The sequence below is a fragment of the Papaver somniferum genome, chromosome 5 (assembly GCF_003573695.1).
Source record: "Papaver somniferum cultivar HN1 chromosome 5, ASM357369v1, whole genome shotgun sequence".
Lineage (NCBI taxonomy): Eukaryota > Viridiplantae > Streptophyta > Magnoliopsida > Ranunculales > Papaveraceae > Papaver > Papaver somniferum.
The window spans coordinates 19,916,153-19,988,241 of NC_039362.1; the positions used below are offsets into that span (position 1 = coordinate 19,916,153).

General features: G+C 35.3%; 4 protein-coding genes and 1 long non-coding RNA gene across 7 annotated transcripts; 3 read left to right on the forward strand and 2 right to left on the reverse strand.

Moving 5' to 3' along the window:
• The first annotated feature begins 4,157 nt into the window (after positions 1-4,157).
• On the forward strand, positions 4,158-7,377 carry LOC113281103. Its single transcript, XM_026529749.1, has 7 exons — positions 4,158-4,663; positions 5,115-5,277; positions 5,415-5,612; positions 5,691-5,936; positions 6,168-6,318; positions 6,484-6,712; positions 6,811-7,377. Exons 1-7 carry the CDS (start codon positions 4,339-4,341, stop codon positions 7,170-7,172), a joined length of 1,674 nt encoding a protein of 557 aa, XP_026385534.1. The 5' UTR covers positions 4,158-4,338; the 3' UTR covers positions 7,173-7,377.
• A 5,333-nt stretch (positions 7,378-12,710) lies between these two features.
• On the forward strand, positions 12,711-15,734 carry LOC113281104. Of its 3 annotated transcripts, XR_003325908.1 has the most exons (7): positions 12,711-12,988; positions 13,182-13,268; positions 13,742-13,895; positions 14,119-14,223; positions 14,416-14,504; positions 14,682-14,765; positions 15,205-15,734. It is a non-coding gene; the product is annotated as an uncharacterized LOC113281104 (long non-coding RNA). The 3 variants fall into 3 exon arrangements; XR_003325909.1 differs by lacking the exon at positions 13,182-13,268 and having other exon boundaries at positions 14,416-14,542; XR_003325907.1 differs by lacking the exon at positions 13,182-13,268.
• Positions 15,735-20,962: 5,228 nt separating this feature from the next.
• On the reverse strand, positions 20,963-22,015 carry LOC113278824. The gene has a single exon (XM_026527562.1). The coding sequence runs from the start codon at positions 22,013-22,015 to the stop codon at positions 20,963-20,965; it is 1,053 nt and encodes a 350-aa protein (XP_026383347.1).
• An 8,100-nt stretch (positions 22,016-30,115) lies between these two features.
• LOC113278825 (protein ALP1-like) lies at positions 30,116-30,622 on the reverse strand. Its single transcript, XM_026527563.1, has one exon. The coding sequence runs from the start codon at positions 30,620-30,622 to the stop codon at positions 30,116-30,118; it is 507 nt and encodes a 168-aa protein (XP_026383348.1).
• A 15,977-nt stretch (positions 30,623-46,599) lies between these two features.
• On the forward strand, positions 46,600-50,435 carry LOC113281105 (serine/threonine-protein kinase PBS1-like). Its single transcript, XM_026529750.1, has 5 exons — positions 46,600-47,050; positions 47,399-47,607; positions 47,806-47,995; positions 48,920-49,311; positions 49,620-50,435. Exons 1-5 carry the CDS (start codon positions 46,900-46,902, stop codon positions 50,097-50,099), a joined length of 1,422 nt encoding a protein of 473 aa, XP_026385535.1. The 5' UTR covers positions 46,600-46,899; the 3' UTR covers positions 50,100-50,435.
• The last annotated feature ends 21,654 nt before the right edge of the window (positions 50,436-72,089 follow it).

The following is a 72,089-nucleotide window of genomic DNA, read 5'->3' on the forward strand; positions in this document are numbered from 1 at the left end:
AAAATTATAGTTTTACCCATGCAAATAAATCGATTAAGAATGACAGGTGAAACTGATGTTGATTTGATAAGAAGATCTCTCGAGGAATGGAAAAGATGGAATAAAAACACTTTCACTTACCATGATCGTTTCGAAATCCTCTAGGTGTCAAACAAATTTAACCTCTTTTTATCTATGTTTGATAGTTAATTCTAGATTCGATATAATGGATACTTTGATTTCAAAACAAAGTAGTAATTAGGAGTACATTCATTCATTGATAGTAGAAAGTAAACTAGAAATATTAAAAATACATTTTACTATTGGCCATCATTCTGGTTCCATGGGAAAAGTCCCGGAATATATCCAACAACTAATAAATTTTACAAAGTAGTCATGCTCCCTCCTCCATAAGTTTTAAAAGGAGAAGAAAAATGTTGAAAAGTAGATGAGAAATGTGTAAAGTTGATTTGAAAGGATGTGGAGGCCCAGGATGATAAGACTATTTCGGGTTCGAGAGATTAAATCCTCCTCTTAATGATCTTGTCCCATGTTAAAATACACGTAGTTGTCTCTACCTCATTTTCTTGTATTTCATTTGCATTCTCGTACCATGAGTTACGTGATTTCCGGCACCGCAAGTTGCACCAACAAAAGTATCCGGAATTGATGATCTCAATACGAACATCATGATTTCTGCCCTCAATTTATTAACTTCATGTATGTGCAAAGCCGTCACTTGCTGATTTACCCACCAACGATCATTACGTTGAGCCCTCAATTCGTCTACAATAACATCTACGTTGTAATAAGGATAGGTATATTCCATAACTTGAGAAACTTAAATTGTATATCTGGAAAACTTGATGAAGACGATGAATAAGCTGCATCTGCAGGATACTTCATTGAGCATAGTTCTTCTGCAGGAGGCTTGTTAGGAATATTTGATTTATCACGACCGAGACACGCCAATGCTGACATATCACACCCTTAGATGTGCATTGTCACACCAATCATTGGCTTTCCAAATTTGTTGTACCATTCAATATACTGATTTTCAGTAATGCGTGGCATTACATTTTACTCATATCTTACCCAATCTGCAAAAATACTCTTTAACTGGTAAAAAGGTCTTTCCTAAATACGGACAACCTTTACTCGATGACTGACTGAATAAAATGACTCTAGATAGTGAATAAACAAAAATTTATTGCGCTCTAAGACTTCAAACTTTTCAAAATCTTGGTAAGGATGAAAAATAACATTCTTGGAGCTTCTTGTCATTAGTTGATACGTAATAGCAATAACGTGTATAACTCTATCGTCAAATTGCTCTTTAGCTCAATTGTCTTTGAAGTTTTGTGTATAAGTAGAACTTCTTTTTTGGTTGTTAATAAGTTTTGGTTGGAAAACTCGGAAGTAGGTTTACCATCAATGCCGGAAATAAATTCCTAAATTAAAATATTACCATGTTTTTTAAATTAAAATACTCAATTGGGACATTTTAATTTCAACATTTACCTCTATGATGCCCATAAAACATCAAAGTTTTATCTTTCCTATACTTGTTGTATCAAAGGTTAGGAAATTTTTTACTGAAACTACAGAATCGAAATCATAATATGGAGTCGCATGCAGATCATGTAATGTTTCAAGCCAACCAATCTTTGCAACACTAGTTGAGTTAGGAAAGAATAATTGACCGAATAACCATAACAAATACTTTTTCGAGTTCATCATATATTTCCACATTGGTTAAATTCATGTTGAGCTTTAAAAAAAACTTTTAGACACATGTGGATGGTGAAATTTGGATAAGGGGAAAAAGTGTCATTTCAAGACCATAGGACAAACTCAACTTTCACGGGAGAGATTAAGACATTGGCCCTCAAGGCACCCCTAGCCATGATTTATAATATACGTCCCCGCGAGACACTGCTGGTCGTGATGTCGTGATTCCTACCGCACATCCTCGCGAGATACTGCTGGTCACGTAGGTTTTGTAGAGCGTAAAACGTCCCTGGCAGACTTATGAACTAGAACAACCACAATTCCAGCATGTCTTCGCGGAAGGCAGCTGATTGTGATGCTATGATTCTTAGTATACATCCTCAACGAGATACTGCTGGTCATGTAGGCTTTGTGGATGCGTAAAAACATCCCTGGAAGACTTATGACCCAGAGCGGAGACATACATGTCTCCTGTAAGCATGACTCATCCTATTTGCGATAAAGGACTGATTCCTAGTACATCATCGTGAGATGGACTAGACATGTATACTCTAGGATCTAACTCAACTTACTGAGGTTTCTGAATAATTCTTAGGACACCCCCACGAGATACGCTGGTTATTCTGCCTCTGGGCCGTTTCGACATGTTCATAGAACATTCTTCCGAGATATACTGGTCATGTCGGCCCTATAAATATGGACACAATTGATTCCTAGCACATCTCTGCAAGATACGCAGGTCAAAGACAAGTGAGCTGAAGTCTCGCACAGACATTATTAGGCGTGCAAGCCTTTTTTTCTCTCTCAAACATGTCCCAGCTAACTTCGGAGAGATTCCATCATGTTGGCCAAGTCTCAAACATACTTCATCTCGTTGGCCAAATATCAGACAGTCTCAAACATGTTGGCTAAATATCAGACGGTCTCAAACCTGTCAGCCAAACATCAGACGGTCCCAAACCCGTCAGCCAAATATCTGACGTCCTCAAACCATTCATCCAAATCTGATGGCCTCAAACCCGTCAGCCAAATCTCTGATGGTCTCAAATATTTCGTCCAAATCTCTGAGAGCTCCAGAAACGTCAACCAAATCTCAGACAGCTCCATAATCGTCATCCAAATCTCGTATGGCCTCATTCGAGCTGAAACATCTCATCTGGAAAGTCTTATGCAAGTATAAGACTTGGGCACAAGCCTCATCTAGGCCTCAGGCCTCTTTCTCAATTAGGGTTCTGATCTGGCGGTCTACAACACATGTGAGAAACACCCGACCTATTTCTTACCGTAGAAGAGAGTAAAGGAGGTGGAATAAAGAGATAAACTCAACCTAGTTTATCTCTATCTATTCTTAAAGAGACGGGAGAAGTGCTCCACACAGAAGTAAAATGCATATCTTCACCGACCTGAGATTAGAGAGTTCAGCTATAAGTAGTCCTCTATTTCTCCAAGCTAACACATCTTTCTCATAAACTATCAGAGCAATTCTTCTTCAAACCCTAAAATTCTTTGATCTCTCTCTTCATCTGCTTCCCTCCCTAAGACCATCCCTAAGCCTCTTCCTCGTGACTGAAGCAACCTTTGAACGGCCACTGTGCGTGGTTTAGGCGAAGATTGTTCGTGTTCAACCTCCCTAACTCACTTTCAGAACCCTAGAATCCCACTTCTATCCTTTCTCAGATTTTAGGTAACTACAACGCCAAATAGTGTGATCCATTACCTTTCAACTTTTTATTGCCAGCTCGTATTGCAATTTTGACTTCTCAATCTGCGATTTGTTACCGATCTTTCTCGATGCCTTGAAACATGATGTGGGCAGATCCAAACCTGACACTAGTCTATGATTTTCAAACTTATATGAACGATCCTTTTCAACATTTTGTGTTGCATGAGCCGTGTGTAATTCTCGACCCTTTAAATTTCTTTTATTCTTTATACTTCCTCCAAGAACTCTCATAACCTTTCTGTAAACCAGGTGAACATTAAAAGTAGTGAGAAGAAAAATTTCAGAAGAAAGTGAAGATATGTAAGATGAAATGTTGAAAATGAGATGAATTTATAGAGATTAATTTTATAAGGAGTAAAAACGGAGTCGTTGTCTACAGATGTTGAGTCGGGCGACTCGATATCTACATCCGTAAAACAACGGCTGTGTTGCTGGTATTAAGCTGCACCGCACGACATTCTACTGAACAGTGGCAAACTGGATTAGACCACCCACCTGGTTGAACAAATTTGGTCATTTGAACGTTATCGTTCCCATAGGAACCATTCCAGTAATAATAATCTATCACCACATGAGGATGCCGACCTTTGGTAAAGTTCATTCGAGCTAAATTTACCACGTTGCTGGGGCAAAGCACAGGTTCCGTACTAAAGTTTTTAACTGTTTTTCCAAATAAAAACTCTGAAACTATCGTCCTCACTTTTCAGCACTTTTTCCTCTTCTGTTTTGCATCTTTCTAGCTAGGGTTAAACTCTCTTCTTCTGAATTTCTTTTTTTTTTGCAGAAATTTCCAAAAAGCTCTGAAATTTCATTTTAATAGTTCCTTGAGTGGAGGTTCCGATACTAATAATAATGATGTAAAGGTAGATCTATCCATCTCTTCAAAATCTTGATTTAGAAAAAAAATGAGGTATAACATAGGATCTAGGAGGAGAAGACTGTGTGAACATGGGTTTCTTTTAGTCTGTGGAATCATTACTGGGTTTGGATTATTGGTTTTAACTTTAAGGTCTATTGATCAACCTCCTCCTTTTTCTACTTCACTTACATTTCCTAATGAGCTTAATAGTGATGAGCAAGTGGAGCAGAATAAATATAATCAAGAATCGGATGGTGAATCGGGTAAGTGCGCGACGGTCGAAGAGATGGGAGAGAGTTTTGCTGGCGATGGACATGAAAAAGAAAGCCTTAGAGTGAGACAAATGATTCAATATCATTTTTTATTAAACGGTAAGCATTGATTAGTTTGATTTGCATTTCTTTACGATAAATTTAGCATATTGGTTTGATTTGAATCTCTTTACGCATACTGTATATCATATCTAACATTGTAGTACTTCTAGGGTAGTAATTATGATGTTGGATGCGCCTGCCTAATATCTTTACAGCAGTATTGCCAGTATTGTAGTTAGAATTATAGAGTACATTACTATGTTTGGAGCGAATCGAGACAGTGTGAAACTTGTTAGGATGAAATGTGGCTTAGTATCAAGAGTAGAAAATGTGGCAGTTAATAAATTGAAATGTCTAGTGTAGTGTGGTACCTGTAGTCTGTCATCGGGAGGCTTGAGTGATGATCATCATGTACTGGTTTATAGTGTGTATTTGTCTAGTCTGCTGGAATCCTAATGAGATAGAGGCTGCCGTCGGATTTTCACATGTTAATTTTGAATACTGTTAGGGCCTACAAGAGTACGTGAGCTTCCTCCGGAGGAATTCTGTAAGCAAGGATTTGTTCTGGGAAAAGCATCAGAAGCAGGATTTGGAAATGAAATGTACAAGATATTAACAGGGGCAGCGTTGAGTATCATGTTGAACCGGTCATTGATTATCGGGCAAACCAGGCATATTGGTTCTCTCTCAAGCCTTTCTATTTTGTGTTTTAAATGAAATTTCATACGTATGTCGTGATGAAAATTTTATTCTATATGGGGAACCCAGTTACATTGTATTGAAACTTCGTTTTACTTGCATGATTCAGGGGCAACTTTCCATTTGGAGAGCACATATCTTATTCCGACGTCTCATTTACTTTAAAAGAAGTAAAACATCTCTGGAGACAGAATAATTGCACGACTAAGCATGGAAAACTCCTCATCAGAACTGATGATTTTGAGAAACCTGCAGAAACGAATGTTCTGTGCAGCAATTGGAGGGACTGGAAGCATCCAATCATCTGGTAAGCAAGTATGTATAGAAACTTAGTTGTGATGAGGTTCAGTAATATCAATTCGGTATTGAATTTTTCCCATGACAGGTTTCAAGGTACAACTGATGCAGTGGGTGCTCAGTTTTTCTTAAAGAACATACACCCTCAGATGCGGAATGCAGCTGTTGAATTATTTGGGCAGCCGGGATATCTTCGATCCAGGCCAAATGTATTTGGAGAGTTGATGAGAGTTATCATTTCTCCTACCAAAAATGTTGAGGAAGCAGTGAACTGGGTTCTTGGTGGTGGTCCGGATCCTGATATTGTTTTGCACATGCGCATGCTTTCAAATAGGTAATAAGATTTTCAGATTTTCCTCTTTTTGAAGCAAATCCTGTACGACTAATATTGAACAGGATTTGGCGTGAATAATTAACTTACCATCCAAACAATATATTAAATAATGGATCAAAATGATAAACGTGCAAATCTGTTGTCTGTCAACTGTCAACATAGTGGTCAAACTGAAATTCCTCTAGTTCTTATTGCAATCAAGAAGACAGCTGTAATATTTCCCGATTTCAGGTCAGTGAGAGCACTTCAAGCAGCACTGAGCTGCATACAGAAAGCTGTCCGCAGTTATGAGTCCAAGGTGGGAAGACCCCGTATCGTTTTGGTTTCAGATACACCATCTCTAATTAAAGATATTACACCCATGCTTCGGGAGTTTGCAGAGGTTAGTAACCAAATAAAATAAGTCAGGCAGTTTGCATGATCATGCAGTTCCTTGTACTCAGTTTTTGGGTAAAATCTCTGCTTTTGGATCCCAGTCGACCTGTTTATCTGATGTTGTTAAGGTTTTCTTCGTTCATGTGTTCATCCCTTCTGTCGTACTCCCCAGGTTCTTCATTTTGATTATGAATCATTCAAAGGGGATATCTCTAACAAAAATGGAGGCCATCAATTAGAATTCAGAGTGAAGGATTGGGGTCCGGCACCTAGGTGGGTTGCCTTTGTGGACTTCTTTCTAGCCTCCCGTGCAAAACATGCTGTTATTTCGGGTGCCCATAGGCGGGTTGGGACCACCTATGCTCAACTAATTGCAGGGTTGGCAGCGGCACAACAGCTTGGTATATTTTCTATTTAATGATCTTTTCTGCATGTCAATTAAATTTGTAGTGTGAAAGTACAATTGATTCTGTTGTCTTCTTATCTTTTCCCCCAACAGATGAAAACTCTTCTAGCAATTCAAGCTTTTCTTTCTTAAGCAGCTTCCAAAGTAGTTTGTTGTCGGAAGGGTTGAGGAATCAGGTAGGGTGGGGACATGTCTGGAATCGATTTGCAGGTCCATTAAGTTGCCGTCATCAGCCTGGCCAGTGTGCATCTACTCCACTTTTACCCCCGGGATGGTGGGATGGGGATCTGCAATCACCGCTTTTACGAGATATCCGTAAGTTGGAATCATTTGGGGTCCAACTGACAAGTCTCGGTGAAGTTAACGAGACCCATCTTCATTCTTTCTGTAAATTGAAGAAAGATGTTCTGAAAACACTTCCAGTCTTTCGCAAATGTCAAGGCACTGGCTGTTGATTAAATTGTTTCATCCTTCTGTAGCATTTCATTTTCCTTTTATGTATTTGTTAAAGATGGACTTCAACTGTTCCCAAATGTGTGTGGGGGGAGTTGTCAAGTTTTGGCCTGTATTTTAGCCAGCCGTCAGCTTGGCGAAGTTTTGGTGTTCCAACCCATTTTCTGTGATGAAATTATTGGAAGTTTCCTTTTGGTGATTGGCTTCCATGGCCTGTAATCTGAATCAATATTCCTGTAATCCTGTTGGAAGATTGTAAAATTCCATTTTTGAATTCGCCAAATGGGTTTTACTTGGTAAAATAGAAATATAGTTTAGCCTAAACTTTGCAGCACTGGTGAACAAAAAAAGAAAAAAAAACTGATCTGGGCACTACCCCAAATTGGGTTGGGGACTTCCCGGATATTCCCATATAGGGTAGTGCATGAGGAGATAGTCTAATGCTTTTTCTTTTACCCACCAAGTTGCCTTGACTGCTTCTGCTTCTTCTGGGGTGGAATAACTGGAAGGCCATGTTCTTCCTGCTGCCAATGTTCATGCATCATATAGCCCAGGAGGCAGCGATGTTAATTTGAGCTAATTTTGGTTCGGTTGTTTCCATTTTTGGCTTTACCAATCTGTTTTCCCTTCTCACGGCCCGGACAAAGTACCTGGGAAATTGTTGCAAAAAACTCTCTCACGAGTTCCAATGAAATAGCAACTAATATGCGGTCTCTATGTGATGGTGGCTCTAGCACTGATAGGATATGCAAAAATGACAGCTAGAATATGAAAGCATTTTTGTTCCTACTTTCCTCCGGAAAATAGCTCGATTGGCAAGTGGGGGTCTACAAACAACCGATAATGTTTGTAGACCACGGTTTTGTGGGTGTGAAAAGGGAATTAGAGGAGTCTTGTCGTTGCCTTTGGCGGTGGCGGTAGTTGAAAGGTACAAGTCTACCGTATTTAGCGGGCTACTGACAAGGGCCGTACAGTACCCATAGATTTGTGGCGGCAACAATATTGACAGTTAGGATACTCAACAAAAGTAGCTATCTGGGTCCATACTAACCTCAATATATCATTTCATGTATCATGCTAATATATTAACCAGTTTTCATGCCCATTCTTATCAAGTGGTCCCTGGTCCAATATTGTTTGTCCCTTTTTTCTTATTCATTTCAACATGATTTATGTGAATCTCAATTGGCTCAGTCTTTTTTTTTTCCTACTCCATTTTCTACGACAATTGTTTGGCTCAGTCAAACTCTTTCTTTTGCCTTCGTTTCTTGCGCAAAAGAAAGATGAGTATTTTGAAAAGTGTTCGGATTTGGAAATCCGACTTGAAAACCTACCCCAGTTTTTAAACATTTTCTAAAGTATCCTTACTGGTAGTTCTTTCGTTTGCGTTAGGCAACAATAATTTATTCTTCATTTGTGTTAGTCAACACTGGTTTATGTTTCTAAAAATTGCCTTTTACATGTAGGCATGTTAACTTTCTATATCATTTTTCAGATTCGCCGAACGCGTTTAAGGATTGTTATAGTTTCCAGGTTCGTTACATATTTTCTAAAAGTGTTCATCATTTCTAACAATCAAACAATGCTATTTTTTCCAGGATTGAGTAAGACTTTTGTTAGAGGGAAAGCAATTAAGGATTCGAGGAGTGCAAAAATCGTAGTTGACTCGTTAACTAGGTCCTGGTCGATATATTTTTCTAACTCGGACCAGATTATCCCTGCTGAATACACGATCGAATAGAAGACACATCCACTACCCAAAAAAAAAAAAACAATTCCACCACCACCATTTACCCTGTTAACAATATGAATGCCGACTCCCTTAACCCCTAATGAGATCTCATGCCATCGTATAGATACTTAAAGTTTGAAACACCTGTTTGTGAACGAACATTTCATTCAAGCAAAATTCCAAGACGACCTAAATAAAAAGATTAATCTATCTTTTCTTTGTGCATATTAAAATGAAAATAATTCCTCAAAAGCAATACGCGCATATGAGATTAATGTACAAGACAGTTAAATTTTATCATAATCCCTGAATATAAGATAAACAAAACCATCCTCTTTTTCTCCACATTTAGGGACAAAATTATATAAAAGAAAAGATAAAATCTTCAGTTATATTATTATTACTCAATTAGAATCTTCATGACCAACAGAGTATATCAGTATTTAATCTCATCATAGAATTTCCAAATGAATCTGTGCATCAACATCATTACCATCAAAATTAACTTAATCTAATTAATGGCTTCCCTTTAATCCCAACTGCTCAAGTACATGAACCCATATTGATTTACGTACATATCAACAAACGTAGGACCCTATTTTCAAAAAGATTAATTCAAGGATCATATGAACTAGAATACTAATGCAGATTTAATCGATTGGTCAGAGGTGTTGCGACTTCTGTGGGATTAGTAGGACAATTTGGTTAGAATTAGAAAAATATATCGGCTAGGACCTAGCAGTAAGTACTATATAACCTCATTATTTGTACTGAAATAATAAAAGTCTCAAAAAAAAAAATTCCAATCAAGACATGGACTAGAAAGCATTGATAAGGTGCATCACATTAAAAGGCTAAACACATGAACTAGATGGCACATCAATAGAAGATAACGGAATTTTGGCTAATGCGATTTGGGTCGTTAAGGTATAACCTGGTTGAGATTTAAGTGACTCAAAACAAAGTTATAATGCAGAGCTGATGATAGAAGTCATTGATTCTCTTTGACTCAAGCTACTAAATACCAAGAACCCTTACAAACCATTGCGAGAAAGAACAACCAATTTAAAAAAATTAACTCATTGATTTTTGAAGTGCTAGATTATCAGTGTTATAGTCCTAGATTTCAATATTAGTGCATTCTGGAAATTCAAACCTCATCAAGCTAACCAATCTTAATTTTAAATGTTCGTTTAGATAAGTTTGTCCTCTTATATTCTTACCAAATTTAGTGTGTTATGAGATTCTAAACTTCACCACTAACCAATATTATTTTAACTGTTAATTTTTGATAAATTGATTTTTAAAATGCTAGATGGTAGTGTTATAGTCTCAAATTGTTGTCAAATATATAGGAACATAACCACCTTACCAAACATATTAATTATGGTCCCCGTAATTAAATAAAAAAAAAGAAAAAATATTTAATTTTATAAGAATAACCATGTTAACGAATCTTCCCTTCTTACATGATGAGTATAGATAAGAATTTCAACTTTTGAGATACTAAACAAAATTTTCATTTTTATAAAATAAGTCATGTGAAATAAAAGAATGTAGTAACCACATGCAACTTTTCCGGATAACCAAAAACTGGGTATTGTTTTTAGAGTCTAAATTACATTGGTTAAAGTAATTTAGAAGTCTTCCTTTCCTTTTGATCTACCAGGTTTTAACTTGTATAGGTTAAATTATGATCGTGTACTTAATAATTAACTCTAACCCGGCGAATAATTTGATAAATGATTAAATATTTTTAGCACTAGAATTTTGATAAGCTTTGTAGATACAACCTAACCTCGATAAACGAATATTTCATAAATGAATAACCTCGTCAAATAAATAATATTCTCCGATGTAAAAGGGCTAAATGAATAATCTCGCTTCTTGTATTAATGAATAAAAAAATTGACTTCCTACTGGCCTATGAAAACATAAATAAATAATCACTAAATTCTATACAAAAATTATACTACGTAATAGACTAAAATATTTCATGTATTCAACAATGTTCGTACAAGAAGTTATTTCTTCTCGAAAAATGCATGTAAAGTTGTTGTTTTTTTCTTCCACCTAAACCAAAATGCACCATGCCGTTAATTTTATGTAGTGCACACACATTTTCTGCAATTTTTTTGCTTTGTGTTGTAAAAAGTAAATTTTTTATGATGAGTACTGCTTAAAAGTCCTCGTTTGATATGACACATTTGATGTGACGCTACTACATAATATTTGGTTCAAGATCATTATCATATTTGTTAAAGACTCGATACTTTCTTCATAGGTAGGTGTTTCCATAACTGCATCGTTGTCGTTAGGATTCATAGTTCAAGATATGTCATATGCCTATCACATTTCTATAACATAAATTAGAGATGACATCAGGTAATAAGATGAAATGAAATTACATGAGTAAATATTTGTTTACTGATAAATAAATAAATAACCTCGTTAAACAAATGTTTTTCTAGTTCAGAGGATTTCCACTCATCCAAGTTAGGACCATATTACTTATTAAATAACCTATGTTTCGAAAATGAGTTTTTGAATCACGAGAATTCTTAAGAGTTTTCACTTTAATATTTCAAACTTGTCATTTTATTTCTCTTTATTTTTTTTACAGCTATGTAAAGGGAGATAAAAAATTTAGCATACGAAATAACTTGATCAGTTAATAACCCGAAGAGTTTGCACGAAACCTACACAACTTAGATAACAATTTGTTTTTTCAAGAAAAACTTGTTTAGAATAATTATAATGATTTTATGCAGCTGATATCGCGGACAAACGCTGAGTTTATTTTTTTCTATGTTCACATTATAAGATGAAAAAGACATGGAAAAGACAAAAAAAAAATAATTCTAGGCAAATTAGAGATGATCCTCAGAATATTCTCTTGTAAAGAATTATGCCCCGACATTTACTCGAGCATAGGATGGTAAAAAATTGAGGTGGGTCTTTTTCCTTCTACTTTTTATTTCTCTTCCCGCATTTTCTTTCAAATGAAAAACACACAGGGTGGAGCCAGCCCATTGCAAAGATGTGCAGTTGCATTCCCTGCCCAGCTGGTTCCAAAACCTATTTTAGGCCCAATAAAAAAAAATCAATATCTAAACCTATTTTTGCATCCCCTAATTTTATTTATTTTTATTTTTTTAGCAAACCATAGCAAATTTTGCACCCCATGACAAATTTTTTGGCTCCACCCCCGAAGATACATTTATCCATTAGCAGCTTCCAATGTGTAGACCGGTAGAATGCCCGTCAATGGCAAGATGGTGAAAAGAGGTACATGTAATGACACAAATATCATGTAGGCAATCTCTTATTAGGAAGCTTCCTCTTTGTTGGAATCTACAAGGAGTATGACATCATACTAAAATAGCATGTGCCTTTACTTTAGGAATTTTGTCGGCGGCACGTTGATATAGTATGACGTGGACGAATTTTAGCCGTTCGAATGCTAATTCGGTGATGTCTTGGCGGCATATTTTTCAGATTGTATTCCGTCCCCTTTTAGATGAAGGGAAAGGTTCTTTTTACCCTAAATCTTCCTGATTTATCCCTATCTTGAAATCATATACAAATACAAAGTATTGGGTAAGTCCAATTTTCCAAAATAAAATTCTTAAACAATTCATTAGATTCTAAATTTACTCTAAAATCTAGGAATTAAAAATTAAAGATTTTAATATTTTTAGAATTATTAATGAGGGCACATTTGAAAAAAAAAAATAATCTCTTTCTTTTATTTTAATATGTGTGAAAACACCTATCCCTTCATAGACGGATGGAGTATATAATTTGAGTACAATTTGCTGGTCTCTCATCCAAAGTTAGGCCAAAAACTTGAATTCTAGAGCTCCAGTCCCCTACCGATAGAAATCAAGAGTTTCCGATTTATTTGGCCATTTTTCCTGCTCATCACGGCTAAAACTTTACCAAACCCTAATTCTCTTCTCATCCCTTCCCTATCCTCTCTTGCCTCCTAATACTGAAAATTGTCGAAAACCCTACTGAAACTATCGAGAAAATGGTCAAAAAACGGCGAGATTATGTATACTCCCAGGGCATCTATTAGTCAAGGTAATCTATCAATCGAAACTTTAGTTTAATTTTGTATTTGAGAACGGTAGATTCAAATGGGTTTCTATCTTTTTTATTTTTGTTTTGGAAGTGGTAGATTCAAATGGGATTCTTATCTCACTTTACTTTGGTCTTCATATTCACTTTCGTATCTTTTTGAACGTCCCGTATGATCACGTCTTCTTTTTATCAGGTGGTTACTTGATCACGTATTGTGTTTTCTGTATGTAAAACGGAATGGCAGATTCTGAAGCATAACAAAAATAATGTATCAAAATAGGTAGTCTTTTGCTTTTATCCTAATTTTGTTTCTGTAGATTGTGTTATCAGAATCAAATTATCAGTCATAGTTAATATTGAGTCAAAGTATTATCATTTCCTGTGCGGGTTTGCTATTCGTTTATTTTTAAATTATCCCTTTCTGATCAGTGTATGATTATTAATAGACTCAATGTTATATTAGGTTCAAACAAAGGGACAAGTTTTCATGTACCAATATGTTAATTTAGATCGATTTATTGGTACCATTTTTGTAGAAACTAATGTTCATTTACAGTTGAATACAAATTCTATTGTGTTGTGGCAAGTATAACTGATTTGCAAGTTATTGCAATTCGTTTTCATGATGGATGGGATAATTTATATCCAGAAAATTCTGAATTCCATTTGGATTAATGAAATTTTCACTTTTTGTTTACTGGGATTTGTTGTATTCATCTTTTCTTAATTCTATTTTGCAACTTCTTTGTGCAGGCAAGATATCTTGCCAGTGCTGCTGCTAATGGTGGACTATAGTGGAAAACATGCCAGAAGTACAAGAATGTATTGATCCGGATTAAATGGGGTCGAATGCCCTCAATTCTCACTATGGTTACAATGAGTTACTGATTCTTGGTCCATAAATAAGGTAAGTGTCCTCTTCTATATTTTCCTGTGGTTGAATGTGAAAGATTTCTAATTTACACTACATCCTAATTTTCAATTTCTGGAAAGATAATCTTCAAACTTGATCTCATTCCAGTTTAACTTAAGTTGTTTTTTTACCATTTGCTTTATTTTTACTATATATATTTTACTTTTCGTTCTTGAATCATATGATAATTTACTGGAATTTACCCTTTTTTGTTTAGGTTGTTCTCTAATTTGTTGAATTTGTGGTCGTTGTTGCGTTTTTTTTATGTGCATAAAATGGATATCAATCTACGGTTTAGGAAGAACAGAGAGACTCACCTAAGGTAAAGTTGGATTGCATAGTATTGCATGAGGCATTTCTACATCCTTTCTCTGTTGAGTCTTGCATAAACAGATTCTTCTTGCTTTCTGACATCTTCATAGTTCATAGTACACAAATTATTAGTATGTATATGGTTTTGAGATTTTCTGAGATGATTTTAATCTTCTCATGATATTCTTTGCTGTCTTTTCAGTACTTCGCATCTACGGGAAGAAGATGTCACCAACATTAGATGAACATTGATAATTCACCTAAGGATCTGTTTTAGTAAAACTTGACGAGGTCAGACTTCTTCAAACTGTAGCCTTGAACATGAATAGGTTAGACGAATTACTCCTTTATGTGGCAAGAAGTGTTTTACTATTTTTTTGAAAAGAGACATCATGCGTGGTTAGTTTCTATGAAGTATTGAAAATACTAACTGGGGTCTAACGTTTGAGCATTGATTCCTTTTTATAGGTTCACTGGGTTTGTGTAGCATGGCGAGACAGATGCAGGAAAATATTGGGATTATCCTTTAAAAGGATTTTAGTAGAGCGTTAGGTATATTCTTTGTTGTTCCTTTGCCTTTGTCTTATGCACTTTTGAACCGCCTACATATGAGCATTTGTAAGACCAATATGAGATGGTATATGTCCTATTTTTGGTTGAGATATGAAAAATGTTGGCACTGTTGTGTTGAAAAGTGTATACCTATTTCCTCTCCCTCAGTCTATTTGCTAGGTCGAGACCTCTTATTGCATGACGGTTCCATTTTAGAAGCTTCTGCAATATCTGTTAATAATTTATAGATTTTTTGAGCTATTATCTTAATATATTACACTGATTTAAATATGGACTAATTGGGGTTCTGTACGGTGAGTTCAGCGGATAGTAAATTTAATTCCTGTTGTTTAATTATTTCAACTGTGCAAACCTAATTCATTAAATTTCTTTTGTTTATGGACTAATCGAAATCATCAATTTTTTCATGTACATGCAGTAAACTCTTGAGTTAGTAAAGTTGCAGTTTCAGAATCAACAAAATAGGTTCTTTCATCTCATATTTTATCTCAAGGTAACATGGCCAGCTGGAATCTACACATTAGAAGATGGAGTGATGAACCCTCTCTGCTTAAGGTTCCTTCTACACTAATTTATTATATTCAGCCTTAACTTCGCACAAGGGGAATCTGGAACAATAAGGTACCTAATAAGATCAGTTTCTTATTAGGTAGTGATGAAAGGCCGTTGTTGGTTCAAGTCTTGAAGATAGTGATGACGGAATGTCGCTGTTGGTTGAGGATAGTGATGAAGATGAATAAAGATCAAAAAGACATATATTGGACACCATAGCTGTGCTTCTAAACTTCCAAAAACTGATACAGGTTATTCAGAAAATCACTAACAATTGCGTCAAGCAACATATTCAGTTAAGAGGAACACAAGTTGGTATTGTAAAATAATCATATCACGTTAGTCGCAATGCCAAGCACCAAAATGTTATATCTCAGATGTTTTAGTCCTTCTCTACCAACTCCTGCACATTAGTAATTGACCCAGCTTCATTTGGTTAAGTGGACTTATACTGAAGATCGGGTACCCAATGATCCACTTTCACCGATGATCTAAGTTATCTGATACCAACTATGAACCGATCCATAAATAAATTTTATTACAAAAACATAAATATGACAACTATGAATCCATATCTTCAACTAGAGTCCTAATTGTAAACGTAACCACTACCTTGATAAATACCTAATTGCAGTCATAACATAAACCTCTCATACTGGACATATTTGGCTTAAAGATAAAAGTTATATAGTATCCTTTTCTTCTCAACTTCATTTATCGATAACAGTAACACCTAGACTTTGAAGAGCCCATTGCAAAACGCGAGTACATAAGCATAGGTGCGGGGAGTCAAGGTTTCTTTGATTATACTAAAGGATTTTTAAACAGTTTGGAGTAGGAGAATGTACTAGGACATGTTTTTAGGCAAGAAGTAGGCACGATAACTGTAGTTACTAGAAAGATAACTTTCAGTGTGCCTAACAGAATCCCACTTTTGATAAAAACATTATCTAATAAGGTAATTAAAGCTGAAATACCAAGCGGAGAAGAAGCTGGAAATAAATAAAAAAAAAGCTGGAAATGTTGCCAGGAATTTTATTCAAGATTTGCTATTATGGAATGGGTGTACTAAGCATATTCATAGAAACCGATTTCCGATAAGTCTAAAATAAAAATGTGGAGTAAACTTGCCGAAGATTATTCATCCCAAAAAATGCAGCCCGATAATTTAATACTTTGCGTTTGCTAATACTACATTTTCCCACAATATGAGGAGCCCGTCTCTACATTCTGAGCACAAATAATAATACAAAAAACTTAGCCCCGTGCAACGCACGGGCAAGACACTAGCAACTTTAATTTCTAAAATTTTGGCGGTACTGAAAATAAAAATAAGTCACAAAAATTTTAAAATTCTTTTTTGTTGTAATTAAGTTACTAATTATACTGCAAAGAGCTGATGGCTTACTAATTAACCTCAAGTAATTAATAACAGAGAGTATATGAGTATATGAGAGAGTAAGAGAGATTTCTTATAAACTTTAAGAAAATGGAATACATTTTGGTTACAACCCTCAAGTGTATTTATAGTGTTCGCAAAGGATTCATCTCATCACGCGCACTTGTTGGTGGTGTCGGGTAATTAAACATTTACTACATGCATACAGCACGCAACAAGTATACCGATAGAAATGAAAGTGAAATCATTAACACCTCATGTATAAATGACATGCAGGTTGTTTTTGGATAGTCACTTTTACTAACACCTCATGCATAAATGACATGCAGGTTGTTTAGGATAGCCACTAACTTATTTAATACTCCCCTCGGATATCTACCATTTTCTATCATTGCCTCGTTAAAATCTTGCCAGGGAAAAATCCAGTGGGAAAACATGAACGAAGGAAAAAGAGTACAATGCCAAGAAATGGTTATGAACAAATTGCCTCGTTAAAAATCTTGACAAGGAAAAATCTCAAAGGCACAAAACCATGATGAAGGAAAAGAGTACAACGTGTCTAAATCCAAGATTAACTCCTCCTGATCAAAACTGCACAGAGTTTACTGCTTATACAGATGCCGCATTACGATTCCATAGACTAGCTTCCTGAAGACTGTTGTCGGTAAAGACTTGGTGAATAAATCTGCATAGTTTTCACACGACTGTATCTTCTGGATACATATCTCTTTATTCTTGTTCTAGATAATGTGAGTAAAACATTTTTGGTGAAATATGCTTTATCCGATCACCCTTGATGTAACCTTCTTTGATCTGTGAGATACATGTTGTATTATCTTCGTACACATTCTCCGCTAGCTTCATGGAGGGCGATAATTTCGGAGTGGTTGGAGGAGGTAGCTAAAAACCTCTGCTTACACGATTTCCAAGAAATTGCAGTACCACCACTTGTAAACACATATCCAGTTTGAGAAATGGCTTTGTGAGGATCGGAAAGATAACTTGCATATGTATACCCCTTTAACTGCGAAGAATGGGATACATTATTTGAGTAAAACAATCCCATGTCTGCAGTACCCTGAAGATATCGAAAGATATGTTTTACACCGGCCCAATATCTTTTCATTGGAACAGAGCTGAATCTTGCTAACAAATTAACTGCAAAAAAAATGTGAGGTCTAGTATATTGTGCAAGATACAATAGTGCACAATTGTACTCAAATATGGTACTTCTGGACCAAGAAGAATTTTATTTTCTTCCTTCGGGCGAAAAGGGTCATTTTTAGTGTCAAGAGATCTTAATACCATGGGAGTGCTAAGCGGATAAGATTTATCCATATTGAAACGTTTTGAAAGTTTCTCAGTGTACATCTTCTGGTGAAAAAGTATGCCACTCGGATAGTGCTCGACCTGCAAGACGAGACAAAACTTTTTTTTTCCAAGATCTTGAATCTCAAATTCTCCTTTTAAGCATTCAATTTCCTTTAGGAGTTCTTCGGGAGTTCCAACTAAGTTAATATCATCAACGTATACAACTATATAACAAATCCTATTGTGGTCTTCTTTATAAAGACACATGGGAAAATAGGATCACTCACATATCCCTTAGTTATCAAATATTCACTTAGACGATTATACCACATTCTTCCACATTGCTTTAATCCATATAAATCTCTGTTAAGTTTAAGTGAATACATATGGCGTGGTTTGTTTACAGACAATGTAAATCCTTCCGGGATTTTCATATGTATATCTGTATCCAGTTTTCCATACAGATATGTTGTAACCACATCCATCAAATGCATATCAAGTCCTTCAGAGTCTGCCGTACCAATCAAGTATCGGAACGTAATAGCATCCATAACATGAGAATATGTTTCTTTGTAGTCAATCCTAGGTCTATGCAAGAAACCTTGTGCCACAAGTCTCGCTTTATAGCGAACAACTTCATTTCTCTCATTACGTTTTCTTACGAACATCCATTTGCAACCAACTGGGTTCACATTTTTAGGTGTTAGGACTGCAAATCCTAAAACATTGCGGTTAGTGAGAGAGGCTAATTCTGCTTTAATGGCGCCCTTCCATTTTGGAAAATCATGTCTTTAACGACATTCTTCTATGGATTGTGGCTCACAGTCATCTTTATCCATAGCAATCTCAGTAGCTACTGTAAACGAAAATTTATCATCGACAAGAACCTTGTTAAGATCCCACATTTCTTTCTTGCATGCAAAATTTATGGAAATTTCTTCATTTCCTGGTACCAGTTCCCTTTCAGGGGCATTTTCTTGGACTGGAGGTAGTAAGTTTGGACATGAGGATCGTTCATTTATAGTCTCCTTTTGAGCACTATCTTTTGTCGATTCTGGTTGGCTTTTCCTTTTTCTAGGAACAAAATCTTTTGAACCAATGGGGCGTCCACGATTCAGGCGTACCTTAGACGACTCATTTGCTGGAACAACCACAAATTGTCAAACTGGGACATTAGTATGTGCTAGGACATTTTTAGCGGATATGTATGATTTAGTTACTCTTTCCGTATTAACAAATGCATATAGCATTTGATCGGAAATGTTTAGAAGATGGATAATCTTTTGCACTTCAATTTCTGATTGATTTGTGCGAGGGTCAAGATGAGACAGAGTAGGTACATACCAAGAAAGCTTACTCCGTTCTTCTGGCGGCTTAAATTCCCCCCCTAATGGTGGGAAAATTGTCTTATCAAAATGACAATCAGCAAAACGGGCTGTGAATATATCACCAGTCAAAGGCACAAGATATCTAATAATAGATGGTGGGTCAAAACCAACATATATACCTTTTCTACGTTGCGGGCCAAATTTGGTGCGTTGTGGAGGTGCAACGGGCATATATACACAACAACCAAATACACGCAGATGTGAAACATATGGTTGATGGCCCAAAACAAGTTGTAAGGGAAAGTATTGATAATTTGCAGTGGGCCGAAGCCGAACTAAGGACGCGGCATGTAGAATAGCGTGCCCCCATGCAGAAACGGGCAATTTCGTTCTCATTAACATGGGTCGAGCTATTAACTGCAAATGTTTAATAAATGATTCAGCTAAACCATTTTGTGTATGAACATGAGCTACATGATGTTCAACATCAATACCAGCAGACAAGCAATATGCATCAAATGTTTGTGATGTAAATTCACCAGCTCCATCTAGCCGAATAGACTTTGTAGGAAAATCTGGGAAATGTGCACGCGACCTAATTACTTGGGCGAGAAGCTGAGCAAATGCAACATTTCTTTTGGATAAGAGACAAACATGTGACCATCTAGCAGATGCGTCAATTAAGACCATAAAATACTGAAAAGGTTCACACTGAGGGTGGATAGGTCCACATATGTCTCCATGGATCCTCTTAAGAAAAGTTGGCGATTCAAGAATTTTTTTTGTTAATGACGGTTTGAGGATCAATTTTCCCATAGACTAAGCAATACAATTTATATCCGTATTTAACATAAGCTTCTGGTTCTGCAAAGGATGTCCTTGAGAGTTTTGTACTATTCTACCCATCATGGCAGATCCTGGGTGTCCTAGTCGGTCTTGCCAAAGCTTGAATATTTTTGGATCATTAAACTTCGGGTTTATGACACTGTAAGATTCAATGGCTTTGATTGTTGTAAGATACAACCCAGAAGAGATAGCTGCAAGCTTCTCTATAACACGTTTCTGTCGTGTATCAGATAATGTGATAGATAAGTACTCAGTATTATATTCACTTATTATTTCTAAATGGTATCCATTTCGACGAATATCTTTGAAACTTAACAGATTTCTCAAAGATCTCGCGGAATACAAGGCATCACTGGTTTTTAGTTTTGTACCTCCTGGTAAGATAATATTGGCTCTTCCAGAACCATCTATTAAATTTTTTGAACCAGAGATAGTGTTTACTTTTGCCTTATATCCCTTTAAATCAGTAAAATATTTATTACTGCATAATATTTTATTAGTCGTTCCGCTATCTACCAAACATATATTTTCACCGTCAAGATTTATTTTTGATAGATTACTTTTGGAATCCATATCCTTCACAATAATTATAATACATGTAAAATAGAGAGTTAATAAAACATACGTCTTATATTAAACATGTAATTATACATACAAAAGATGGTATACAAACCAAAATACAACTTAGAGTACACACAACTATATTACAAAATACACAAGTTCACAACTAGTTTACAGAACTAGTTAAGTTCTTGATCATCTGACTTATTAAGAAAATCAGATATATCCCACTTTCCTTCTTCTGACTTTGTAAGAAAATCAAAATCTAAGTGGGGAGAACTAGTAAAAGCCTCATTAGTCTCTATAAGATTTGTCTCAATATCAACTGCGGGTCGCTTCATGTATGCTTGATATAGATTAACAAGATGCTTGGCAGTACGACAGGTACGTGACCAATAACCAGTCATACCACAATGGTAACAAACATCTTTCTTGTTCTTTATAGGCTTGTCAGACGAATCTTTTCCTTTATCTGGCTTCTGCTCTTTCTTTGAGGTGCCATCTTTCCACTCCTGGTGGTTTGGCTTGAACCGTGAATTCTTGTCTTGGTTATTTTTATTACCACGACCACGTTTCCCTTTACCCTTATTATTACCCCGTCCATTACCATTTGTAGAATTCGTTGTCGCATGTGCTTCAGGCACATAAACAGAGCCCACGGGACGAGATTCATGATTTCTTAATAATAATTCATTATTTTGTTCTGCAACAAGCAGACATGAAATCAACTCTGAGTATTTCTTAAAACGACGCTCTTGATATTGTTGCTGCAAGACAACACTCGAGGTGTGGAAAGTGGTAAAAGTTTTCTCAAGTAATTGTTCATCGGTTATATTTTCACCACAAAATTTTAGTTGTGAAGTGATTCTAAACAATGCAGAGTTATACTCGGAAACAGATTTAAAATCTTGCAAACGTAAATTCAACCAGTCATTTTTGACCTTAAGCAGAATAACCATCTTCAGGTGGTCATACCTATCTTTCAAGCAACTCCACATAACCTCAGGGTCCTTAACAGTTAGATATTCTGATATCAACCCGTCTTGGATATGATGACGAAGAAAAATTAAAGCCAATGCTCTATCCTGCTGGGATGCAGCATTTCCCGCTTTAATCGTGTGGACAAGATTCTTGGCCTGAAGATGTAACTCCGCTTCCAGAACCCATGAAATATAGTTGTTACCAGAAATATCTAAAGGTGCAAAGTCTGTCTTAGTTAAATTCGACGACATAACGATAATATAGTGATTAAAGTTACCTTTCGCTTCGGAAAATTTTGGAAGCGTCTATCTACCAGAACCAATAATAACCCAAAGCTCGAAGGAAATAGAGCTAACTCGTCATTGATAACGTGTTGTAATTAAGTTACTAATTATACTACAAAGAGCTAATGGCTTACTAATTAACCTCAAGTAATTAATAACATAGAGTATTGAGAGAGTAAGAGAGATTTCTTATAAACTTTAAGAAAATGGAATACATTTTGGTAGAAAACCTTTAAAGTGTATTTATAGTGTTTGCAAAGGATTCATCTCATCACACGCACTTGTTAGTGGTGTTGGGTAATTAAACATTTACTACATGCATATATCACGGAGCAAGTTTACCGAGAGAAATGAAAGTGAAAACATTAACACCTCATGTATAAATGACATGCAGGTTGTTTTTGGATAGTCACTTTTATTAACACCTCGTGCATAAATGACATGCAGATTGTTTAGGATAGCCACTAACTTATCTAATACTTTTTTCTTCTTTTTTTCATTTTGTTTTTGCAATTGGGTTTCATTAAAGAAACTAACTTAATGCATTGGCAGGCATAATTACAATAGTATGATAGCATTTACTAGTTGCAAAATTGGTATATACCTAAATTAGTTGTGGTATACGTAATAGGATAAAATAGAGTCATTAGAAAGTACAACACAAAACCCCTTAACCGCATATTTACAAAAATGTCTAATTTATTCTTGCTTAATTAACACTAATAAATATGATTAGGTTAACTAATTTAGTTAGTTAATTTGTTTATTAAAATTTTGAAATTAGATTTTATTTGGATTGCACTCATGGATTAAGTGGGTAAATTTTTTAGATTTTTTTTCTTCCGAGAATTCTGTTTGTAATGGGAATGAAACCATACTACCCAAACACTTATAAATATGGGATTGTAGAGGTGCTGGGTGATTTTGTAATCAAAATTGTTGAAGGAATCAACACTTTCAGTTCTGAAAGTATGAAAAGTCGGCAAGGTCAACAAATTTGGAAGATAATGACCACAAAACCGCAGGCGGGCTAGTAAAAAATCATTATGCCGACTATACATTTTTGACCTAGAGGAAAGTTGTTGTAAATGCTTGACTAGTCGACATGATATTTATTTCTGAACCTTCCGACTTGACAGTAGTCGGTCTTGTTGTCATTACGAAAAATGACGACTCTGGATTAGTCGGAAGGCTGTGTAATTTAAAACCATGTCGTCTTTTGATATACCAACAAAAAACTGAATATGAAAAGATGTTATCCACTTTGTTCATGCAATTTTGGTTACTACATTTATTGAAGTATAAAATCTAACTCAATTTCGTAGAAATCACAGAAGCACTTAGCACGTGCATCAAGCCTTTGAACCCCTAGGCGACCCTAGTGGACGAGTTATAGTCTCGTGAAAATTTACATAGAGATCTACCCACAAAATCTACACAACAACTTGTAAAACTATCAATCTTCGTCGGAGGAATCAGAGGAATAGTCGTGGTACCCATACTTCAAAATTTTGGATACCATGAAATAATAACTTTCATCAAATTTTAATGCCTCCCCCTTTTCCTCTAAGTAGCGCGCTTTTACGACTTCGTGCTACAAAACCACAACACAAATTTACTTAGTGTTATTTAATTAAAAGATCAAACAACTTAGCTTATTTGAAGAAAAAAACTACGAATATACTTACAATTTAGTCAAGAGGAAAGCTAAGGTGGATAACGTTCAAAATCCGTTTTTGGATAGATATAAAGTCACATTGCTTTTTTGGATAACGTGGTACCTATCATGAATTCACTGAAGACTTCTTGTCTTTGGATTCTCATAATCTCGACGGTATATTGGTTATATATCTTCACCCAAAAGGTTTCGGGATTTACCCTTACAGGAGATTGACCGACAACTCAACTTTCGGTGTACCATGTTTTGATGATGACCAAATCTTCGGCGGAGTTAAATGATGCCATGGTTGTATGTAGAGGTATGAAGAGAGTTATAAAGAATATATGATGGATTGCGCTTTGTAGAGTATTTAAAAATAGGTGTCTGTAGTTTTGTAGAGAGAACTAATATATTTATAGGATAGTGCCCAAATCTAGTCCTTGGGGTTGTCAATCAGTGCAGCTTTACTTGCAAAATTTTGAATTTTGAACTCGCCGTAAAGGTTTTAGTTTTCCCCATATGTCGACCATCCTTAGTCGTAAGGGTCGTAATTTTGTTACCTGATGGCTAATAAAATTTTCACACACATGAGAAAGTCATATTCTTCTACCTATAATCGGAAAGACATTTGTTTATTACAGTGACGACTAACATATAGTCCGTCAGGTCGTAACACTGTTAAGATGATGACTATTGACAATTTAGCACACCGAAAAAAGCCATGTTCATTAAACATTAGTCGCGCGATAGTGATTTAAGAATATGGCGACCAATATTTGGTCCTCTAATTTTCTTAACCTGACGACTACTAATTTTTTTACACACAGGAGAAGGTCAGTTCCATCTATCATTAGTCAGCATGGTAGTGGTTTAATATAATGACGACTAATATATATTCGGTTAGGTCGCAATATTTTTAACCTGACGACCTTGGTAACTACATCATTTCTGTTGTCTGGGTCGGCAGTCTTCCATTTTACAACCTTGCCGACTCTGCATTAGTCGTCACTGTAACTAAACAAATCATTCATTCAACACCTTGCCGACTAAATTATTTAAACTTAACATAACTAAACAAACCATCATTCAACAACTAGGAACCAACATTTGTCTAAAATAAAAAAAAAACATATGTCCAAACAACCTTAAAGAAACATTTGTTCAACCATTAACCTTAACATATTGTCTAACACGTAAAGAAACAAACTAGAAATTCATTAGTTCATGACCACAATCACTACCACCACCACCACGGCCCCGTTTAGCACTTTCGCGGCGACTACTACCACATATACGGTTACGAGGCCTCTTTAGTTCAACATTAGCTCATTGGAACATTTCGGTGGCATCTTCATTGTCAACATTCTTAGCGTATTCAATGTGCTTAATTTGCTCTTCAACCGACAAAGACTCTCATATATCTCTCTCGCAACACATCATATTCACAAGGGTATTTAAAGGCGCCATCTATTTTCAATTAAACAACAAAAAATTAATAAAATGATTCGATAAAACAATAAGAGAAATTCTAAAATACTTACAAAATTCTTAAGACTTGTTGTTGGGTATTTCGCGGTGTTCTTCCTATTACGAGCCGGTTATTCAAAAATTTATTCCCTAATCACAGTAGGACAAGCAAAATTCATGTACTACGTCATGTAATTCTCATGAGATTCATGACCTTTGGTCACTTTTTCCAAAAGACTCAAATCAATTTTATTGTCACGTCTATCGTCCGAATAAGAAATTTCTGGTGGTGGAGCGTAAACAACGTCAATAGTATTTTGGGACGTGATGCACTCATTCATTACCACTTTATAGAATGGGCCATCACCGGGATGGAGTACTTCTTGGACATAACCCACTTGTCGCATTACCCGATGTGGATCGTACATTGAAAATCCTTGAGGGTAAAATAAGGGACCGTAGTAAAATGCAACATCATTTGTCATTACGATCATTATATCTTTTCTATCATCTCGATACGAATCATATATTACCTCATCCGTAGTCATTTTATCTGCAACTCACATGTTGATAAGTTGTTGAGGCACATCCTTCTCCTGGGTATCAGTAAAAGTGTATCGGCGTCCTCTTGGCTTGTGCTTTGCAAGACTACTTTGATGTTGGGGTTGGCTTTCACCAAAGAAGGGAAGTTCTCATATATCCAAATCTATGCAAACACAAGGTTTAGTAAGAATCTTTATCTTACAAGAATTTTGCGAATATAAATGATTTAGACAATTGAATTACCCGGAAGAGACTTTGATTCCCGTTAACTTTCTTCACTAGAGCCCTTGAAGCCTTATCCAACTCTGCATTCAAGAATCCAACCAAGTATCCCAAGAATACATATGTATCTGATCAAGGAGATGCAATAGTTGAAGATACTTGTCGTCGACCAAGTTTCTGGAACTGTCGGGGAAGATACAGTTGGCCAGGACATATAACAAATAAGAGGACGCAATATCATTGACTAGAACCAAGTCCACACTTCCTCCCCTATCAAAGATTTTTTGGGTCCCAGAGTATGTGTCCGCCAACTTCTTCAGACTTAACTTCTTCCTTGTATAACCATCCTTCTTCACAAACATAGTCTCCGACTGCTTCTCATCCAAACCGAACAAGATCTTGGTCAATTTGAAGATATTCTCCCAATAAATTTGTTCATCATATCCATCTTGGATGCCTTTTCCCTCAACTTCGAGACATAGAGTTTGGATTTTCTGTGAGTCTCAATCCTATTTTAGCTATCATGGCAAGATTAATTTTGTAATTTTTTTTTCAGGATGGCCGAGTTTAGTAGATATTTGATTTTATATTATTATATATATGTATATATATATATGATAATTTATCTTAAGGATAATACGAATGTTGTTTCCGAAATGTAATTTGATTATTTTTGAAAAAAGTTTCACTTACAACTATATTTGACAACCAACTAGTTGTTTGTGGTTTGACATGGATGACAACTTCGTCGTCCAATTCCTGAAGTTTTAAAATGAATTATTTATTATAGTGATTATTTATATTTGATATTTTATCAGTTTAGGATTTATCGTGTCAAAAGAAAGCGCAATCTAGTTTCTTTCTTTTTTCTTTTTTTTTTAGAAAAAAAGAAAAAGAAATTAAGGTTATATTAAAGAAAAAAAATCTTGTGTGATTTTATCAAGATGTTAAAAAATATGCAGGCATCTAGCTAAAAACCGTTTGGTATAAGTGTAGAGTCCATTATATATTATATTTAACGCTAGTTATGGGGATATAAGCGACGTGTGACTGTTATCCTTTACGTTCCCCCTCACATACAGGTAGGCCTAACATTTCTTACCCAACCTTCCAACCCGACCCAACCCACCATCATTTTGGGGTGGACATCCTATCGTTTATGGGAGGATACACGAGTGCATGCTTAAAATATCGAATAAATATTAAATTGGTTGTGGACACTAGTTTAAAAATTCATTGTACACTTGCACCCTCGAGGTTTATGGTAAATGAAAAATACAATTAGAAAAATTAAAGGGTATTTTTGTTTTTCGTAGGTTAGATAATTTTAATATATTTTCCTAGCCTAGGTTGTGTCGATATATTGCAAGCAACAGATGACAGTGAAGCATTACAACATTATTACGTTTGTATGAAATCATCGGATGACTTTCCTATGGTTGGAGATTTTACTCTTGGTTGATGGAAAGACACTGCATTAATCTTATTATTATAATAAAACTAATAGCCTGTTCGGTTCAAGTTTTTCAAATCTCAGGAATTGGATTACAGGGTAATCCAATTCCTAGAATTGGATCCCAAGAAATGGATTCCATGGTAAAACAAAATCTGTTTGGTTGGGATAATTGGATTCCATTGTAATTCAAATCTATTATTTACTTAAATATCCTTGAAACTTCTAATAAAGCTAAAACTCAAAAATTTAAGAATTCAAAATTTCAAAACAAATTTGAACCATGGATGACTATTGTTCCACTTGTGTATGAAGCGCCTTTTTCCACATGGTTCTTAAGAACTTCTCAAGTGAAACTATATCTTTTTCATTGACTACAGATTTACTGATTACTTACATAAAACTGAGCGAACAAATTTATAGAGTAGAATCACAACCTTATTTCGAAAGGCAAAAACAAAATATAAGATTCTATTGTTGTATTTCGAATGTAGAGTTCGAACATATATAATTTTCCAAAAAAATACAACGCCATCACAGAAAAGTAGCAGGTGACAATAATGCAGAATTACTAATCTTTCACAGCAGACTATACAGCTGTTGCAGATGGAGAGTTGTTGTAATTCATAAACTTGTATCAAATTAATTAAGAAGTTAAGCCAACTAAGAGTGCTTTTTCTTGCTTCCTAACCTAGATTTGTAATCAAGAGTTCTTGTCAGCTTATCTCATATGCCAAAACTAGCTTCAGGTTTCATAAAGTCTTAAACAACTCTTCAAAACTACACAAACAAGAACTTAAATTGAAATTGGAGAAAGTACAGTTGTTGCTAACCAAATACCCGTAAGAAAACAAAAGAGGAATTCAGTGGACCTTCTAACGCTTCCTTTTCCACCAATGCGGTTCACACCAGCCATCTTCTGAAGCTTCTTTTTTTCACTACTACTTGAGTATTCTATTCTTCACATAGTGAGACCTCTTCCCTTCTTCCATCCCGAAAAACATTTTGGTCTTCGTAGATGAATCAAGTATAATCGAAGCAGCATCTATCACATCATCATCAGTAAGACCATCAATCTTCTGTAGCTCCTCAAACAACTGTTTGTTGGTGTCTGATTCTTGGGCCAATGTACTACGAATTGCTTCAAAATGTGAAAGAGTGTCTGATACAAACTTGCTGAAAGAATTAGCCATCAGATTAAGACCATTCGAATCACCACTTGATTCACCAGATCCAACATCCAAAGAAGATGATCTAACCCTCTTCCTCCTCCTACCTTTATCATTACTATTATTGGCTTCGTCCACTGATCCAGATTGGTTACTTTGTTCGCGTTCTGTTTCTTGTTCAGTTTCCTGTTTTGTTTCGTTCTCCCTTTCTTGCTCATCTTCTTTATCTATCTCTTCCAACTCTTCAGCTAAAGAAGAAGCTCCTTTACCATTTGCTCTATCTTCAGCAAATATTTCAACCAATGCGTCCAAATGAGGAAAAACTTTCCCATACACTCCCTTTATACTTGGATGAGACTGCAAAATCCACAAATTGAGACTTCAAAAAATAAGAACAACAAACTGGACAAAATTAAACTAGAAACTCACAGTTCATAAATGAAACGAAACAAATGCAAAATGAAATCGCGGACTTGCCAGAGGCAGTGTTATTAACGCAAATGCAGAAGCTACACCCATGATATTAGTTAGTGAAGACACAGGTGAACGGTGAGTATCAGTGCAGTAACAGTGCAGTTAAAATAAACAGTGCACTGAGTATCAGTTGAGTAACAATTGAGTAACAGTGCAGTAACACAAAGATGTAGAATAGTAGACTTACTACTGCGTATTCAAGCCTTGACTTCCTCAAAGTCCATACACAGAGACCTTATCCCACCACAAGGTCTAATTATCACCATCAATTGATTCCTATAATGGTCATCGTTACCAAATTCACTAAATATACTTACACTGTTCACACTACATGGTTCATAAGGTAGCTCAATCTCAAACTTCGAATAGTGATTAGAGGAGAAATTAGAGACACAGCTAATTAAATAGAAAGGAATAACCTTAGCCCATTCATCAAATAAATTCTTCTCACACACAAGCTTATTTTTGACATAATCCCATTCAAAACCACTTCCAGAACTTATCATTTCGTTGATTGCCATTGAATGCTTCTTCAAAGTCTTTATTCTCGAATCAATGTTGGTAGTACTTAACCCGGAATTGGGTAGTTTCTCAGCTAATTTTTGCTCAATAACTTTCAAATATCCAGATTTAAATCCTGTATCACTCTTCCACTTGCCATCAAGTGCAAGTTCCGTCAAAACATCAACCAATATGTCATCTTCAGCTTGTACCCAACTCCGATGAGGTGCCATTACTTGCCTGTTTACAACCAAATTATTTCAAGATAATTTCATAAGTAGTTTAACTTCAAATGGAACAAGGAAATGAACCATAGTAACTCACAGATTAACAGTGAGATTTCATCATCTGTGATTGTTGTAAAGGCGGAAAACATAGTAGTCATTGCTGCTATCAAACTCACACAGATACTATAAGATAGAGACAAAAATCAACCATTTGCAAAAATAAATCTGAAATGAACCATCCCCCTTACTATACCATTAGAAGATAAGTAATAAACCTTGTTCTTGTAACAGTTCAGTACAAATGAAAGTGATAAAAAATGTAAGCTAATACAGGAAAATGATGAAATCATTTTAACTAAATATGCGCCTACATCTACGTGCAGTCCATCTTTCCCACATTTGATCAGCTAACTCCTTTCTCTGAACATCCCAATAATTCGAGGAATCGACATGTTCGATCATTCGAATTTCTTGAGGAGAAACCAAATTAATTGGTCCATCTTCATATTCATATTCCGGTAAAAATTCATCCATAGGCATTTCTCTCCTAATAAGGTTATGTATCAAACAACATGCCATGATAAAACGGCAATGTATGTTCACAGGATACCATGAGGGACCCCTAAGTATTGGCCATCTCATTTTCAACAATCCAAAAACTCTTTCAATCACATTCCTAGCCCTACAATGTTTCATATTGAACAATTCTTCAGCTGTCCTGGGTTCTAAACGATCTCGCCCCCATTCCTTCAAATGATAACGTTGACCTCTAAAGGGAGCAAGAAATCCTCCACTATTTGGATGACCGGCATCAACAAGGTAATAGTAACCTAAACAAGTAAGCATGTAAACAACCATCACTATCTTAATAAAAAACATGAAAAACACTCGCTAATCCGCAGATTCAAGTTATAATACTCTAACAAACTTACCATGTGTAACTTTTAAGCCATTTTTTTTTTGTAAATGGCTTCCCTAAGAACACGAGAATCAGCAGCTGATCCTTCCCATCCAGGATATACATATATAACCTCCAAGTCTTGAGAACATACACCTAAGACATTGGTAGCAATTGCGCTTTTCCTTGTACGATACCTAGGCTTGTCTGCTGTTGCAACGTGGACACTAATATGTGTTCCATCTAATGCCCCTAGGCAGTTCTAAAGGTAAACAAGGTGATGTTAATAGTTCATTAGTGATACGAAAAACCAAGTGTTAATATTCATGACATATAAGGTTAAAAAGGTTATAATATTTCATTTGAGACAATCTCATACCTTAAAGCAGTTCCATCTCTGGTCAACAGAACTTGTAGAGACTGCTACCGGTTCTTTTAACAACTCTCCTTGAAGCCTAATAACTCCTTTCAACGCCGTGTTCACATGTCTACTAATTGTATCTCCTGATCGCTTGAATTGAAAACCCACAACTCTATTCTTATGGTGATGCACAATTACATATAAAAATATCGCCACCATTTCTTCGACATCACAATTCCTATTATCTTCTAGTCCACTAACAGTGCGCAACTTATGACAAAGAATTCTAAAAGTGCGTCTATCGAGACGAAGTTGGGATTTACATTTGGTGTCACTTTTGTATACCAAATCTTCCATCACCCACAATCATACCATAGTTAATTCAAAACGATCATTAGCTCTTAACACACTGCTTTGATGACGCAAGACATATGAATAGAAATAAATGTAAAATAAAGTTACAGCATCCATCGTTGTTCGGATATTGTCTGTCATCATTTCAAGTTTCCTTTTTTTTGTCAAGACTAGAGGTGCCATACTGGAAGTGGGTCTGAATTTGAAAAGGATAAGAACAAAATGGTCAACCATACATGACTATACATACACGGATGATAAAACAGTAAACAATCATACAACCACTGGGTGACTCAATATAGGTCTCAAGTCAAATATCAAAAGTTTTTCAGGAAAAAAAAAGCATAATCTAAGTTAGTTTTTCATTGTCAAAAAAACACAACACAATCAAGGGATAGTTAAAAGATGATTTCATGGATTATATCATAAACCCAACATACACATGCATAAGCTAATTTTATCATAAAACTAAAAAATTACCGAAATTAATTTAAATGAAATTGGTGAACGAATTATACCTTGAAAGTTCTTATTAGTTGAATCAAAGGGAAACGCTGATAATACTGTAGTTGATTGAGTCGGGAAAAGAAGAAATAGGTACTGTTGAAAATGAAAGTTAGAGTTCTTGTGGAAGAAATTATTGTTCCTGAGTTGATGACCGATTATCACAAAGCCGCAAATCCAATTGAGATGATAATTGGTCTTTTAATCAATCATTCCTGCAACAAACTGAAAAGAAATCAAAACCCTAACAAAACGAGCAGTTAAAAAAAATGAAATTACATACAGATAGAGAAGAAAGAAAATACGAGAAGTTAAAACCCTAACCTAATCATCATATTTCTCCATCTCTCATTCTTCAGTGGTTTCTATCTTCTTCTCTCTCGATCTCAAACGAAATGGTTAGAAATGAAAAATGAAAACCAGATTCAGATTTTGTTTTCAGAGGGACAGATTCGTAATTTTCGCTCAATTCCCTTTGTTTTTTACGGAATCAAATTCCTTTCCACCCACCCACCAATGCAATAGAATAGAACCCATAGGAGGGAATTGGATTCCTTGGAAATCCAATTCCAAATTTTTTTTGGGTTGTTCGGTTCAGGGGAATTGGGCCTATTCCCTTGGAATCCAATTACTGGGCTCCCAATTACCCGAAACGAACACGCTATAATACTATTTATATTATTTTTTTGTATACTCATTTTCCTTTATTAAAAAGTTACATAAAAAAAATTCTCGGATCCTCCCTTAGTCAGCCAAACTCGTTCATAACTACATGTTGTTTTCTCTTCTGGTCTATGTGGATAGCCAGACTTGAGATCATATTCAGAAAAAAATACTACCTCCGTTTTAGAAAAAGTGATACTTTCACTTTTTCATTTTTGGCTAAAAATAAGCCAAATCGAAAAAGTGAAAGTATCACTTTTCCTAAAACGGAGGGAGTATCACAACCCATGAAGACATCTTAATGAAATCCTTCATGTGGAAAAAATAGATCACATGACCGCTGCTTCCTGCATAACCACCTACTAGTAACCTAGAATGCAACATCAGAATAATAACAACGATCTCAGCAGCCAATCCAGATAGAGATTGGATAAAAATCAACACCAATGGAGCTGCTATGGGGAACTCATGAATTACAGGGACAGGTTTCATTTGCAGGGATTCAAAATCGAGAATTGTAATGGATCTTGCGGAATCATTGGAAATAACCACCGCATTAACAGCCGAGACTTGGGCCACGTTTATGGCATGCATAAACGCGACGGAAAGACAACGTACAAAAGTTCTGTTTTAGACGGACTTTGAAAATGTCATTCGCTTCATAAAATCATCTGATGAATCTCCATGGTATATTTGAGGAATGATTGCAATATTCATCACAACTATAGAAAATGAAACCAAGCAGCGGATGGACTAGAAATTACGCAGTGGATGGAGACTAATCGTGAAACCTCCCAACAACAATATGGGACCATGCAATCCCACTTTTTCTTAACCAGATTTTACCTCATGACTCTATGGGTGGAACTTCAGTTTTAATCGAGTTCTTCTAGACGAGAGTATTGATTTATTCGGGATCCAACGCAACTTATGAAATACTCCTTCCCTTTTAAAATTTTATTAGTGTCACCCTTCATGTCTATTTGTTTAATTAATTTTCATGTTTCAAAGAAAAAAGTCAGTATGTCCACCCATCCTTTCAAATCCACGGATGATGTCTAGACACCGATAAAATCTAGCATATGGCACTTAGATAAACATGAAAGGTGACACTAATAAAATTTTAAAATGGTAGGAGTATTTCATAAGTTGTGTTGGATCCCGAATAAATCAACACTCTCGTCTAGAAGAACTTGACTAAAACTGAAGTTCCACCAAAAAATGGAGAATTCACATTAATATCCTTCTTCGAGCTGAATTTGAAGAGCCCCGAGTATTAATCGAATTTTTTTTTTTCGGCTTGTAAAATCGTTGTCATGTTAAATAATAATCCCTCCATTCCACCAAAGGTGACCTTTTCATTTTAAACTTTTGTCCCTCCAAAATTGACCCTTGCCAGTAAACACGGTCATGTTTTTAAAATTACCTTTTAATTGATTATTGTTATCAAATCTTGGTCTAAAAAATAAGTACAATTTGATGGTCATGACTCATGATTATATTTAGAAGACAATGCAGGGGTATGTGGGCTCCATAATATTTTAAAATAATTTAGACACTTGTGTATTTTTTGATATTTTAGTGTTAAAAATATTTTAAATTGGAACCAGCATAATTTTGAAAATTAGAAGATGTCCACATATTATCTTTGTATTTAATTTGTAGTTTTCAAATTTACTATGATGTATTTTCAATATGCCATATCCAACATAAGGAGATATACACATAATCCTTGTTTTAACTATCTTATTCAGTTGTAAGTGTATTGTTTCTATTTTCTGTCTTAATAAACATGTATTGTGACTTACTTTTATTTTAGTGTGTGGGATATTTTCTATCACGTTTTTAATTATGATTTTCAAGAGCAAGGTATGCCCCTATTGAAACGTTGGTCTTAATTTATCACTGATTATATTCGTTAAGTAGGTATGGTTTTCAATGATATCAAATTTATGAATATTCGTGGCATAGTTTGAGAGACATATCATTTCTAAATTTTATCATGTTATTCATAAAAACATAACCGGAAAAAAATCTGAAAAAATGTTTTTTTTTTCTCATTGCTTGACGGAGTGTACAAACTTGAATATGTCAATTTTGATGGGACAGTGAGAGTATTTTTCTAACCAAAATCAAATAATGTATGCTTTAAGTTTAGTTTGGAGGTGTTTTTTTATTTTAGAAAATGGAAACCTAATTCAGATGTAGTTTTGGAACAAAGAGATTAATAGCTATCCCCACTTCAACCCATAGAATTACACACTTAACTTTCAGATCTGATGTTGATTTTATGGCTAATTTTGGAGCTCGCTTTCTTTAGCCGTGAGACAAACTTTGAATCTGTTTCTACTGATTTTGATTATTTTATTTATTTTACATTTCTCTTGAGGGATACAGTAGAACTTGCACATGCAGATAAATTATTAAGTTTGAGCAGAATGCCTAAATAGGTTATTAAAACTACGAATTTTAAATTTTTGGTTAACCAATTTTTTTTTTAAATTAATATGAATAGGTTATTAATTTTTTTTAGACTCCGAAATTCAAATTCAAAAGTTAATTAAAATTCTCGATCAAGAACAATGATTTTGTTTTTGGTCTTAGTAAATAAATAGAGAAATTAGGTTCATTGCCCAAATATTTTTAAAACATGGTTCTAATGGACGAGTAAAAATTAGTATGAGCGAAATATACAGATTCATTCCGGCTTAAATTTAAAAAATAGCGAGGATGGAACTGAATGCATCCTGATGGAAATTAAAAATACAATTTTTTTTTTTTTTGAAAATGGATAGGTTGAAACTGTTTACATCCTGACTATTTTTACATTCTCGTTCATTAAAACATTATCAAATTTTACATATCTTTTTCATATATAAATTATTGTTATCGGGTTAATTGACTAATTTTGTGAAAACAAGTTTCGTCTAAGGTTTAGACATGTCGGATATGTGAAACATAGAAAGAAAAAGAGTCGCATATAACGTTGCAATACTTTTACTGGTCCAAATCTCGACGTAATTAGACTTTTTAATCCTAAAGTTAGGTTCTTAACTGAACTTCGAGAAGAACAGAAGAAAAAAAATTACTGCTTGCTTAAAAGTCCATCCGCTATCCTGCAAAAATGTCGCGTTGACTATTGGCTCTTCTTTCTTAGTAGGAGTAGTTTTACCGCTCATGATCTCCATTTTGACTTAATGGCCTCAACTATTACCAATTAGTCAACTATGTGAAAAGTTCAAACCCTAGTTAGCAATTCGGGATTCGGCAAACGTACGGAACGGCAAACGTACGAGTATTATACGGTTTTGTAAAATCCAGATTCGGTCCAAAATTCGGTCAATGGGACGTGATTCGTCAGTAATTCGGAACGGCATACGTACGTGTATAATTCGATTTATAAATGTGAGTTCGGCTCTGAAAATTCGGTATCTATATATAACAAATAATTTGTATTTATAAGGTCATAGACCAATTTTTATGCATATGTGTGAGTTATTTAAAGAAAAAATAAACTTAATATGATGATATTAATAATATATACAACATTAGTTATCCAAGAGGACGTCGTATGCTGGTTTAGATGCTTGGTTATTGAGTTTGAGATCTCTCTCACCTTCACCTTCAAATCTCTTCAGTCGTTTTTGTTTCATAAGAATTACAACACGTCTAATATTCGGTCGTGTATGCTCGGAAGGCAATAAAGCCCAAAAAGTGGAGTCTTTGAAAAGTAAAAGCTAAAGAATTTATGGCGAATTAAGCGGACGTATCATTCGGAATACGTTAGATTCGTGAACGGTTCGCGAATAATCCGGGAATGCCACATAATACGCGACTTGGGTTCGGAGTTGCAAACGTACGCGAATAAGACGGTAAAATTCGTGATACGGAAAAATTCGCGAATGATTCGCGAATCATTCGCGAACTTACTAACTAGGGTTCAAACACTAAAACCGAAACTGATGAGTTGATAATTGAAAATAAGAAAAAAAGTACAAAATAGAAAAGAGAACCTGAATTGAGTGACAATATTGGTGGAATAGATCACAAGTAATTGTATAGCACATGGTCGCACGCATAAAAGTTGTTACTTTTCATTCATGGAGCCAAGATTAGATTCTTTTTCCATGTAAAAATTAGAAGGCTATTATTGGGTGTCACAATCCATTAGAGGGGGTCACGTAATAGGACAAAAACGGGTCACCCATAAGTAATATCAAAAACCCTTTATCTCAAATAATTTTGTAATGACTAAACAACCTTTATTTAGTTAATTTAATTAGATAAAAATTAAATTAACAAATTTTATTGTATACTTGGTGAATTCTAGGACAAAGTTTTTGTGTGAAGAAAAACTGACCGTAAAATAAACTTCTACAGTTGGAAATAATCCAAACCTGGACGTAAAATCATTTCTACGGTTGGAAATAATCCAAACCTAGACGTAAAATCAGATTCTACGGTTGGAATTAAAAGGAACCTGGACGTAAAATGAGCTTATACGGTTGGAACTAATTCAAACCTGGACGTAAAACTACATGCAAATAAAATTCTACGGTTGGAATTAATCCAAACCTGGACGTAAAATCTCCAAACCTGGACGTAAAATCACATCTACCGTTGGAACTTAAAGAAAACTGGACGTAAAATCGGATTCTACGGTTGGAATTAAAAGAAACCTGAACGTAAAATTATATGCAAATAAAATTATACGGTTAAAATTAAAAGAAACCTGGACGTAAAATCACTTCTAGTTAAAGGGTAATCTAGACATTTTGTATGTGTTAGGATATCCCGTAACCACTTTTTTGGACATTAAGAATCCAAGTGAAGCCCCTCTATTGGAGTGTGACGCCCCAATAATAGCCTTCAAAAATTAAGAGATAAATGGAAGTATTATTAGTTCGGAAAATGGGTCATTTGTCCAAATATTTTTAAATCACGGTTCAAATGGACGAGTAAAAAATAATTTGAGTGAAATGGCCAAAAAAAATAGTAAGGATGAAACCGGTTTCATCCTAGCTTAAAATTAAAAAATAGCAAGGATGAAACTGGATACATCTTGTGTAAATTAAAAATAAGAAAAAATATTTGAAAACGGACACGATGAAACTGGTTACATCCTGCCTATTTTTACATTTTTTTCCATTTAAACAATATCAAAATCTAACTGTCCATTTCATCCAGAAATTGTTGATTTTGGTCTTTTTAACCAATTTTGTGTTATTAGTTTGAGAAAATGTAGAATTATTTTGAGTGTTTCACACTAAACTCAAGACATATGTTATTAGAAGTATAAATTGTAAATATCAGTGTTGAATTTGTATGGTTCTTACATAATATTCCCTCTGATTCTCAGAAAGAGATATTATATCTTATTTCGTTTTGCACTAAAAACATGCAAAATTAAAAAATTGATAATATCTATTTTCTAAATACGGAGGGAGTATAACATAACATCATTTCTCTCTTAGTATTAAATTAAATAGAAGATGAGAATTTTAGCTTCTCCTGGTCAATCGTGCCACACCAAAATATAGTCATAGAGAAGACCACCACTAATGATAAGGTCTTGTTATTTTATTACTGTACAAATCAAATATCTTACCAAAAAAAAAAATGAGATGTTTTGACCAATGTAGTTAATATCGGATATCAGTTCATCTCGGCCGGGACCGATATACTGGTACGATTTTATATCGGGGATATTATCGTTGAAATATCGGTCATAGATTTAGAGACTATAATTTTATATTAAACATTTCTCCACACATTTTCGGATAAGATATAATAGATAACATCAATTTTATCAAAAAAACAAAAGAGTAACTTTAGTAGACTTGCTTCGAGAGCTACATGCACCTCTACTACCACCCGGAAGAATTTCTTCGCCAAAATTACCCTTAAACTTTATAGAAAACGAACAATACCGTCTCATATCAGGAAATGTAGGAAAATTTCGTATCGACCGATACGGCCGATATTTGACCGAAACGACCGATATTCGACCGATACGGCCGATATTATCGGTCGAATATCGTATCCCCGATATCCTTCTTATCGTATCGTTTTGGGCCGATATCCGAAATATCCCCGATATATCGGCCGATACGGCCGATATTGACTACATTGGTTTTGACTATCTCAAAAGCTAAAAATATCTTCTGAATTGAAATTAAACCTATCTCAAACCAAATAAACCATTCAAACTAGCATAGAGGGTGATTTCGGTTTTACGACTTGTTTAAATGAATGTTGGAATTTTGAATAAAAAATTGTCATTTAGATAGAAGTTTAAATGGGAAACCTAGAAATATGCCCCAAAATTCAGTTTCATAATATACCCCGAAATTCTAGTTTTTGGTAATATGACCCAACCATCAAGTTTCCATCGAAAGACGTTAAGTAGTCATTATGTGCACACATAAGAGATGACGTGTGCGACAAAAACACATACACATTCTTCTATCACATGTGTAAACCACACTGATAAAATCAAGCCATCCTCTTCCTTGTCTTCTAAATTGTTACAACAAGTTCACAACATTAGTTGCCGATAAAAAAAGAAAATTAAAAATCCGATCCATTTTTTTTAAATGAACATTACCAAAATTAGGTTTAGTTGATGAAAGAAGACTGAATATCTCTGTAAATCAATTCAAAATCACCTAAAGAAAATTCAACAAGATTATTATCTCATCTTCCTCTTCCATTAGCAATAAACCGGGATCAGTGCCCATGATATTTGCTGTAAAATCATTAGTTAGATCATTGTCTATGGATATGAAACAAAATAAGTATGAAAAACATCGTCTATTTACATTAATTTGACATTGAACGATAGGTATAAAAAATCCCAAATTTCATATAAGAACTCTAAAGGTTCATTTGAGAAATTAAACTAATAGACTACAAATCGACATTATTAACAAGTACCGATTCATCATTTTAAGAAAGAATCATTATCAATTCCAACAAAATCTCACTCAATCATGGTAGTAACAACACTTACAGTTGAAATATTGTGAGAGACTCGCTCATTGTTCTGATCAAATAACTATTCTCTGGAAGAAAAGTGACCAATCATGAAATGAACCGTAGTGCAGGGTCATATTTCTCCTTTAGAAGCTTCAATATATTGATCTTGTACCGTCCAACTTTGTCACTACAACTGTATGTTTCCTACTTGAAATTTTCAGACTTTTTTCTTTCTTTTTTTTTGTTCTAATCGAGAAGAAGCTAAGGTCCCAACTGCTAATTCGTAGTGAGAATAATCAGCTTTTGTTTGATTTAAATGCATAAGGTTAAATTTATCATTTTCAACATCTCGCCAGATTTCATATTGCGAGATTTTGACTGGTCAATGTTCGATAAATTGACTATATACTTTACTTAGACAGAAACTGTTATATTTGGGCATATTACCGAAAACTGGAATCCTGAGGCATATCCCCAAGATGACACAGAATTTTGGGGCATACTCCCAATTTTTCCAATTCAAAATTTGAATTACATGTAAATTAATGGTCCATTCACATGAAACCTTTCATTTGAATTTTATCTCTCCATCTAAAACGATATGATCTACATAAAAGGATTTCTCCAATAGTCTCATTTGAATCTGCATAATTCCCACTCACGAGGCAAGGGTTTTAGATCCATATGTTATTAGAAGTATAAAATGTAAACATCAGTGCTAGACTTGATACAATTAATAATGTAGTATATCATAATTTCTCTCCTAATATCAAGTACCAACTAGGATAAGATAATTTTTATTTTTCCCTAGCAATCCTACAATACCAAAATATAGTAATAGAGACACACATTGAACACGACCACTAATGATAGGGATTCTTCTTTCACTACTACATAAATTAAATACCTCGAAAAGAAACAAACTAGCAGAGATGTTTTTGACCATCTCAAAAGCTAAAAACATCTTATATAAAGATAAATTAAACCTATCCCAGACCAAATAAATTAATTTCAGCATAAACTATTCTGAAGAGTAATTTCAACTTGCTCGGACAAATGTTGGAATTTTGAATAGAAAAATATTAGTGTGTTAGAAATTCAAAGTAAAGTTACATGTGAATGAATGATCCAACCTTTCATTTGAATTTGAATCTCTTCATCCAAAGCATTTTTTTCTTCATGAAAGGATTTCTCCAAGAGTCTCATATGAACCTGCATAAACCCCACTCACTAGTCAAGGGTTTTAGAACCATAAACTAATATTATTATTTTTTATCTTGTTTATCGTGGTCAAGAGAAAAGAAAAAAAGTTTGTAACACAACAAATTGCGTTCGTTGTTTTCGTTGACAATTATATCTTGAGAGTCACACCGCTATCAAACCATTACAACCTATATATGAGGAAATAATATCTCAAGCAAAGAGCCTAACTTAAGTTTTAGAGAAGTTGTAATACATAAAAGAATACCATTGTCGCAAGCTTGTAACGAAATATTGGAGATAATACCAGAGTTGTATTATTGTCCCATCGGTAAAGAAGATTTTACAACATCTGATACTTATAGCCTCTTATTCATTTTAATTTCCCTTATCTTTGTTACTGATTCAAATCAAATATTTTTTGATTTTATTTTTCTGATAAAAAAATCATTTTTATGATCTTGATTTGTTGCTTTCATGGTGACGCTTAAAGGAACCGTTTGTGTGTTCATTCTTGAAGATTGACTACTTTGATGAACCTAGTACAATTTGAGATTTTTCTTTAAATTCGAAAACTTTAACAAAGGCAATTTGAGGATTTTATTTTTGGCCATTGATGCAACGTGCATCTATTCAGATAAGTCACAATACCTTTCTATGAATTGTTTATCTGCTCATTCATCGGTAGTATTAAATCTTTATGATTTTATTCAAGACGTAATTACATAACCAAGATTATAGTTTTTCCTCTGCAAAGAACATTGTAATTTTCTCGTATTTAAGGCTTTCTCAACACTGGTGGATACTTCAAAAACGTCTAATATTAGAGTTGTACTGGGAGATATCTAGCTTATAATTTTGATAAAAAATTTTTACGAACAGAAAAATTCTAACTGATACAATTATACTTCAATCGGTATTCATATGTATCTCAAGTATGAGTTAATAAAGTGAAAATATATAGTCTTGGTTATACTGATTTATGAGGCTTGGAAATTGTTAATGCACTACCATACTATTGTTATATTTTTCATATGACAACTAACAAGGCTCCAGAACTGTTGTTGACAGAATTCAGACCAAGAGCTTCATCGTCATACATAACTTCAGAAACCAATCATATGCAAAATCTTGCTTCTATTGATTAGATATCTTTGTCTTGTTCTTAACCTTCAATGTCCTTTTCCTAAAGAAACTTAATATTTTTTTCAACCCAATCACTGCCTGTTCGACAATGTGATCATCCATTTGTATGGGATTTACAACAGACACCCATTGCTACCATCCAACAATAGCTTTCTGAGAGTTGACACATCCATTAATTTATCTCAACCCAAGCTCGTCAACTGCAGAGTTTTGTTTCCTTCCAATCTGAAGCCTACTGTGATGAAAAGGCCTCAAATTAAATTTAGTGTATATAGTTACATGTATTTTATCCAGCCAACTACCTTCAAATAAGGGGTGTTACAATATCCCCACCTTAGAACGAAGTTATCCCCTGCTCTGGAATATATATACCCATATTTTTGTCGTTCCCTAGTCCTTATAAGAAACATATATGGATTAACCCGACCTACATACCCTCATATACTCGAAAAATGATTTTTTATGGACTCCGAATATTCAATGCCAATTGCAGCGGGTCCGGCTTTCACCGATAGTGTTTCCATACAACCACTGCAACCAGTTAAAAACGTGAAATCTTCAACGGGCACAACTGTAATCATTTAACAGTAGTTTCTCAAGAGGTCTCATATAGATTGCTTCTAGTCTCCTTATCTGCAAAAATCTTTTGAAATCAGAAGCCAACTCAATTCAATCGACTACTACTTTAAAAAAAATAATATTTCAAAAATCTCAACTATATGACAGACGAGCTTTAGTTTGTGCTTCTTAGGGATTATTAAAACTCATATGAAACCTCAACTGTCTACCTGGGTTCTTAAAAAAAGTGCTACAAAAGATACTATAATACTGATCCATAATTGCTTTTTCCTACTACTACTCCAGTACTACTTCAATGCGACACTCTATCTCATAGATCTTGCTCTAAAAAGTTGTCCTTAAACACTTGATACTTCTTGATAACAAAACACTTAACACTTAATTTTTCTTGATAACAAAGTATCAGATTTGTAAGCACTTGGCTATTTAGCAATAATGTTGTCTTCGCTGGTCCGCACTATAATAAAAAAGTGGTACATTATCAACTTACCTCAACACGTGATCCTACAATGAAATCAAAGTATTTTGGCAAACCAAATCTTTGTTGGAAGGTACATAATTTTTTTTCTTGTCTCAACTATACGAACAAAACCATTAAGTTTAAATACATAAAATGAAGGCGCAAACCAAACAACCACTGTACTTGCACACACAACCAACACAAATTCAACCAATGTTCTCCAATCCAAACCATGTTTCTTTATCTTCAAATGCGACTTAGATAGGTGATGCCATTCGAGAAATTTCTACTCCAAAAACACGAATAAATATGAGAAATTTGATAACAAGTTTACTTGCAAGACTTTAGTAACTTTACTTCAATTGAAACATGGTAGAAGAATATCAAACTTTACATTTATTCATATGGGGACGGACCGAGAAAAACAACTCTCTTCTCCCTACACAGAAAAAAAACTCCCCACCGGAAACATCACCTGCTCAGATCTGGTCCGTTTTGGGACGGATCTGAGCGGGATTTTTACTTCCTTTCCTTGATTTTTCACTAGATCTTTGTTATCGCTAGGTTATTTATGTTTCTTTCTTATCATTTGATAAGTTTTTTGCACATTTGTGGTGGTTTTATCTCCTATATTAGAGAGGCTTATCTTGGCTTTAATGGTCGTTTTTGGTTACTATGGGTTTTAAGATCGCTTGAGATGCATTCCAACGACGAGATCTTCATCATTTTTGTCTCCGGAGACGGAATTTTCATCCTTGAATTATCCGGCGACGGAATCTTCAACAATGATATTCTTGAGGACATAATTTTCATCACAAGTTTTAAGAGATTTGAGCAAATCACTCCAGTTTTTGGAGCATTTCTTTATGAAGAAGAAAAACAAACAAAATTGTTGGATTTCAATTCCGAGAAAAACCATTATTCCACCGATTCAATCGGTTCTTATTCATGCTTATATTCGTCATGTTCCGTTGATCCTTCTCTTTCTCTTGTCGGATTTTTCGGTGTTGTACTTATATGGCATGTTCTTGTTACTTTGTATTCTCTAATTTTCCATTTTAAACCCAATGTAACCTCGAATTTCCATTAATGAAAGGTTCCCTTTATTACTAAAAAGAAAAAAACTTTACATTTCTTCTATGCCCTTAGAACCTATAACCAAGGTGCCCATTTCTAACTGCTTGGGCTAGAAAAAACTCTTTTACCTGTTATATTTATCTAGCCTTTTCGAAGGAACTTCATCACGAGGATCCAGTTCGCCTTTATAAAATAAAATAAAATAAAATAAAATAAAAAGCTTGTTGCTAGGCTACCAATTAATTTTTTTGTATAATTTATATCTAATTCTTAATTTGAGTAGGATTTTGATAAAAACATAATAAAAAAATCATTTGTTGGCTTAAAAAATAATATAATAAAATAAAATAAAATAAAATAGGACAAGATGTAATCTTAAAAGGATAGGGCGAGAAACTTGTATGCCAAAAAACACGATTTGGCGACCTAACTTGGACTATATTCCAAACTCAAATTTGTTATAATGAGAAAACGTCAACAAGTTTTGATAGCTTAACACATGTGGTACACTAATTCAACCTAGCATTTTCAGGGGAGACCCTGCTAGAATTAGGGGCGACACAAAAGAACAAAATAAGTCATAATCGGGAGGTTAATCTATAATCGGTAGGTAACTTAAAATCGTTTTTTTTAATGGCCAAACTACCCTTTGCAATCGGAAGTTTTATTTACAATCGGAAGTTTTATTATAATCGGTAGTCAAGATAGTTTATATAATTACTGAATATAGAGTAGCCCCAAAATGAGATTTTGCAAAAAATCCTCTTTGTTTTTGAATTTTGGTTGAGCCTATAATCGGTAGTAAATGAAGTTATCATGACTTCCGATTATACAATATTTCTCTTTGCTGAAATCTTATCATAATCGGTAGTCAAGATAGTTCATATAACTACCGAATATAGAGAGCCCCAAAATGTGATTTTGCAAAAATTCTCAATTTTTTGAATTTTGGTTAAGCTTATAATCGGTAAGAAAGGAAGTTATCCTGACTTCCGATTATACAATGACTCTTTGCTGAAATCTTATCATAATCGGTAGTCAAGATAGTTCATATAACTACCGAATACAGAGGTGCCCCAAAATGTGATTTTGCAAAAATTCTCAATTTTTTTGAATTTTGGTTAAGCTTATAATCGGTAGGAAAGGAAGAGTTATCATGGCTTCTGATTATACAGTGACTCTTTGCCGAAATCTTACCATAATCGGTAGTCAATAAAGTTATCTTCACTACCGAATATAGAGTTTCCCCAAAATGAGATTTTGCAAATACTCATTATCTTTCGAATTTCGATTATCTTATCCGGAAAATGGGTCATTTGTCCAAATATTTTTAAATCACGGTTCAAATGGACGAGTAAAAAATAGTTTGGGTGAAATGGCCAAAAAAAAAGTAAGGATGAAATAGCCAAATATTTTTACCATAAACTGGTTTCATCCTAGCTTAAATTTAAAAAATAGCAAGGATGAAACTGGATACATCCTGTGTAAATTAAAAATAAGAAAAAATATTTGAAAATTGGCACGATGAAACTGGTTACATCATGCCTATTTTTACATTTTTGTCCATTTAAACAATATCAAAATCTAACTGTCCATTTCACCCAGGAATTGTTGATTTTGGTCTTTTTAACCAATTTTGTGTATCTTATAATCGGCATTAAATAAAGTTATCTTGACTCCCGATTCAATTATTCTCGAGAATTAAATGATTGTGCCGGCAGTGGACTGAAAACCAGAAAAAAATTTCAAAACGGACTGAAATTCAATTTTCTCATAGAATTTTTTTTCTACGAGACGTTGTCTCGCACTCTGCTAGGGGGCCGGGAGGGGCTACACCCCCCGGACCCCCCCAGACCCTCTATATAGCGTACCGACATTGTATTTATCCCACGTCCATGCCGCCACCGAGCTGTTTCAACTGCATTGATTGAGCTTATAATCGGTAGTAAATGAAAGTATCCTAGCATAATCGGCAGTCAGGATAGTTCATATAACTACCGAATATAAAGTTACCCCAAAATGAAATTTTGCAAAAATCCTCTATTTTTCTAATTTGGTTAAGCTTATAATCGGTAGTCAAAATAGTTCATATAACTACCGAATATATAATTGACCAAAAAATGAGATTTTGCAAAAATCCTATCGATTATGAAGGGATATAAAAGTATTTTCAATTTATTTTGTCTTTTGTATCGTCCCTAATTCTAACAGAATCGTCCCTAAAAATGCTAGGTTATTCAACAACAACCAAAACTATATGTCCACCAATATAAATTTTTATTTTCTCACTTCCATGTTGTGTTTTTTATCTCATCTTATCTTATCTCTTTCGCATTAAATGACACCATCGTTGATCAAAACACATTTCTCATCTACACAACCCAAAACATTTCTAAAAGACATTTGTCAGCACCCCAACAAGCCGATACTTTTGCGGGGCAATTCACTGACCGGAGTTTAAACATTTGCTCCATTGTAAAGAATTCTAAAACACACTACTCGACGCCCCCAACAACTCTAAATACCTTCACCGGAATCTGACATTTGACTAGCCGGGATTACAAATAAAAAAATCTATTGGGCATGTTAACAAAGGAAAGACATTGAATAAGGAGTTGAGGGGAAAGCGTGTGTCTAGATTTTTTGATATAAAAAGGGACAAAGCAAAATACAACATGAACTAGAAGAAGACTGAGCCGGCTCCAATCAAAGTTGATATCTTTAACTTGGATTTCACTGTAAAGTTGATTCCTTTTTTTTCTTCTAGTTTTTTTCGATCTATTATTGTCCTCAGAACAAAACCAGATTTTTTTAAGTCCATATTAGTCAAGACTGGAGAGAAAATGAGTGGTTTTTAGATTAGAAGAACTTTAATTTATTTTTGATTGAGGGAGAAGAAGAGTTTTGATTGAGAAATGGGTTGTTTTCCATGTTTTGATTCAAAAGAAGAAGAGAAGTTAAATCCTGGTAATAAAGAGGAGAGTAGTGATAATGTTAGAAAAGAAGTTCATCATAATCATAATAATCAACCTGTAGTCAATCCAAATGTTGCTAAATTATCTTCAGGTGATTAAATTTCAATTCTTTTTTGTTTTCTTAATTTGATCTACTTGTTATGATTGGTTATACTGATAGTAGAGCTCAATTGAATTAATGGGGGTATGGGTTATCTCTTGAATTTTGCATTTATTAATGTAAACTTATCATTTCATAGTTTCATGATTACCAAGTGTTTGAAAATATGAATCTGAGAACAATTTCTTAGGATCTTATTAGAATTATAGAATTTGGGGTCCGTCGAATTGAGATAAGTATTGAACGGTGATGACAATTAGGTGTTTAAGTTGATATAAGTTGATGAATTGTTATTGATTTGGATCTGGTTTGGTTGCTTGCATGGTTAATGAAATGTAGGAGCTGATAGATTGAGATCAAGAAGTACTCTGGGGGGATCAAGAAGGGAATCGTCCGGTCCAAAAGAAGGACCTTATGATCATATTGCTGCTCAGACGTTTACGTTCCGAGAGCTTGCAGCTGCAACCAAGAATTTTAGACCAGAATCTCTTTTGGGAGAAGGTGGATTCGGGCGTGTTTACAGGGGATTTCTCGAAAGCACTGGTCAGGTAGATAAAAATATTCCCGTACTTCATTTTAAGGTTGGATATGTTTTGTTAACAATTTGAGTCGCCTTCTACCATTGCAACACTCGCAAGTCACCGTGTCTGTCAATCTAGTATAAGTTGATAAATGTGTTAGCAAGTTGGTACGTTTTTGTATTGCCTGGTTTCAGATCTCATCTTACTTTTGTGCTAATTGAGCAGGCTGTAGCTGTAAAACAGCTGGATAAAGATGGTCTTCAGGGAAATAGAGAATTTCTAGTGGAAGTTCTCATGCTCAGCCTTCTACATCACCAGAATCTTGTCAGTCTAATAGGTTATTGTGCTGATGGTGACCAGCGTCTTCTCGTATATGAATTCATGTGTTTGGGATCGTTGGAAGATCATCTCCATGGTAAGTTTGAAGATTCTGTTAAACCCAGCTCCATGTTGGCAGTTTATACTTTTTCGAATTGCATTTTAGAATCTTTTTATCCTTCCAATCGGATTTTAGAATGTTTATAAAAATATGGACAAGGATACAGGAGCTACAGGTCATTTGTTTAGAGCCCTTGATTGTCCAGTATCTCCAAAGATGCTTACCTTTGCTAGTGGAAAATAAGTACGAATGTTGATGCCTAATGTCCTAACTGGCTTTTCTATTGGAATAAAGTACATCATCTATAAAATACTAGATTGAGCAATAAATTGCATCACTGCTTAACTTTTGAAAGGCATCATCTATAGTTACAATAGAGGAAGTAGTTGACTATGGGAATCAATCTGCACTTCAAAAAGGAATATTAAATACCGAAGACCAACTCATTTTGCTTGTAGGCTTATTTAACTGAGTCTTGCCCCTTTTGTGACTGATCGTGCATCCAAGATTGCTTTATGGGGTGCGATTGTGTACCCTGATCCTGCCGCTTTTTGCAAGTATGCGAGTTTTCGTCAAAGAAATTTGTACCCTGTCAACAGTGATGTGACGGGGGTCTAGTACCTTTAAATCTAGGTCATCACAAACATCATGGGGTCATATGGGAACATTATTATATGAATGCCACTGCGATTTTCCATCAAAACATTAGTACGGAGAGAGAAGTTGATGTCAACCGTACTTATTTGTGGTTCTAGTTGCCTTTCTATACCTGGGGTCAACTTCTATAAAACTCTTATAAGAATATATGTCTATGTGATATCTGATCTACTAATTTATTTCTATTTCACCCGCTCATTTACAAACCTTTCTTCCTATATTAAAAATTGCACTGCAAATAGTTCGCCAGCTTCTATTATCCATAGTCTTCTTAAGAGAAATCACGAATTGATTTGTGTGTAGATTTGCCACCTGATAAGGAAGCACTAGACTGGAACACCAGGATGAAGATTGCAGCTGGTGCAGCCAAAGGTTTGGAATACCTACATGATAAAGCAAACCCTCCAGTGATATACAGGGACTTCAAATCATCCAACATATTGTTAGGTGAAGGATTCCACCCAAAACTGTCTGACTTCGGGCTGGCAAAGCTTGGTCCAACTGGAGATAAGTCGCATGTCTCCACAAGGGTCATGGGAACATATGGTTACTGTGCACCTGAGTATGCCATGACTGGGCAATTGACAGTGAAGTCTGATGTTTATAGTTTTGGGGTAGTCTTCTTAGAGCTGATCACTGGACGCAAGGCCATCGATAGCACTCAAGGTCATGGAGAACAGAACCTTGTTCAGTGGGTATGTTTATGAATTTCATAGTAGAGTTGTACGATCCTTTTTTTTTTCCTCCTAATAATTAATGCTTTCTAACTAAGAAAGGCTAGAAAGTCGGGACTCGGGAGTCATAGTGGATAGAAAATTTAATATCAACTGACTTTTAGTTGTATGGAAAATAATAGACCTTTTTCCCTTCCAAATCTGGGCACACTTTTCTCTTCCACTATATCACGAGTAGAAGTCTCTGAAGAAAATTTATAGGTTAATCACCCTTTTGGGAACCATTTGGTTAGGACATTCTTTACTGACGGGTTTCTTATATTTTGAAGGCAAGACCCATGTTCAATGACCGTCGCAAGTTTCCCAAACTGGTGGATCCACGGCTGGAAGGACGTTTCCCCATGCGGGGGTTGTACCAGGCTCTGGCTGTGGCATCCATGTGTATCCAAGAATCAGCTGCTACCCGTCCTCTCATTGGGGATGTGGTGACTGCCTTGTCGTACTTGGCAACTCAGTCTTATGACCCTAATGCACCTCCAAGTAATAAAGCCAATGGAGATAAGGAAGATAGAAGGACTAGTAATGAAAGAGGTGGAAGGATTGGCAAGAACGAAGAAGGAGGTGGTTCAGGACGGAAGTGGGATTTGGAGGGTTCAGAGAAGGACGACTCTCCAAGGGAAACACAGAGGATGCTGAACCGGGATCTGGACAGAGAGAGAGCTGTGGCCGAGGCCAAAATGTGGGGGGAGAATTGGCGGGAAAAGAAACGGCAAAGCGCACAAGGTAGTTTTGATGGAGTGAATGGATGAATTAAAGATAGTTTAGGGACTTAGGAGGTAACCCTTGCTATATTTTTCATTCAAGGGAGAAGAAAAAGCTTAGTTCACAAGAGTGTATATTTATCCGTCAGAATTGCAAAGAAAAGGAAGGAAAAAAAAAAGGAGTAGAAAGTGAAAGACTGAAAATGTTGTAATCTTTTCTCCGGGTTGTGGCACCCTAATAGCAGCATGTCTTAATGACCAACTTTGTTTCAAAATGTTCTTAAGAAAATTTTGAGAGTGAACACCCATTTCTGTTTTATCTGTGACCAGTAGTTTTGTCGTAGAAAAACAGAAGTGGAACCAGATTTCCCGGTTTGGTTTCCATTCTCACTCTGTTAAAAAGAGAATGAAATATGAGATACAACATAAAGAAAACGTACAAAGAGTTGAACATCTTGACAGGAACGGCTACAACAGAAGAATGATATATTTACAACATTTTTCCTCGATTTACGGGAAGAATGGAGATGATCAACATCTTAACAATAATGGCTACAGAAGAATGAAACTTACAACATTTTCCCTCCATTTACAGAAAGAATGGAGATATGTCTCAGTAGCTTGTCCAAGGTTTCCGGATGCGTTCAAGTATCAGCTGTGGTATCTCAAATTCTCGGTACTGTTTTGTCAATTTTTCTTAAAGTGATTGTCATGTCTTTAGGACATCTTGAACACTGAATCTAAAAACTTATAGAAGCTTAATCTTGAACTCCTTTTAAGAGGTTGTCAATTGTCATGCTTTTGGGAGATCAATAACTCTTTATATGGCATTGTGGCTCTCCATATTGATTTCCACTGGTAATATGCAGCCATTTGAGGCTCAACAGGGTAGTCAATGAAAGTCTAAAAACAATCAGCCAACAATAAACATAATTCTAGGGATTTTTTAGAAGTTAGGAGGATTCAAGTAGACTTCATAACAGACTGGCTAAGTGGCAATTCAGACAAGGATTGGGCCAATGCTTCCAGAACAAAATGATTAATTAGGTAACTCTATTTTTCATCATCTACTTGCTTATTATACGTAAGCAAAACAAAATATTACCATTTGTTAAAAGAATATTACCCTGGAATTGTGGATTGGATTAGTAATCAGTGAAATCATACAATTTGATCCTGGAATCCTGGATTAATCAGTAGAACCATAAAATTTTTTGATACGTAGCAAAAATTATTAAAACCGCTGATAAGCTAAACATTCGTAATTCTTGGTTATATTTGGTTTGGCTTCCTTCCCAGAAATAAAGGTTTGTCGTGTCTTTGGCTCTAAAAGTATGAAACTCGTGACTGCGTGTTCAATTCTTTTTGAGAGGACATTGATTCTGTAGCTAAGGAAAATTCATGCTCCACATTGATTCCTAATTAGACTTGCCAAACATGTTACTCACATTAGGACTGAGGGTGGAGGAGGGAAAAGGTTCTTTTAAAAAGATAGTATTTCATTAGTTCGGTTTCCAAGTGGACTTCACATAAGGCTTACAAAATGGTTTTCCTTGATTGGGCCAATGGCCACACTGAGGTACCTGAAGTAAGATGTTCATGGTGCTACAATCACGGTGAAGAAGGGCAAACTGCCTACTGCAAATCATTTGTGTTGTTCCATAAATTACAAATTAGAGAGTAGAAAACCTCTCAATACGTGATGCATGACCTTTTGTTGATTACCCTTGGGTTTAGTGACTTTAGTCTTTGCAATTCCCATTGCGACAGACTTGGAATTTAACAAGTAACAACCAAAATGGTGCATCCATTCTTTGCATATTTGAAATTGAGTATTAGCTTTTCAAAGGTCCGAGAAACAACCATGATAGATATGCAGATTATCTAATGCTGCATGGTTTAATGTAGCGGACCCGTAAAAAATTGGATCAATGATCCAATAAGCTGCCAATAGCTTGTACGAGATCAATAGATTCATAAAAGCAACACTAAACTAGCAAATATGGAGTACTAGTGTAAGATGTTCTTTCCTTTACAATAATCAGATACTTGATTTACTTCTCTGGGCAAATGAATAAATGTCACGTTTTTCAGACCAAAGTGTTCAACAATCAGTTCTCTAATCTCTTTCATGATTTGAAATCTTCGGCCATCTTGTTGTGATAGATTACTTAGAGATATTTTTTCAGCAGCTGAGCCTGGTAACATCATTCTCTTCATCCTCTCAACCATTGCCTCGCAGTCAGAAGCCACCTCCAAATGTTTAATATTTAAGACATCTTTCAGTTCCGCAGCAAATCCAATTCCTGTTTTTGCTGCAAGATATTCATGCACCTCACTATCGGGTTCCTTCTTTGATGGCCCATACGTGGTCGCTACGATTTTTGCCTTAGTCCTGATGTTTACACCAAACCCAGCCTTAAGCACTTCACCACCAACAGACCAGTACCTCTTTCACCACTCCGTATACTGACCATCAGTCGTTACTTGGTAGTGCCCTTCTATATCCAGAGGTGGCATCCATGCAACCGGTTCAGCATGCGGGTGATCTTCGTAATACTTTGTAACACAAAGTGAAGCTTCCAAGACCCTCCTCTTGCCTTTCTTGAACTTATAAGAGAATCGGTGAAGCATCTCATGTTTCTCTTTTAGATGTTTTGGTATTCTAGCCCACCTTTTAATTGCAGGCTCCACAAACAGACCAGTACCTCTTTCACCACTGCTGTCATAGTCTGGGGCTTTGATCTTGTCGTCTTTAAGTCTTTGAAAATCCCCCAAATCATACTGAGAACGAAAACAAGAAATAACCCCGGTGAATATAAATAGATCTGAAGACCATCATATATAATAAGAATACAAATCCTGACCATCAAAGATACTAGACACTCAAAAAAAAATCAAGATGTTGATTCAAAATTGTTCCAAACAACTATGTAAATATTTTACTCGGTATGCATAACATAACTTTTAACTTGGCATCTAGGCAACTAAACTCTCCAAGTACTAATAATAATGCAGAAAGATGCCGAGAGGCAGTTAGAAAAACAGGCAACTCTTCTTAAAAATGGAGTTCTACAGTTTACATGGTGAGGACAAGCCGTGAGGGAGTGACTCTATTATTGTGCATTACCCACTGGCTTTCTCTATCTATTCGATGTACATGCAGTTAATGAGCTAAAACAAACAATAGACCTAAATATTCTGTATCAGATTTCGAAACAATACCGTGACAGTTTCTTTCCCACGCTTGTTTTTTCGACGTTTTCCTCCAGCTTTCTTTGTTGTTGGAGAAGGATCTTTTCTACCCTCCAGTTCCACCTGTGGCTCCTCTTCCGAAATATGACCACTACCCTCATCCTCATCACAAGAAGAAGATAATGCGGCGAAAGGGTTGAGCGATGTAGACATTGAGATCCTCCTTTTGCGACCAAATAAAAAAAACTGTGGACAGTATTGGGGAATTAGGGACGACAGAACAGAAAAAAGAAAAGACACGACTAGAAACCAATACAGGAGTAGATCTGTCGAACGATAACAAATAACTACGCACTCTGCAGGAAGTACTTATATCTTAACAAAGTGCTAATATAAGTGCAATGAACACTGCCAAGGTCCTTTTTGCTTATATTTAAATCCCAGAGGATCGTTAGTTAAGAACTTAAGATACAAGAATTGGTCTAGAACTGAATTCTTCATATTAAAGAGAAAAACATGCAAAAGAAGAAAAGTATGCATGTCTGACCCTTAATAAGAATGACTGACTTCATCCAACAAACAGTTCTGTAAGATCCATAAGTTCTTTTTATGGTTTTCACAACAGAATATTATACCAACCAAGTCACTCACTACTACACTACAGACAATCAAAAGTAACATCCTTTGAGTCAGTATTTGTACTTTGATACACAAGCGCACTTTAAAATTACGTGCCATCACTTAAAGAGTCTACAACAGTCCAGAGAGACACACTGAGATGTGTGGCCAACATCTAATCAAAACCGACTGTTACAGAGCTTTATATTGTACAATCCGTTTCAGGCTTTCAGCCAATTACAACCCAAAGACGAGTTATCAAGCTTTGCCCGCAAAAAAATAGTAGAATACAGCAGCCTAAATGTAACGCCTACATGCATATACATAAATGTAGAAGGCTACAATGGACTGATTAGGTGTATGCTAGTAGATGTTCCAATCAATGTATGGCGTAGAAATTAATAAATGGAGTGGAAATTATGCCATCTATAGGGCTGTCAACAGATAAAACCTGTAAAACTAATACAATTGAAATTTAAGTTCAATTTCTCAACCCAAATTGTCTTAAACACACATTCAAACACATAAACATTCTTAGATTAAGTACTTGAGTCTCTTTCTCTCACACAGATGGAAAAAAAAAACACAAAAATGCTAAAGAAAGTAAGAAACACAAAGTATCTCTTGTCTTCATCCATCAACAATTTCCATATCTGCATTACAACATTCATCAACGATTTCCATGAAAATATATCAGACGCAGCTTTCTTAGCCGGCAGTTTGCTAGTTATGTGAACACTTCAACGACATTTTTGTTCTTTCTAGTTTCATGTGTTTTCACGATCGATTGATATCTAAAGGTTATCCTTCACCAGATTCCTGTGTATATGGTTACAGAAGTTCTCTACTTTGCAACCACCTCTATATCCTGAGGAGGATACCACTGGAATGCATTAAATTCCCTTGACGGAGGTGTTCAATTCACTTGCTTGAGAGAAAGAGAGAGAGACGGAGCATGAAAACTTACAGCGGAGAAAACAACAACGTCACTGAAATCTGGTTGTTGTCCTTGTGGCTTTGTGTAAGTCTTACCAGTCTATCTAAATTCAGCTGTTTAATATTAAAAGAAAAAACGTTGATGATTATCATGCCCAAGTTCAACTAACATTAGAAGAAAAAAAATAGATAATATTAACAGAACACATGTTTACCACTTCTCTAACAAATTAGATCAATTAACCACCTTCAAACTTCCATCACTAAAAGGACAAATAACATCCACTTTTTGCATAAAGACAAGCCACAGACAGAGAACAAAAAACTGACATTCCATAGTAATTAACTTATTCAAATCATACTAATCAGCTCAGTTGCATCAAACTGGGAAAAAATAACCCAGATTTATCAACCCTAATTCTCTGAAAAATCACAAATTTTAACTTCCAAGCTAAACAACAAACCCACGAATATCGACCCAATTAAAGCAGAAATCTTACACTAACCTGTCTAAACAACTGCTGTTGATGCTGTTGTGAAGAATGAAATCCTCCACCACTCCAAATGTTTCGCCTAACTATAGACAATAAATGGAGATAATGAATCAACAAAATATAAATATCTTGGATTACTAACATGTATTGAACGGCTAATAAAGATAATAAACACATCATAGAAATAAAATCACAATCACAGCAGTGGTCTCTAGATGATGTCTCGGTCAAAAAGGATGTTATGGTACGCGACTTAAACAATTAGTAGTAACTCAAACCAGCAAGAAAAAGAGAATTTTGTAAGAGAAGATGAGGTTGAAAAGAGAATTGTGAGACTAGGAAAAGAGTTCTGAGATAATTATAATTGTATTATTGATGCTTTGAGTTACAAGATTCAAGTATTTATATTATCATTGCTTGGTAAACAAGAAATCCTAGTTGCACTCAATAACTACTTAAGGAAGCCAACTAAATAAGGAAAAACCTAAAAAGGAAATATGTGTGAAGGTGTTGGGATCACAACATCCCAATCTGCTTGAATTAAGACTTGTCCTCAAGTCTGTAACTCTGAAAACTCAGGAAAACGGAGAGAAAGTTCATCAGCATCCTCCCAGGTGGCGTCTGTAACAGCACGACCTTTCCACTGAATGAGCCATTTGGTGCCAGCAACAACACCCTTCTTATACATCCTACGATCCAAAATTGATTCAGGTTCCCATTTTTCATAATCCACTGTAATAGGTAGCTCAGTCTGGATGATGTCAGATGTTCCAAGTTTGAGTTTCAAAAGCGAAACATGAAACACAGGATGAATTCTACTAGTAGGAGGTAATTCCAGTCGATAGGCTACGGTGCCAATCTTCTCTAGAATCTTAAATGGTCCATAAAATTTAGGTGAAAGCTTGGAAAAAGATGAAGTCGCAGCAGTTGTCTGACGATATGGTTGCAGTATGAGAAAAACCAAATACCCAAGTGAAAAACTTCGTTTTGTTCTATGAGCATCAGCATAAACTTCCATTCTGGATTGAGCATCTTGTAAGTTGGACTTCAAAATCATCAAAACTTGATCTCTAGCTTGCAATACTACATCAACAGCATGTACAGTGGTAGAGTTAGAGATATATGTCGAAATCGTAGGAGAAAGCCTGCTATAAACTGCCTGATAAGGACTCATCTTGATGGCAGTATGAAAGCTAGTATTATAGCACCATTCAGCCCACGGTAACCATTTGAGCCATTCACTAGGTCTAATACTAGTAAAACAACGTAAATAACACTCCAAAGTTCGATTTGTAACCTCAGTTAAACAATCAGATTGAGGATGATAGGCAGAACTTCGACAAAGTTGAGTGTGCTGTAGTGAAAAAAAACTTCCCAAAATTGACTCATAAAAAGTGAATCTTTGTCACTGGTGATGCTCTTAGGCATTCCATGCAAACGAACTATTTCTCGCACAAAAACCTCAGCCACAGTGTCAGCTGAATAAGGATGTATGAGTGGCACAAAATGTGCATATCTGGATAAACGATGCACCACAACTAAAATAGATGTCCTTTTATTTGATGGTGGTAATCCATTAATGAAATCCATAGATATATCCAACCAAATATCTGTAGGAATGGATAAAGGATGCAGTAGGCCTGGAGGAGATATTGATTTTGCCTTATTGCATTGGCAAACATCACAAGAAGAAATATAGTCTTTAACCGTCTTCTTCATGCCAGACCAATAAATTTTTTGTTGAAGACGCTTATAAGTACGTAAATATCCTGCATGTCCACCAGTTGGAGTGGAATGAAACTCAGTAGTTTAGAGCACCATAAGGAAGTAGAAACAACAACGATTCGCTTTTTGTAACGAAGAATTCCCTCAGTATAAGAGTAGTGTGGCAAACAATCTGGTTGCGCACGCAATTTTCCAATTATCAGACTTAATGCAGCGTCGTTATGACATTCCTGGACAATGTCAACAATGCCCGAAAAAATTGGAGAAGTAATTGCCAATAATTGACAATCATTAATACGAGATAAAGCATCAGCCGCCGTATTTAAAGCTTCAGACTTGTAAATTATTTCATAATCATAACCAAGCAACTTGGACAACCATTTCTGTTGTTCGATGGAAGAAATACGTTGTTCTAAGAAGAATTTGAGGCTCTTATGATCGGTGTAAATCTTAAAATGTCGACCAAGTAAGTAAGGTCGCCATTTATTAACTGCATTAACAATGGACAACATCTCTTTATCATAAACGAAGAGATTGAGATTTTTACCTGAAAGAGCTTTACTGTAGTAAGCAACATGCCTCTTGTCTTGAAGTAAAACCGCTCCCAAGCCATTTTCAGATGCATCACACTCCAAACAGAAAACTTTGGTGAAATCTGGTAATGCCAAAACAGGTGTACTAGTTAAAGCTTGCTTAAGATGTATAAAAGATGTAGTTGCCTCAGGAGTCCAGACAAAGGCATCCAACTTAAGAAGTTGTGTAAGTGGAGCACTGATCTTGCCATAGTTTCTGACAAACTTGCGGTAGTAACCAGCTAATCCTAAAAAACCTCTCAAAGCTTTCACAGTATTAGGAATGGGCCAATTAGTGATGCAGGATATCTTATCCGAGTCTACAGAAACACCATCTGAAGAAACTCGATGACCCAAATAACTGATTGACTGTTGAGAAAATTCACACTTTTGCTGTTTGAGAAAGATTTGATGTGCTCGTAAAACCTCAAAGACCAAAGTAATATGGTGGATATGTTCAGATTCAGACTTGCTGTAGATAAGTATGTCACCAAAAAATACCAACACAAATTTGCGAAGAAAAGGTATGAGAATTTCATTCATCAAGCTCTGGAAAGTCGCAGTAGCATTAGACAATCCAAACGGCATCACTAAGAATTCATAATGTCCGTCATGTGTGCGAAAAGCTGTCTTATGTATATCATCAGGATGTACATGAATTTGATGGTAACCAGATCACATATCTATTTTGGAGAATATAACTGCACCACATAATTCATCCAGAAGTTCATCCACAATTGGGATGGGAAATCTATCCTTGACAGTAACCTTATTAAGAGCTCTGTAATCCACACACATACGCCAAGAGCCATCCTTTTTTCGAACCAAGAGCACTGGAGAAGAAAATGGACTAGAACTAGTTCGAATCAAACCTGTATCCAAGAGTTCTTGAACAATCTTCTCAATTTATGCCCTCTGAAAATAGGGGTATCTATAGGGTCTAACATTAACTGGTGCTGTATTAGGTAGTAAAGGAATACAATGATCATACTTTCTCGGAGGTGGCAAAGCAGTAGGTGAAGCAAACAAATCAGAAAATCGTAAAAGCAATTCTGAAACTGCAGTGGGTACCTGAGAGTGAATTTCTGGAGCAGTCGGAGATGTCATCAATTGCAGGAAAAAACCATGTTGAGTATCTTGAAATACCTTGTGCATGAAAGAGCCATCCAATAATAAAATGGAAGCAGAATTGTTGCCTACTAACATATGTTCTCCACTATTGGCAGTAAACTTCATGTGTAATTTATAAAAATCCCAAGAAATATTACCTAAGGTTCTCAGCCAGTCTACCCCAATCACTGCCTCACAACCACTTAATTCCAGTAAGAAAAAATCAGTAGTGCACATGTAAGACTGTAATTCTAAAGAAACAGAAGAACAAAGTCCTTGCGTTCTTAAAATTCCTCCATTACCCACCAAAACATTCATATGATCAGCAGCTGTCTTCTGGAAAACACCACATCGCTTAGCAATAGAAGGATGTAGGAAATTATGGGTTGATCCTGAATCAAGTAGAATAGTGAGTGTGTGACCAGCAATCCTACCAGTAACACGCATAGTGTTTGGAAAAGAAGTGCCGGTGAAAGCATGGAATGAAATGGTGGGGGTCAGAGTATATCTGATTTGCAGCCGCAAGAGTAAGCATCTCGTCTGTAGAAGATGCAGGTGGATACTCATCATCTTCAACATGGACTTCTGGAGTCATATCTAGAATCAATAATCTAGAGTTCAATGGCTTTACACACACATGTCCAGCTTTATATTGTTCGTCACAATTGAAACATAGGCCTTGCTCACGTCGTATTCGTTGTTCCTCGAAAGATAAACGTTTAACGCCAGATGGAATGGTAGGCTTCTTAAAAGTTGCATTAGCTGGATCAAAGGAAGGGGTCGAAGAAGGCGCCTTCCTGTAAGGATTTTTTCTCGCAATAGATTTGTAAAAAGATGGGTTAAACAGTAACACATCTTCTTGTTTAATAGTCTTTTGAAAAGCGATAGCCAATGTGGGTGGCTCAAAAATTTCCACAACAGATCGGATTTCTTTCTTGAGAGATCGAACAAAGAGGTTAATGACATAATCATCTGGTAAATCTGTAACGAAATTGAGAAGTTGTTCAAATTCTCGAATGTGATCACGCACCGAACCTTGTTGAGAAATTGTGGACAACGCTAGACGTGGATTGAAAAACTTCTTATCAGCAAAACGTTCACGAACCAGTGAACAAAATTGTGTCCATTTAGGATTAGTGAGCTTTGGTTGAATCCAGCGATACCAAGCATTAGCGTCGCCTTTGAACGAAGAAGTAGCAACATCAATTTTTACGACCTCAATTGTATGATGAAGCCGAAAGTACTGATCTGCCAGAAAGATCCAGCCAGCAGGATCCGTTCCATCAAAGATAAGAAACTTCAAGTTATTAGGTATTGGAGAACCAAGAATACCACTGCTACCAGGGGTACCGTGAGTGTTACCAGAAGGACCACTGCTGCCATGAGCACTATGCAGACCAGGAGAAGGGGCATTCAGAGGAAAACGTGTAAGCAAGATTGATGCCATGTTACGAGTGACAGTATCAGCAAGATTGGTGGTATCTTGCTTGTGTTGTTGCAGCAAGGTACTCATCTCCCGTCGATGTATGGTTAAGATAGATTCCAAACTGGTATTATGCAAAGTTTGTGTTTTCTTAAGAAGTTCATCGATAACAAATTGGCGAGATTGATATACCTTCTGAGAATTCTCAATAACAGTCTCCATAAAATCGTGAATGGAAGTATCCAGGGTTTGTATGGTAGATATAAGATGGTTAAATTCATCCGTGAGTGTCATGATGCGGAAGCGTAAGAATTTTTTTTTTTTTGGTGTTTTTGAGATAAAGACCTAACCAGCTCTGATGACAGATGTTATGGTATGCGACTTAAACAATTAGTAGTAACTCAAACCAGCAAGAAAAAGAGAATTTTGTAAGAGAAGATGAGGTTGAAAAGAGAATTGTGAGACTAGGAAAAGAGTTCTGAGATAATTATAATTGTATTATTGATGCTTTGAGTTACAAGATTTAAGTATTTATATTATCATTGCTTGGTAAACAAGAAATCCTAGTTGCACTCAATAACTACTTAAGGAAGCCAACTAAATAAGGAAAAACCTAAAAAGGAAATATGTGTGAATGTGTTGGGATCACAACAAAGGATGTTATTCAGTAGAGAGAGAACGCTTACAGTTCCTGTGAACAGCAAAATGAACCATCGTTCCAAATTTCGCGTCGCCGGTTTCGTCTGCTCTCTGGTCTGTTCTTCGAAAAGCCTTAAGGTGAAAAGGAGGAGGAGGTTAAGAAGTTCTCGTCGCTATTTAACTTAGGGTTTAGGGTTTCAAGAAAGGAAACATTATCTAAAATACCCCTACTACAAGGCCCATTGCAAAACACCCTTACCACTTTAAAAGTGAAAAATTCTATAAAGGAAACTTAGGCGCACGCCAAAAAAAAAAATTCTTATGATTAGGCGCAAGATTATTTTTGTTTGAGTGGCGCCCACAATTATATGAAATTTTGAAAAAATGCATGTATAACGGGTTATGCACTAGGGGTATAATTGATAACGCAACTTGAATATAACATATTTAAAAAAACGCGCTTTGGAATTTTACAAATTTTATATCGTTGGAAATCTTTTTAAGAGAGCTACACAACGAGTACAAACAACGATATCAAATTTAAGTTTTTTGCGAAAAAATCGGAGGCGATTGTTCTTTTAAGCAAAATTTTCAAAAATTTGGTACATAACCATTATCCAGCCACCAAAAACGATGCATAACACATTATGCAGACACAACAAAATATGCATAAAACGTTACACAACCATATTTTGGTACGTGCATCTATTAATTTATGCATAACATGTTGTGCCATCCCAACTGAGCAAGAAATATACAATGCATTGATGACTATGGATCCATGGACATCACCAAGCCCGGATGGATTTCCACCTGGGTTTTATCAAACACAATGGCTGATTGTCAAAGATGATATTTGCAAAACTATCAAGTCCTTCTTTCATTCAGGTTTTCTCTTGAACCAACTGAATAAAACTAGAATTTATTTGATTCCAAAAATACAATCTCCCCACAGGCCGGAAGATTTTAGGCCCATTGCATTGTGCAACACAGTGTATAAGATAATTTCTAAGGTCATTGCTCTCAAAATAAAGAAACACATTTCAAGAATAATATCCCCTATGCAAGCTGCTTATGTACCAGGAAGATTAATCTCTGAAAATGTATGTTTAGTGCAAGAAATTGTACAAGCCATGAAGAAGAAGGAAGGAAAAGGCGGTAACTTAACTGTGAAAATGGACATGTCTAAAGCCTTTGACAGCCTAGAGTGGAGCTTTCTAATTGATATTCTAAAAAAGTTTGGTTTTAGTAGCAAATTTTACTATTTGATCCTTTAGTGTATTTCAACAACTAAAATTGAAGTACTCATCAATGGTTCACCTTCAACTGTTTTCCAGCCAACTCGGGGGATTCGTCAAGGTGATCCATTATCACCATACTTATCATCCTAGCCATGGAAAGTTTTTCTAGGGTTCTAGCTCATTATGAAAAATATGGACAGCTCACAGGGGTCAAGATTTCTCGTTCTGCACCTAAAATAAACCACTTATTATTTGCAGATGATTGCATTCTTTTTGCAAGGCGAATACTTCTCAAACAACCAAACTGTTGCAGGTTATCGATGAGTTTAGCATCTGTTCTGGTCAACTTATTAATTTCGGCAAGTATGCGGTTTATTTTAGTGAAATATGGAACCATCTGACTGCCAAGATATCAGTGGACTTCTTCAAGTTCGCCAACTGGATATCAAAGAAGAAAAATACTTAGGTCTCCCATTTTTCGTTGGAAGAAATAGGAAAATTCCTTTTTCTGTTCTAGTTGAGAAGATGGATTACAAATACTCTAAGTGAAACGCTAGCAACATGTCAGAGGCAGCTAGAAGTGTATACGCAATGTTACAAATGTCATTCCCATTCATCACATGTCTAGCTTCAAGTTACCTGATGTCACCATCAACAAAATGAGCTCTTCACAACAAGCTTTCTGGCGAAATAAGAAGTATGACAAAGGTAGACACATAATCACTTGGAAAAGAACAAGCAAACCAAAGAAGGAGGGGTGGGGGTTGGCCTTTCGAGATATGAAGACTTTTAATAGATCTCTTCTCGCAAAATTAACATGGAAACTTTGCACAAATAAAACTAGTATGATGGCTCAATCTCTAGAAGCCAAATATTATCCAGATGGGGATATTTTTGACATCAAAAAGAAATACAACTCCACCTGGTCATGGAGAAGTATTAGTTCTGAGACAAGTATTATTCAGAAATACAGTTGCTGGCATTTAGGAAATGGGGAAACTATTCTCATATGGAAACATCGTTGGATTCCAGAGTTACAAGATCCTCATCAACGTAAACAAGGTTGTATGATTAGTACAAGCTTTACGCATGTGAACTAGTTATTCCTACAAAACTCTTCAGCATAGGATATTGATCTCCTAAATATTCTTTTTTAAGCAACTATGGTGGACTACATTAGGGGTCTCTCGATTCACTTAACCCAGAAGGATAGTCTTATTTGGTTGCTTGAGAAGAATGGTAGCTTCTCTGTCAAGCCTTGTTATAGAAAGATGTGTGAAGAATCGTATCCGTACCAGTCAGTGGGCCCAAGAATGCATGGGATCTAAGTTTGCGAACTTAAAATTTGTTATATATAAAAACAATTGTTTGTGAACTTATATTTATAATAACTAAGGAATGTAAAATGCAAAACGTGGCATTTTGCATAAACATAGATAGCAATAAATAAAGCATTCAAGCACATGCTATGTAAATCAAAAACTATCACAAGAAAAATTATAAATCATATAACTTTGTTCATAATAGACTTTATACAATCAATGAAAGAAATCAAAAATTGAATTCTATTTTCTTATCTCAGTTTTCATGACTATTGCTTTCAAAAACTGGATTCAAATTCTTCTGAGCACTTTCTTTATTAGAAGATAAATTGTTCATTTCAGACAATTTAGAGTGAAGATCCGCTAGTAATTCTTTTGAATCCTTTATCATCAGCTCATGATATCTAATGCAACCTTTAACAAAAAGAATTTGTTTTCTCAGAGATGTTATCATCATGAGTTTCAGTCATGACAGATGCAAAGAGTGCTAAATCACCAAGGGATGGCCCTTCCTTTCCTGATTTTTCTATTGAAGCACGAGAAGTCTTCTTTCGGACAAGAATAAGATAAATATATGTTTGGAGAAAATCAAGGAATAATTCAATTTATGAAAACCGAGACTATTTTTTCCTAAGATGAAAGATTTCTTTTATTTTTCTCATAAAGGAGCAGACATGATCTACTTGCCTAGATTTATGCTTCCTCACAATCAGAACATTTGGGCAACAAGTGAGGATGCATATTTCAACACAATCAATGTGTGTTGAGGTGATAATGATTCTCACCATAGTTAACAAGCACATCCTTGGGATGATTTATGAACACAATAGACTGTGTTTCCTTTTATTCTTTCTTTCTCTTGTAATTACAGGATTTTGCAATTTCCTTTTGAGATCTAATAAACTTACCCATCCTTTTTATTCCCTTGCTAAGATCTTTGATAAGTTTATTTCCGATAAGAACTAAAGTGAGATTACTTTCTTCACATGAGGAATCTATCGTGTTATCAGAAAAACTAGTATCAGATTCTCTTGGTTTTTTACCCAGTTTTTCTTGTTCAGATTTCACCTTACGGGTTTTATCTAAAAGGAATTTCAGAAGGTTTTCAAGTACCAGACTTAACCTTTTATTTTCATTGATCTCCAACTCAAGTTGTAGGGGTTGATTAGACTCACAGAAATTATCACTGTCTGAGTTGGAAAGAAGTGCATTACACTTAGATATTTCTTCATTGGATTCTTCCTACAGAATATCATTAAGAGTGGAGACATATGCCTTGTTGCACTTATAACTTCTTCTGTTGGGGCAGTGTTTTGCCATATGTCCGAATCTACGACACTTGAAGCATTGTACTTCCTCTTAACCTTTTTTATGGAAAAACGATAATGTATCAGGAGCACATTTATCAATATAAGATGTCCATTATCCGTTGTGCTAGAAGCACAAGAGTTGAGTCAAGATGTTTTTCAACATATACCTTGTCTTCTTGACAACGATTCTTAGTTAAATTCTTCAGCATAAATTCTTTATCAAAGATATTAAACTTTCCTACAAGAGAGCTTAGAGAAAGTATAGAACGATCATTTACTTCTATTATGACATGTTTCTTGGACTCGTATCTGGATGGTAACGATCTGAGAATTTTGCATACTTTTTCCTTTTCAGGTATGACCTTTCCAAGGAAAAATGCTGCATTAACAATCTCAGAAAGTTTAGAGTTAAACTCCTCCAAAGTATTTTTATCACCCATCTTGAGATTTTCCCATTCATATGAGAGGAAGAAAAGTCTAGCTTCTTTTTCAGAATCATCTCATTCGAATACAATCTCAAGAATATCACATGCTTCTTTAGAAGTCCTGCAACCCAGCACATGATGTAGAAGATCATGGCTAACTGCATGTATGATGGCGTTCAAACCAATAGAATTATGCATCGCACGAATTCTTTCTTCGTGAGTGCAGTACGCTAAGCGTTTAAACTCAGTTTCTGAATAATCCATCGGTTGTTGATATTCGTCTTCGATTAATAACCAAGTATTGAAATCTCGGGATTGAAGAAAGGCTTTCATAGCAGATTTCCAAAACGGGTAGTTAGTCCCATTAAATCTTGGTGGTACGTCAACTGAATCATATAAAAGATTCATTTCTTATAGGATGGATCGCACCAAACACAGATTGTTAGATCTTTTCGTGTTTGCCTGCTCTGATACCAATTGAAAAGGCGAGGGTACCCAAATATATCTCAAGCTAAAACTTTTCCTTCCAATAGATCCTTTCTCCAAAAGTGATTGTCTATGGACTGAGTCGAGACAATACAACTAATCGGTTCACACTTTGTGTGATCGTCTATGGATACGAGATCGAGACAATAAAAAAACAAAGTATGTTTACTTGATACAAAGGTTCGGACTTAACAAAACACAGTAGGATTGCTTATCAAGTAAATATGAAATTAACGTTTGTGTAATTTACTTTAATTATAATAAAAATAATTATAATGAGGAAATATAAAGTAAATGACACAACAAGGTTTTGTTAACGAGGAAAAACGCAAATGCAGAAAAACCCCGGGACCTTGTCCAGAATTGAATACTCTCGGGATCAAGTCGCTATACAAAATAAACCAACTTCGTATAGTTGATACCAAGAAACTAATCCTATAGTTCACCTAGTTCCTTCTGTATTCCCATGCCTCCAACTTATGAATAAGTCACGTACTTGGGAAAATTTCTTTGGTTCATATTCCAAACATTAATGGAACAACAAATCTGTTTGGTATCAACTCTCTTCAACCAAGTGATATGAGTCGGACAAAGTCTCTTTTGCTTATCCCCAATAAACTCCTTCGTCGGGTCTTTAGATCTATCTTATGTTCAATTACACAAAGTAATCATAAGATTTTGCAATCAATACCTTTAATCCCAAGGAACCGTATTGATGCCGATCTACTCAACTATTTTATCCAATCTACCACAAGCATAAACCAATTATAGTGAGATCCTCTTTTTACCAAAACAAGTATTGTGCACACCAAAGATTTATATAACCAAGTCAGAAATCTTCTATCTCTTCTTTGCTTTCAAATCTTCTTAGATCTTCAATAAACACCTGCACACAACTACTTGAATCTCTTGTGATCAATCACACATAGAACGGAGTCTGTTAACAATGGATTATCACAAGATCACCTTTAGCACTAAGGACAGTCTAAATATCCATGTTGAAACTTCGAACTAGTTTGAGTGAATCTTATATCAGAAGAGAAGATTCTAAAGCATAAACAAACTAGGTGCAATCAAAGTTCAACCACCGTTAGTCAATCAAATCAATCAAAAACAAAAGATAAACCTAAATTATCTGGTTTCCCACCAACGGTACTCGTAGAGCTTGTTAGAGCATTGCTCGGTCGAACTCGCATGCGTTGCCATCTCAAGCATGTTTGTCAATGTTAGTGATCAAAAATATAAGTCTTGATTTCTAGTCTACTATAGCTAATATCTCGGACTAGGATAGAAAGTGTAGTTGAGCTCAAGAACTCCATGGCGATCATCATACAAGACGAAGGACTATTCAAGGAATTGGTGGAACTTCATCGACTAAAAGGTATGTGGAGATTTTAACTTATCTATCACTCAAAAGTCTATCTACTATATCTCCTATCTTTGAGACAAAAGTCGTTTTGCTATATAGACTTTGATTACACACACTTGTTGTTTCGAACCGAGTTTATCTCGCCTATCTATTTCTCGAAATATGTGTTGATAAGCTTTCACTTTAGCCAAGTTCATCTTTACCTAGTGACGAAAGTCATGTTATATTTCAATTACTTTGAAAATTGCTTTGACGAAAAATAGTTTGTGAATAACAACTATATAATAACGTCTTCTAAGAATGTTTCAATGGTTGAAATGAGAGTTTATATAACCAATGGTGGATATAAGCTGTATAAGTCCTATTTCCTTGAACCGATGTTTGCGAACTTTGTTGTTCAAGATAACCGAAATAGTGGCGTGAGCTAAGTCCGCGAACTGGCGGAAGTTCTCGACCCGAGAAATTCTACTGGAGTTTGTGAACTCCTTCTGGAACTCAAGTCCGCGAACTTGAGTTGGTTATATATAAAAACGATTGTTTGTGAACTTATAATTTTATAATAACTAAGGAATGCTAAATACAAACCGGGGCTATACATTTCATGAACCGATCAGAGTGAATCAGATCGTTTTTGCTTCGATTTTTCTTGTTTAGTGCAGAAGATTTCCTTGCAATTGAACAACTCTATAACTAGTTCATTTGAGTCATTTGAATTAGTTATGGTGAAGAAGAATATGGTTGATATGAAAGTACTCATATGGCTAACCATTTGGTTAACTATTGTTGAACCAACAAATGTACATGTTTGGGTACGGTTACACAAACCTAAAATCGTGCATTTCATTTGTCCCAGTAACAAGCTAAGTTTTCGATCCAACGGTTGAAATATATTAGCTTGAATCTAATAAGGTTTTCATCTAACAGTGAATATTGAATGCTTTGTTACTAAGATAACATTGATTCCAAACCCTGATTTTAAAAACTACATAAGGGAGAACTCTAACAACTGGGAAACCTAATCCCCACACCTCCCTGTGTGATACTAGTTGTATTAGATAGAGTCGATTCTCCTTTAGCCTTTGGTTTCTTTTTAAAAACCAGATTAATGACTTAAATACTTCATTGGGATTGTGAAGCCAGACCGATACTACTTTCTCGTAGTTGTGTGATTTGATCTTTATGATTCTATCATACTGAGTACAATTGTAACGATTGACTTGAGATTAATATCTCCGATAGGCAAGATATAAAAGTAGTCACAAAAATCTTCGATCCTTTGTTTGTGATTCCACAATATCTTCTTTCGCCGCATCGATTATGATTATTGTGAGGTGATTGATAATAATAGGCTGTTCTTTGGGAATATAAGACCGGGTTATCAATTGCTTCATGTTCACCTTGATTTATCAAAGGACGGAACAAAAACTTGCAGGTTTATCTGTGGGAGACAGATTTATCTATTATGTAGACTTTTCAGTATAATACAAATTTGTTGGTTAAAGTCTTCGACTTTGGGTCGTAGGAACTCTTAGTTGTGGGTGAGATCATCTAAGGGAATCAAGTGCGTAATACCCTGCTGGGATCAGAGACGTAAGGAGCGCAACTGTACCTTGGATCAGTGTGAGATTCATCGGGTTCAACTAGGGTCCAGACCGAAGTTAGTTTTTAGTAGGATAATGTCTGTAGCGACTTAATACAGTGTGTGTTCAATCTGGACTATGTCCCGGGGTTTTTATGCATTTGCGGTTTCCTCGTTAACAAAATTTTGGTGTCCCTGTTATTTCTATTCCGCATTATATTTTGTTATATAATTGAAATATCACAGGTTGTGCGTTTGAATCAACCAATTGGAAATCCAATCTTTGGTTGTTGATTTATCCTTGAACATTGGTATTTGATACCATTCAAGTGATTTCTCTTGTATTTAATAAAGAGTCGCAGATTTCTATTTGCTTGAGAAAGAATTGAATCAAGAAAGAGAGATATAACTCTTTGATATACTTTTTTAAGATTGAGTCTAGTTGATTCTCTTAAAAGTATATTATAGTTTATACATATAGATTGCTAAACGAAATATTGGGTGTGGTTGTTAGACCCCCCGCTTTTTTAATTGGTATCGGAGCATGCAAACACGTTTAAGACCTCAAAAGTCAGTGTTTGTAGCGATCTGACTCTATGGAAAAAAAGTGTTATCTCAATAAATGCACCACCAGATCCAGGGATTTCAGAATTCTCTTCCATATACGATTTAGTTAAATTTGTAAAAGAAATTCTATTTAAACCTCCACCAGTTTTAAAATCCCTTGAAGTATTTTCAGGGTTTGAGAGCTTATCTCTTGATGTTAAGTCATATCTTCAAAAAGAGCAGGAATCTCTTGATAAGCTAAATCAAGTTATGAGGACTAATATTTATGTTGAACTCGACATTGATTTACTAATTAGTGAGAGCAATCCTCTTCCTCTGCGTAATTCAATTAATTATAACAAACTAAACAAATTACAAGAGGAGTTTAAATCTCAGTCATCTGAGTATATCACTTCAAAGAATGAATCGATTCATTGCTCAATTCCTGATACTTCCCTATCAAGATAGTAGCATTGTCTTCTTTTTTGAAGAAGCCATGACGTCTCTTTTTATCAAAATAGTTTCCCTTCGCAGTATTAAAAACTATCTGCAGAAACTGCTTTTTATAAGTTGGAAAACAAGAAGTCAGAAACAAAAATCTTTTTGGGTTCTCTTGAAGTTCTTTGATAGATTTATAAACAATAGTTCCTTGGGTGTTTCTCAACACTACAAGATGTAAGAGTTGCTGGAAAGAAACTCTTTATTGGTGCCATGGTGAGCAAGACACTGTTCACCTCAACACAACTTGATTGTGTTGGAAGTGCAAACTATTTATTGGTGCCATGGTGAGCAAGACACTGTTCACCTCAACACAACTTGATTGTGTTGGAAGTGCATCCACACCAAGAAATGCCCTGCTATGTATACAATGAGGGATGCACAAAAATTTGGGCGCACATATTATGTTCGTTAAGGCTGTAGTATTCAATTGGATTCTTCTAAAAATGCATGTCTATAAACTTGAGAAAGTTTTATATTTTTTATTACTTGCTTAGGGTACTTATAATGATCCATGCACCTTAATTATCGTTCATTTCTACCTAACTTGATATGTGTTTAAGATTCTTAAATGTTTAGGTTTGAAGATATTAGTTCGGGATGTTTGGACTTCATGGTACATGTACCAAGTGTGCATAACATCTTTTAGAATTCAAATATAGGGAGTTAAGTACGCATACCCGTTTGCATACTGCTCCTGGTCATGAAAATTCATTTGCAAACCCGTATGCATACTTGCCTGTAGACGTCGTTTTTCGGTAAACTTGTTTTGGCCGTAAATTCTTCGTACTAACTCGGATTGACCTCATTTGTTTTGCATTATCTTTATATTTGAATTATATTCAAAATGGATATGATAAACCTTGAATTTGAATGAGTTAAGATTCGTATTTTTCTTGTCTCTTGTTTTTGAGTGCTTTGCTCCGTTTCGTCGCACTTGTTCTACTTCTCTTGGACTTGGGCACTTGGATTCTTGTAGTAGTACTCTTCTAAGATAATTTGTAGCTTTTACAAGCTTGTTGTTGGTGAATCACAAAGAAGGAAGTTCAAGAATGGGTAGTAGTCGCATTGCTATGGAATTCTTGAATGTTTACAATCATCCTTTGTGAACTATGGTGCATGGTCGTTATTGACTTTGTATATTCTTCTTTGTTAAGAAAATCTTTTTATAAACCTTTGGTAGCTATTATTGGTGTAAATCCGTGCGAAAAAGATTGATTCTACCATGTAAGGACAAACTATCTTGAATGTGCATTACGAGTTTGTCTTGATTCCTAGGAAACTTCATATGAGAATTTATTCTTGTTTTTGAGAAGGATTACTAGAGTTTGGAATAGCAAATATTGTGATTACACATAGATATGTCCAACGTTTTCATCTTCATGTTTTTAGATTTATTGGTTTAAATTCTAAAATTGTTTGGAAGATGATTTTTGCAGTATTAATCTTTATGGTTTTATATATTGCAATGTGATATGTGTGTTTACGTTCGTAAACTATGATTGTCCCTTACCTTGTCAAAAGTTAAGTCCTTCATATGTCGATATGCATGTATTGATAAAGAAGGAACGAAATTTTGACAATATAAAAGTTAAGCCTATTGGGCCAATGACGGTTGGTACCAAAATAGGAAACACAAAATACCACAACTTAACATAATAGCATTCCATTTTATTGTTTGACTAACTCGCCCCCAACAAAATATAGATTACCTAACATATCCTCAGATTTGGGGTCGCACATTTTGAAAAATGGGATCTGGTGCATGATTGATTTGGATGTTTGATCGATAAAATATATGGTTGTTGTAATGAAAAAATATTGATTAGGTCGGTAAGTTTGTGATTCAGGGTTTCCAGTAAAAGAGTTTTAATTAGACTCGTGATGGAAAATTCTGATAGTCCTTTAAGGTTCCGATCAAAATTTACATCGTTTCTGCGGGGTTCGTTTGTTGAATGACTACTTAGGATTCCCATTGATGGTGGATCAGCTATCATTATCAGGTTTGTGTTGCAGACGATTAACTGAATGGTATAAGGAAGTTTAAAATTGATTAGTTATGATGATTTATGTCAATCAAAAAAACAGTATCTTGTGTAACTGATTTCAAATCTATATTCTTGAGACTTCAATAAGATGTTGTTTTAATTAGTTTTACTTCTTATTCAAACAGTTGATAGGTGTCTAAAACACCTAATTTGATATCTAGTATTTATGCTTTCTTTGCTACTTTTCTTGTAAATTATGTGTCCTATGTTTGAATTTGAGTTATTTAGGTGTTTCGGAGTCATATGGCGCAAAAGAAGGAAGAAAGCACTCTTTTGGAGCGTAAGGGCAGAACCGTCAATTCACATGCGAGTTGTACTTAGAGCAGGCTGAGGTTACGCCGCAATGGAGCGCAAAAGGACATAAATGTCATTTCAGGGAAAACACTATCGAGAGTCCAACTAAGGTTAATGGAAAACTCTATTGAAGGAGTACTAAACACAGGACATATGGGAATAAGGGGGCTGCCATATGGTTATCCCTTATCAGAAGTGAACGGCTATT

Coding starts and splice junctions, on each gene's coding strand:
- LOC113281103 (XM_026529749.1), top strand. CDS start 4,339: ATGAGGTATAACATAGGATCTAGGAGGAGAAGACTGTGTGAACATGGG. Junction 5,278..5,414: donor TTGATTATCGGGCAAACCAG/GCATATTGGTTC, acceptor TGCATGATTCAG/GGGCAACTTTCCATTTGGAG. Junction 5,937..6,167: donor ATGCGCATGCTTTCAAATAG/GTAATAAGATTT, acceptor TCCCGATTTCAG/GTCAGTGAGAGCACTTCAAG.
- LOC113281105 (XM_026529750.1), top strand. CDS start 46,900: ATGGGTTGTTTTCCATGTTTTGATTCAAAAGAAGAAGAGAAGTTAAAT. Junction 47,996..48,919: donor GTTGGAAGATCATCTCCATG/GTAAGTTTGAAG, acceptor ATTTGTGTGTAG/ATTTGCCACCTGATAAGGAA. Junction 49,312..49,619: donor AACAGAACCTTGTTCAGTGG/GTATGTTTATGA, acceptor TATATTTTGAAG/GCAAGACCCATGTTCAATGA.
- LOC113278825 (XM_026527563.1), bottom strand. CDS start 30,622: ATGGTTGTTTACATGCTTACTTGTTTAGGTTACTATTACCTTGTTGAT.
- LOC113278824 (XM_026527562.1), bottom strand. CDS start 22,015: ATGTCGTCGAATTTAACTAAGACAGACTTTGCACCTTTAGATATTTCT.